The following is a 72,089-nucleotide window of genomic DNA, read 5'->3' on the forward strand; positions in this document are numbered from 1 at the left end:
GGAAATCTTTTTTTTTTACTTTGTTCTCATTAATTTGTCTCCCTTATGTCTCATCATCCCTTACAAGAATGCCTAAAATTAAGAGAAATGGCTATACAGTCTCCTTCAGATCAGACCTAGATTCAAACCCTAACTTTGAAAGTTGTTTGTTTCCGGGCAAATTGCTTAATTTCCCTGTGTTCCATGTTCTTCCTGTCTAAAGTAGGGACACCTGCTTCACACAGGATGAACACTACGATAATACATGCAAAACAAAGCAAGATGCTTGGCATTGTAAGGCTGAATAATAGTAATAGTAATAAAGTATTATTACTACTTCATTGTTTCTGTTTTCCCTTCAACGATACCCTTTAGCTTCCCTTCGGGCCTTTTCTCCCAGCCTGTCCCCTGAGGTCTCATCTCTAGGGACATTCCTCTCCTATGCTGAGTTATGCCTCTTATGATGTTAAGTGCATAGCTGGTCCCCATAGTTTATATTACATTTGTTTCTGATTCAAGCAAGGAATGTACTTCAATATGGCATCATTTAATACAAGCCTAACCTGCCCCCTACCTGGCAGAGATGATGGGAGCTTATTAAGATAATGTCTTCCTACTACTTACAGCCCCTTGAAAGACATTTACTAAATAAACAGTGGTATTCGATTTTTTGTGTTGTTTGTTTTAGCTCTTAATGCACGCTCTCTGAATTGTATTAATAGGTTCTCTGCAATGCTTCTCACAATATGGGCACTTGTTAAATGCTACTAAATGCAGAGTGGCAGTGCATGTTACTTATTTGTGCCTCTGCTTTGCTCTTGCTCTCCTCCTCTCCCTCTCTCCTTCTCTCTGCTAAACCTGGAAACCCCTCCTCCTTCTAGGTTCCTAGTCCACTGATTTTCAACCTTGGCTATATATCAGAATCACTAAGAATGCTTTTTAAGACTCTTGATAACCAGACATTACCCTAGACGACTTAAATAAAAATCTCTGGAATTGAGTTCCAGGCATCAGCGTTTTCTAATGTTTCCTAGCTGATTTCAGTGTTTAGCCAAAGGTCTTATATATCCAACCAGATCCCAATCAGATGACATATGTACAGAAAATTAACATTTAATGTCTTTTTTCTGCTCAGCTGTGAGTTCCTAAAGGGCCAGTATGATCTCTTATCTTTTTGCTCCCAGTCACTAACAGTCCCTGGCAAAGAGTGAATACTCAGTACATATTTCTTTTCTTGGCTGAAAGCATAGCCTTCCTAGCTCAAAGGATTTCCCCCATGCTCTGGTTTCTGTAACAGTGGACGTGAGTACCTCTTATTCATTCTAATTGTCTATCATTTTGGTTGTTCAGATTCTCTCAGGTAAAAACAAAACAAAACAAAACATTTTTTGTACTGTTTAGCAGGGAAAACACATCATTACCATGTGGTAAGGACTGCTGTCCTCTAGGAGTGTGCCAGGTACTGTGGCTGCAGTCCAGAGGAAGGCCCGGGAGGTCGGGATGTGGGTTAGAAAGAGTACCGGCCTTCCGATCACACAAACCCAGGGCCAGATCTCCACTGTATGCCTACGGGCACATTCTTTCACCTCTCCGAGCTCTAGTCTCCTCTTTGTGGAAGAAGGGAAATGATGCCTATTCCAGAGTTTAGGGTCACTAAAGGACATAATGTAGGAAAAGAGACACAGGAACCATCTTTGTCTGCTTGGGCTGCCATAACAAAATACCACAGACTGGGTGGCTTAAACAACAGATTTTTTCCTCACAGTTCTGGAAACTGGAAGTCCAGTAGCAAGCTGTCAACAAGGTTGCATTCTGGTGACCGCCCCTTTCCTGGCTTGCTGATGGCCGCCTTCTCACCGTGTCTCACATGGAGCTCTCCGGTGACTCTTGGAAGGCCACTAATTCTTCTTATGACCCCCTTTAATCTTTGTTATCTTCTTGTAGTTCCTGTAGCAGTCACACTGGGGGGCTAGGGCTCCAATATATGAATTTTTAGGGGTCACAGTTCAGGCCATGGCACTGACAGAGAGAGATACAAAGAATATTAGTATTACTGAACTCATATTCTTTGTATCTCTCTCTGTATCTCTCAAGTTCCCTTGAGAGAATTAGAAAAATATCAAGGGAGAGACATCACAACTAGATCTTGTGGGTTGAGTGGGGATGTCTTAGGCAAACAAAGGCATTTCAAGCAGAGCAAACAGCAATTCAAGTCTGTTAAAAGACATGGCATATTTGGGGATCAGTTCTCACTGATTTTTCTCACCACTTTTCACCAGAAATTGGAGTGGATAAGAGTAAGGTTCATGGTAGAAAATATAAGAGATGTGGTTTGGGGCGTATCATTCATAATAGTAAAGGCCACCAAGCTGAGGACTTAGGAATTTTTCATTGGCATAAAGGATTACTATGCCGGTAGCTTTTTTTTGTTTCCGGATACCTCTTTGTTTCCCATTGAGCTGGTTGGATTCTTGAGGACAAGGACCTTGCCAAATGTTTCCCTGTAATCCACCCCTGAGCCTAGGATAATTCCTTAAAAATGTAGCAGGAATGAATTGCTCCAAAACTTTGGCATATAAAAGCTATCACCTTTTTCGTTTGTTCAATTTGAAATAAAGCCACCCTGTGTCCTCTAGGTGGTATGAAAGCCAGCATTACTCTCTTGGGATTCCATCACCCCTATCTGTTCCCTGACTGCCCAAGAACCCTGGCTATTAAATGTGGCCAATAGAAGGTCTTCTCTCCCTAACAGGTAAGGGCCCCCTTGTCTGCCTGTTGAAGCAGGTTTTCCTGATTGCCTTGTGGGTGGTCTTCAGCATGGTTAACAGCTCTACTCCTCCTTTATCATATGTCCACACTGCTTCTCCATGCTCTAACAGTATCTCCCTGGCTCTTATGCTGTATTCACTGGATTGTCTTAATGCAAACTCCACTCCACTCTTCAAATGCCTATTCCACCCTGGATGCCTGAGTGGTAACCCTGGCTCCAGTTCTTACTTAGCCCTTCGTGCTCAGAATTATTACTTCCTAAAGCCATGGTCTCCACCTCTGGGTGCTACTCTACTACTGGCTTGGCTGTCTGTCTCTTTCGGCTCCACATTTCTCTCTCCCTCCCCTTGAGTCTTGAGATATTTTTGTGAATAATCTTCAAACCACAAAGATTTTATTTCTCCCCTTCCCTTGGGCAATATGGATTAATTGCCTTGACGGGCCTGACCTCTGAAACACAAATGCCTGTTTAAAATAAAAGGCTGATTATTATATAATGAACTATGTTCAGTTTACTAAATAGTTAACTTAAACATAAATATATGTATACATTTATGCTGAATAGATGTATAATTTATGCTAATGATAATTACAAATAATACAAAAGCATAATAACTGTATTCATTACCAGTGCTTCATTCTGCTTCTGCTTAAGAGCCATATACTGACAATTTGACAGGCCGCTGGTACTGTGGTGGGCACTGAGGACATAGAGATGGCTATGGTATCACCTTTGTCCTCAAAGAGATTATAGTGGGGGAGTAAAATGTATCAAATTAGCTAATGTATTATGAAAGCCCTCATTAAGAAATGATTAGGCTGGGGCACCTGGGTGGCTCAGTGGGTTAAGTGCCCAACGGTTGATCTCAGTTCCGGTCTTGATCTCAGGGTTCTGCATACAAGCCCCACGTCGGCCTACTTGAAAAAAAAAAAAAAAAGATTGGGCCGACACTGTTGTTTTATCGTGACTCTGAAGAGGTTCCTTGTTTACTGTGCTGTGCCTTGTATTCACTTGGTCCGTGTCTACATTGGCCTTCATTTCCTTAGTCACTTCCTTGTGAGGTATATTATTTAGGCTTGACTATGCTATGCTGCTGAAACTAAGTAACTCCCAAATCTCTGGATGGGAGATGGACATAGCAAAGGTTTGTTTTTCTTACAGTGACTAACCCTAATGTGATTAGGGAACATAGCTGCTCCATGTGGCCACTTAGGGATCCAGGCTCTCTGAGCATCTTACTTCCTATAGGGAGAGGGTGGTGCCACCATCGCAGCATGCATTGCAATGAAAAGGTGCAGCAGTTTTTAACTATTGCTACGCAGACATAACACACATCATTTTTGTCACAGGCCATTAGCCCAAAGTTGTAACAGGACCCCAAACCAACAACAAGAAAGGCTGGAAAATGTAGGGGAGCCTGTGGCTTATTAGATGATTGCTGCTGTTGCTGCCACCAGAGTAGTGATTTGAGAGCATGAGCTTTGAAGAATTTGAATCTTGACCCTGGTAGTTACTTTTGGAGTCCCCAAGGGGGAGGGCACATAAATAGCAACCCTCTTCTCTGCTGAGTTCTGAGCTTAAGTGTGTGTGTGTGTGTGTGTGTGTGTGTGTATGTGTGTGTGTGTGTGTGTATGTGAAATAGGTGATGGGATTAAGGAGTACACTTGTGATGAGCACTCAGTATTGTATGGAAGTATTGAATCACTATATTGTACACCTGAAACTAATATTATACTACATGCTAACTATAATTGAAATAAAAACTAAAAAAAGGAATATATATAGAGGCCAAAATATCATCCATATTAATGGTCAAAGACAGGTTGTAGGATGTGGCTTTATTCTATTCAAGCAGACCCCCTGGTGGAATCCCAGAATTAGGCTGACCTGTGGACCAGGTATGGCATGGTGGAACAGTAGAGAACTCATGTCTTCTGCAAGACAGACGACTCCTAAAAGAGGAGGAAGAAAGTGGGGATGAGCAGAGCATGACTAGTTACACTTCAACTACTTACCTATTAGGTAGGATATCTCACCTCTCTGGGAATAGATTAAGTAAAGAAGCTAGAAGAAACACTAGTGAAGCTCCCAAAGAAAACTCAAAGTAAGGGAAAAGAGTTTTGTTTTGTTTTGTTTTGTTTTGTTTTGTTTTGTTTTTTATAACTCTTACTAGTTGTGACATTTGAGTCAGTCCCCCAGCCTCTCTGGTCACCAATTTGCTCATCTATAAAATGCTGATGATAGTATCTCACAATATCTCTTCTTGGGTCTTTTACAACTGCTAGAAATTAGGAGATGTGCTAGACTGGTAATGGGGAAGAGTTCTTCAAATGTCTTCTACAAAATGCTCATAAATACTTGAGATAGAATTACTTACAAGTTTATAGAAACCAGATGGTTTTAAACACATCCCCCACCCCCAAAACACACATAATTTAAAAAATCTTCTTGGCTGTTTCTTTCCAAACACTTGCCCACTCAACAAGCATTTCCTCAACAATCCTGTAGGGTTGTTCTTGTTCCTAACAGTAAATGTCTGAAGCCACCCTTTTCTAGCAAAAGCAAAAGCTACCCAGTTAATGTCTCTCTCTGAAGGTTTCTCTTTTAACTCTTTCGTGACTATTGCCATAGAGGGTTTGAGTGGCTTTGTAGAATGGAAAATACCCAAATCAAAATAGTCATTTTCAGAAAAGTGAGCCTTCCATTTTCCTAGTGAAATACTAATTACTCTATGACCCAGAGAGTCCAAGGTTGAGCCTTCTTAGATAAGAAATTACTTTTTTCACATCTAAAAGTTATTTAAAAGTAGAAACGTTTTAAATGAAAGTATTAAATTATACAATTACATGTGTAGACTGTGCCATTGAGGGAGTTATTTTCATGGTGTAGGCTGAATCCAGCATAAAAATATTTACTGCTCTGAAATGTCAATATAAAATAATCAGAATCTAAAATTAAATATTTACTGTATAATCAGCCTGCATTCATCCATCTACAATGTTCCATGAAAAACACTGATTACACTGAATTTGACCACCTGGATTTTCCTAATATTTTCAGGCTTAAGAAAAAAACTGCCAAAGTCTCACTCACAGGCATTTTCTAACAACTTTTCAAGGGAAATCTTTTGGAACAGGGAATTATGCAATGATGACTTAAGGAAGTTCCAGATAACACACACACACACACACACACACACACACACACACACCCCAGAAGATTAACCTCTCTGCTGATCTTCCTTCATCACATATCTTAGGTTCAGTTGCAATTCAGCAAGTCAATAAATCTTCACAGATATTCACCAATTCTGTGATAAAACTGTGCCAGGCAGTAGGGATAAAAATGTGGTCCGGAGCACCTGGGTGGCTCAGTTGGTTGAGCTTCCGACTTTGGCTCAGGTCATGATCTCACACTCCATGAGTTCAAGCCCCACATCGGGCTCTGTGCTGACAGCTCAGAGCCTGGAGCCTGCTTTGGATTGTGTCTCCCTCTGTCTCTGCCCTTCCCCTACTCATGCTCTGTCTCTCTGTTTCTCAAAAATAAATAAACGTTTAGGGGCGCCTGGGTGGCGCAGTCGGTTAAGCATCCGACTTCAGCCAGGTCACGATCTCACGGTCTGTGAGTTTGAGCCCCGCGTGGGGCTCTGGGCTGATGGCTCAGAGCCTGGAGCCTGTTTCTGATTCTGTGTCTCCCTCTCTCTCTGCCCCTCCCCCGTTCATGCTCTGTCTCTCTCTGTCCCAAAAATAAATAAATGTTGAAAAAAAAATTTTTTTAATAAATAAACGTTTAAAAATTTTTTTTTAAATGTGGTCTGTGTTCTTGGGGCACTCAGCATCAAATGTGAGAGACAGATTACTAAATAGCCAGTTATAATGCACTGTGATAAATCCTACATTAAGCATAAGCCCAGTGGCATCAGGTAAGAAGGGTCCTGAAGAGAATCATCAAACCTACTCTATTATTTCAGAATGAAGCCAAAGGCAATATTATTTACTTTATGAATGTCCATGCAATTGGAAGAACCAAACTCAATTTTAACTCATTGTAAAGACCACATTTTCAACATTCATTCTGAAGATTAACATGGAATCTGCCAATTTAGTGATGTGGATTGAAATAGACTCTAGGGGAAAATCTTCTGAAAGTGCCAGAAAGGTCAAAACATGACCCAAAAAGTCCTAGACTAGGCAAGAAGTAGGGGTTTAATTTGTTTGATCTTAGGTTAAAGATAAGTGCTTTCTGGAGCACCTGGGGTGGCTCAGTTGAATGTCTGACTCTTGATTTTGGCTCAGGTCATGATCTCATGGTTTATGAGTTGAGCCCCACATTGGGCTCTGAATTGACACTGTGGAGCCTGCTTGGGATTCTGTCTCTCCTTCTCTCTCTGCCCCTCCCCCACTCACTTTCTCTTTCTCTCTCTTTCTCTCTCCCTCCCTCCCTCTCTCAAAATAAATATATATTTTTAACTAAGCATTTTGTCCTAGCTACTGTTTTACTATCTGAAAATAAGCTGGACCTGTTGATCTCTTAGGTTCTTTCTACCTCTGAATACATAAGATAACTACAAATCATTCCTGTTAAAAAAAAAAAATTAAAACATCCTAGAGATGCTTCATCAGGGAATGACATTAGCCTAATTCAAGTTACAAATTTCCTTTGCTTATTCAATAGTTGATGAGACTACATAACACTTGGGTGTCCATCAGAACTGGGTTTGAGTCCAAGCTTTGTCACTTTCCTGGTTATGAAGCCATGAGCAGTTTATTTAATTTTTCTGGGCCTTTTATATGTAAAATGAGGAAGTTATAGCTTATCTGAGATGGGACTTATGGGATTAAATAAGATAATGAATGCAAGAGCTTAACTAGTGCCTCACACAAAAAGGCTCTCAATTAACATAATCATTTTTAATTTTTTTAATGTTTATTTTATTTCTGAGGGGGAGAGAGAGAGCATGAGCAGGGGAGGGGCAAAGAGAGAGGGGGACACAGAATTGGAAGAAGGCTTCAGGCTCTGAGCAGTCAGCACAGAGCCTGACGCAGGGCTCAAACTCACAAACTATGGGATAACAGCTGAGCCAAAGTCAGACACTTAACCGACTGAGCCACCTAAGGACCCCAACAGTCTTATTTTTAATGAGTTTAGCTGTGGAGTTCACGCTGTCCACAGTGCTGAAGAAAAACCTTGTCCCTGCTTATACTCTGGAAAGAAAGATGTGTGAAATCATCATGCCTAGTACAGAAGAAAAATATATAAGAGAGGCATGAACAAAGTATATCACAGAACATGAAGAGTGATATTGACTTAGAGCGTGAGAGAGGGGTAGAATCTAGAAAAGGCTGCACAGAAGAAGTAATATGTCAACTGGATCTATACATGAGATCAGCAAGGCAGCCTGGGGTCATTTTGTGAAAAGTCACATGAAGGAATTTGAACTTCCAATAAATGAGAACTCATCAAAAGTTGATTTACCGCCTATTCATTTTTAACTGTTTTGACTTCAGATTTCTTTACTCAGTGTGAATCCATAGTATTCTGTTGCTCCTTTCGTCTAAATCAGGAGTGGACAAACAGCTTGAAGACCAAATCTGGTATGTGGCTCAAGCTTAGAGTGCTTTTAATGTTTTTTAAATTAAGGTTTTTTTTTTAATTTTAACTCTAATATAGTTAACATACAGTGTTATATTAGGTTCAGGTGGATAATATAGTGATTCAACAATTCTGTACTCAGTGCTCATCATGCTAAATGTGCTCTTTAATCCCTAACACTGATTTCACCCATCCCCCACACACCTCCCCTCTGGAAATCATCAGTTTGTTCTCTAAGGTTAACAGTCTTTTTCTTGGTTTGCCTCTCTCTCCTTTTCCTTTGTATGTTAGCTTTGTTTCTTAAATTCCACATATGCATGAAATCATGTGGGATTTGTCTTTCTCTGACTGACTTATTTCACTTAGCATTATGGTAGTAGTAGTTCCATCCATGTCATTGCAAATGGCAAGATTGCATCCTTTTTATAGTTGAATAATATTCCATTGTGTGTGTATGTGTGTGTGTACATACATACCACATCCATCTCTCTCTATATATATATACATAGGTGTATATTCATTCATCTATCTATGGACACTTGGTCTGCTTCCATAATTTGGCTATTGTAAATAAAACTGCCATAAACAGGGGTGCATATATTTTTTTGAGTCAGTGTTTCTGTATTCTTTGGGTAAATACCCAGTAGTGTGATTATTAGCTTGTAGGATAGTTCTATTTTTAACTTTTTGAAGAAACTCCGTACTGTTTTCTACAGTGGCTGTACCAGTTTGCATTCCCACCAACAGTGCACAAGGGTTCCTTTTTGTCTACAACCTCTCTAACACCTGTTATTTCTTGTGTTTATTTTAGCCATGCTGACAGCTATAAGGTGGCGTTGCATTATAGTTTTGATTTGCATTTTCCTGATGATGAGTGATGTTGAGCATTTTTTCATCTTTTGGTCATCTGTATGTCTTCTTTGGAGGAATATCTGTTCATGTCTTCTGCCCATTTTTAATTGGATTATTTCTTTTTTGGGTATTGAGTTGTATCAGTTCTTTCTATATTTTTGGGTACTCACCTTTTATCAGATATGTCATTTTCAAATATCCTCCTTCATTCAGTAGGTTGCTTTTTAGTTTTGTTGATTGTTTCCTTCACTGTGCAGAAGCATTTTATTATGATGTAGTCCCAGTAGTTTATTTTTGCTTTTATTTCCCTTGCCTTAGGAAGCATATCTAGAAAACTGTTGCTACAGTCAAAGTCAGAGAAATTCCTGCCTGTGTTCTTTTCTAGGATTTAATGGTTTCAGGTCTCACATTTAAGTCTTTAATCCATTTTGAGTTTATTTTTGTGTATGGTGTAAGAATGGTCCAGTTTCATTCTTTTGCATACAGCTGTCCAGTTTTCCCAGAACCATTTGTTGAAGAGACTGCCTTTTTCCCATTGCATATTCTTGCCTCTTTTGTCAAAAATTAATTGATTATAGGGGTGCCTGAGTGGATCAGTCACTTGGGCGTCTGACTTCGACTCAGGTCATGGTCTCACGGTTTGGGAGCTCGAGCCCCACGTTGGGCTCTGTGTTGGCAGCTCAGAGCCTGGAGCCTGCTTCGGATTCTGTGTGTCCCTGCTCACACTCTGTCTCTGTCTCTATCAAAAATAAATAAACATGAAAAGATTTTTTTTTCATTACTTGACTATATAATTGTGGGGTTTGTTTTCTGGACTTTCTATCCTGCTCCGTTGATCTACATGTCTATTTTTCTGCCAGGACCATCCTGTTTTGATTCCTACAGGTTTGTAGTGTAAGTTGAAATTTAAAATTGTGATACCTTTAGTTTTGTTTTTCTTTTTCAAGATTATTTTGGCTATTCAGGGTCCTTTGTGGTCCTGTACAAATTTTAGTATTTTTGGTCTAGTTCTATGAAAAATGCTTGGCATTTGGGTAGGAATCGCATTAAATGTGTAGATCGCTTTTGGTAGTATGGTCATTTTAATAATATTTGTTCTTCCAATCCATAAGCTTGGAATATCTTTCTATTTGTTTGTGTTGTGGTTTTAACACTTTTAAATGGTTAATCTGAGTAACTACATAATATACTTGATTTTGCCCCTTGGCCAAAAAGCATAAAATATTATCTGACCCTTTAATAAAATTTTTGCTGACCACTGGCCTAAATGACTAATATTTTTTTTTAATTTTTTTTTAACGTTTATTTATTTTTGAGACAGAGAGAGACAGAGCATGAACGGGGGAGGGGCAGAGAGAGAGGGAGACACAGAATTGGAAACAGGCTCCAGGCTCTGAGCAGTCAGCACAGAGCCTGACGCGGGGCTCGAACTCACGGACCGCGAGATTGTGACCCGGGCCGAAGTCGGACGCTTAACCGACTGAGCCACCCAGGCGCCCCCTAAATGACTAATATTAAACACATAATGGGGTTTTTTTTTGTCAAAAGGCCACAATGTCTATAAATTTTATAAATATTTTCTTTGTGCCTCACATGTGTCTGGAATTATCTTTCTTCCTGAAAACATTCTTTCATACCCAGCCTATCTTTTGCATTGTACAACAGGTTCAGGATTCAGTGATGAGCTTTGCTTTCCTGTATCCTTTGCCTTCTTAGCTATACTTTATATTTTCTCTTGGATCTTATGATGATTAAACAATAGGAGTTTTATGCCGTTCTACCTCTTCTTAATCTTCCCAGAAGATACCCAATAGTTCTACTGGTACTGGTACTTCTGTTTTCTTGGCCTGAAAATAAGAATTTCGCTCTTTTCTAAGTGACCTATGTTGCAATTTTGTGTGGGATCCACATTAGTTGGACTATAGGTGATTGACCCATACATATGCAAAAGAGACATCAAACAATGGTGACTTAAAGTAGAGTGTATTTCTCTATCCCATATAATAGTCCTGGAGTAGTTAGTTGGCTACAGCTGGGATGGGGGCTCTGCTCCATAAGGGTTTGCAGGGATCTGGGCCCTTTCTGTATTGTTTCCCATTGTTAAACAGGTTCCCCTTTTATGAGTGGTGTGAGATGACTCACTACCATATTATATTCCAAACACTTGAATCAAAGATGATGAGAACATATTACCTCCCTTGCAATATTGTTGTAAAATGATAGATATGTAATGCACCTGAGCAAATGCTACAGCTACCTGTGATTACTAATAAATAGGTAATTGCAAAGATTCTGATGAAATGCCAGTTATTTAAACCTGTGCTGAAGAAAAATAATTTCAGTGGAGTTGAATAGTGAATTAGATTTAAAGTTGCATTTTTGATCTTCTCCTTTGTTCTGGGAATATGATGGCTATTATAATGAGTGTACTAGTACTGGTTACATTTGAGAGGAATTTTATTGTTTTTTGTTATGAGCCAAAGATTGTCTAAAGGACTTCAATTCTAGTAAATTCTGAATTCATGCATAACTCAGCAGCAAATTCTTCGAATCCCTGTACCTTTTTTCAGACTTTTTGCCTGTAGCCAAATCCTATTAAATGTATTTCCATGTCATGTTGTGCTTAAATAATGTGGCAGGACAGAGCCTTGACTTAGAAAATGACACCCTTCCTCCAAGGAGGCTTCTATCACAATCATCTCATACAGAAATCATATCTTGTATTCTGCCTCTGTGGAAATGGGCGATGTTGTTAAAAATTTATTTTTGCTGCAAGAAAATCTGATTCTTGGTTTATTGTGTCAAACAGCTGCTAGTATATAGTCTGGGCAGCTGTCCAGCTGTGAGGTTCACATAAATTAATTTAACCCTTGGGTATATTGTGAGGCCAATTAGAATAGTGCCCCCCCACCAGGTGCAGCAGGGAATTAAGAACACTTTTCATCAGGGAGATCCAGATGATTTGATGATGCCCAAAGTTCTATATGGAGTATTTTCCAAATATCAAGGCAAATAATCATGTAAGATATGTTTATGACAGCTTGAATCCATATTCATATGTAAATACACACACATGCATATATATATATATACACATATATATATACATATATATATATACACAAATAGTGTGAAGGAAAATCATAATACTTAGGCACATATCACTTTACAGAATGTAATGTGTATTTTCAGGAATAATCCAAGGTATTTGAATAAAATTGCATTGGTTTCTGCCAATCAAAAATACTCCCTTTTCTTTCTTCTCATCTCCTTTCTTAGAACTAATTCTACTGAGACAGTGTTGGATTGGCTAAGTGTTATGCTTTTACTCCTTTAAAAGCAAAAATATAAAATAAAATTATGTGGACCTTTAATGTGCCTCCTGTGGTCCTTGGTCCCTGGCTTGAGAAACATTGAATTAAAGGTTCAGCACTGTCATCCCTATAGGTAATTACTAGAATAGTCACAAAAGCTGGCTTAGAAATCTCATAGCTTTGCCCATTTGCAAAGTATTCAACCATATGATTTATAATATGCATATGTCAATGTTTAGAATTATAATAGTATAAAGGGAAAATTGTAAATTATCATATAGAGTTCTCAAATACCAAATAATAGGGCCATAACACTCTCCAGGGATCTTCACACATGGAGTTTTGAGAAGCACTGAATCAAATCCAATTTTGAAACTGCTTATTTTAAGGTTAAATGGACCCTTTCTAGGATCTACAGATTCTCCTCTTAAGTCTTACATGCCATTTCACTTGATACAGGTTTATTAAGAGGCAATATCATATGATGGTTCAGAGCCTGGGCTTTGGGGTCATTTTGAAAGGCTCAAGTCCGAGTGTGGCCCTGTCCTTTGCTTTGGGAATGTTTGGCCACCGTGTCTCCTGTCGACTTTCCCTCTCAGTATTTATTTAATCTATTTATAATTCTCTTTTAGAACCTATCTCAACACACATGTCAAAATGAAACCTTTCCTCAATGCACAGATAAGAACTGGTCCCTGTTTTATATACTGGTACTCTCTGTTTAATAATAGCAACAGAAACAGGTGTTCCTGGATGACTCAGTCGGTTAAGCTTCTGACTTTCGATTTAGGTTCAGGTCATGGCCTCACAGTTCATGGGATCGAGTCCTATATCATCGGGCTGCACACTGACAATGTGGGCCTGCTTGGGATCTCTCTCTCTCTCTCTCTCTCTCTCTCTCTCTCTCTCTCTCTCTCTCCTCACCTCACTCTGGCCCTCCCCTGCTCGCATGTGTAGCACTCTCTCTTTCTCAAAGTAAATTAATAAAACTTTAGAAAAATAATAATAACAGCAACAAGAATACAATAATGGCAAGCAATACTGAGCAGCTATAATGTACCAGGCACTATATACGAGGTGCTTTACCTGCGTTGCCTCATTTAAACCTCACAACACCTCTGGGAGGTAGGTGTATCATTATTGTCCTCTTACAGATGAAGAAACTAGATAAAATAAAAAGTATACTAAAAATATAATGCAAACCACATGTAATTTTGAATTGTCTAGTACCCACATTCAAAGAATATAAAGAAGATTGCCTGGGTGGCTCAGTCAGTTGACTGTCCAACTCTTGATTTCAGCTCAGGTCATGATCCCAGGGTTATGAGATTGAGCCCCAGGTTAGGATTCTCTCTCTCTCTACTTCTGCCCCTCTCTTCTGCTTACACACACACTCTCTCTAAAAAAAAGTTTTAAAATTTTAAAACAATAAAAATAAAATAAAACAAAAATATTTTAAGAAGTAAAAATAGTTTAAGCAATATCTTATGCAGTGCAGTGGTTAAAGTGAAATGCCCTATGGACGTGGTAAAGTTGAGTTTAGTGGAAAATTATTTTACACTGCTTCCATTTTAAAATTTTAATCAAAGTGAAAATTTCAACATTCAGTTCCTGAGTCACACTAGCCATATTGCAAGTGCTCAATAATCTCACTTTGCTAGTGGCTACCATGTTGATAGTGTAAGCCTAGGTTCTGAGTAACTTGCCATAGGTCTTTTACTCAGTAAAAGACTCACTCAGTAAATATTTACCAAGTGCCTATTACACGACAGGTGCTGTTCTAATCTCTAGAGACATAGTAGTAAAAAAAATAGACAAAGTCACTGCTCCCATGAAGCTATCATTATAGTGGGATGAGAGAGACAATAAACAAATAATTAACTAAAAAATGCTTTCAGGTCGTATTAAGTAGTATGAAGGAGAATAAGGAGAAATGGCAGTAGACAGAGCTGTTGTGTATAGCTTGTTGGGCTCTACACCGCCCAACTCCAAGGGACACCATTCACATTGTTTGTGATGTGAATGCCACTCCGTGGACTAGTGCAGAACAGTAGCCCTGGGACTTTGGGCTGAAATCTTATGTATATTAATCAGGAAAGGCGCTCCAATAATGGAAGGTCGTTTTAGCAAAGATAGGAAGGCAATGAGGGAACAAGCCATCTAGAAGTACTTTTCAGAGAGAATAGCCAGTGCAAAAGCCCCACAGCAGGAAGAATGCCAAGCATGTTGGAAGGAAGCAGTGTAGAATGTATTAAACAGGGGGACACATAGTAGGAGATGCAGTCACAGCAGTAGCCAGAAGCTGGATCACTATAGGAGTTTGGCGTCCATGATTAGTCCTTTGACTTTTATACTGAGTAAGATGGGAAACAATGACTCGATCTCCATCTCTCTTGCTTTCAATCAATCAAATCAAATCAATCAATCAAATTTTTCTTTTTCTTTCTTCTCTTTTCTTTTCTTTTTATTTTCTTTTTGAAGAATTGGCCTGGCTACTTCTTTGCGGACAGACTGAAGGGGGAGGTTAAGTTTCCGGAAGCCAGTAACCACACTATTGTAGTAATCCGGGTGAAAGATGATGATGGTTCAGATTAGAGTTACAGCAGGGGACATGGTGAAAGCTGGATTCAGAGTGACCAAGCAGGGAGAGTATTTGAAGTGGGAGCTTGAAGGGTAGAACTGGGATCATAACCTAGGGAGCCTTATTCCAGAACCCACACTTTGCACTTTTGTGTAGTGGGCTTTCCCCCACTAGAACCTCAGACAGAAAAGAGGTCATGGTTTGTCCTGTTCACAGTTCTGCCCTGCTGTCCTGCTGGTGTTGAGCCTTCAGTATGCATTTAATGAACAAATGAGCGCTTAATGTATAAATCAGGAAACTGAGTCCCAAGGAGATTGGCAATGAATTAGTGATAAGTGGGATTGGAATTCATATGTACTGGTTGCACAAATATTTGCTAAGTCTTACAGACCAGCCTGCATATCCCTCCCAGTTTCTGTTGTCCAGTAAATACCATCGAAGCCAAGGCCCATTTCTTGTGAAACCCAGTGACCAGGTCCAACTTTGTTGTTCCTTTACACATGGCACCAATCTGTTCCACAAGTTAGTTGAAGGAGAACGACAATGAGCCACATTATGCCTGCCTGCTTTGACATTCTATTCTAATGCCTTTCTGTTCATTATGGTCACCCTCCTCCTTTTTTTCCCTAAGCTCGCATTTAAAAGATAAAGAAATATAATTTATCTTCCTATTTCCTTGCATGGTTTTCTGCAGCTGAACATGCTCCCCATAAAATTGATTTAAGATTCCTACCAGACTTTAAATTGATTGCAAACTGCCTTTAACTTCTATTGCTTTGTTTTTCCTCCAGCAACTTTCTTAACTTAGTTACATGGGCAGATACTCCTCTAGCCACTGCTGCTTCGAAGGCTAGCTCCTCTAGACTTTCCTAAGGGCACAAGAAGATCAAAAACTTTTCTATTTTTATTTCATAGAGAGGGTTTTCCACATTATAAAACTAACCCATACTCATTAAAGGAAGTTTGAAACATACACACATATACACACCCACACAAAAGAAAAAAAAGGAAGGAAATATCCAACTGTGTAACCCCAAGGTAGTACCTTTAAAACTTTATGGTGGGGGCGCCTGGGTGGCTTGGTCGGTTAAGCGTCCGACTTCGGCTCGGGTCATGATCTCACGGTCCGTGAGTTCGAGCCTCGCGTCGGGCTCTGTGCTGACAGCTCAGAGCCTGGAGCCTGTTTCAGATTCTGTGTCTCCCTCTCTCTCTGCCCCTCCCCTGTTCATGTTCTGTCTCTCTCTGTCTCAAAAATAAATAAACGTTAAAAAAAATGACTTTTTGGTGTATTTTCTTGCCATCTATTTGCATATGTGAATGAATGAGTGAGTGTGTGTGTGTGTGTGTGTGTGTGTATGTGCACACACACTACATACTTGTTGTGAATCATGCTTTTTCGCTTAACAAGCCATACACATTTTACTGTCTAGCATCTTACATACTGTTTTAATAGCCATACATTATTTAGTAATGAAAATGTTGCTGTATCCCACTGATAGGCATCTTTCCACTTATCCTTTCACAAATAATGCCACACTGAACATTTTTGTTTATAATATAGATTCTGTATTTAGAGTGATTTCTAAATCATCCCCCAAGGCAAAATCACTTCTTAATTCCCAAAAGTAAGATCATTTAGTCAAATATAGCATTAAATTATACCATTTTAAACATCTACCTAAACTGTATGCTAATATCTACCTCTCTACTAACACTAATTATTAAATAGTTGTCTTTTGGTCTCTTTTTATTTCAACTGTGCTCATTTAATAGGTTTAAAAGCCACCAAATTTTATTTATTTGCATGTGTTTGATTCTAAACTTGAATATTTCCACATACCTGCCTATTCATTGTATTAATTATTTTCTTCATGCCTTTTTTATTTATTAGAATATCAAAATATTCTTCTTATCAATTTGCTTAACTTTTTAAAAATTTTTTAATGTTTATTTATATTTTAGAGACAGAGAGAGCACAAGCAGGGGAGGGGGAGAGAGAGAGGGAGACACAGAATCTGAAGCAGGTCCCAAGTTCTGAGGTGTCAGGACAGAGCCTGATGTGGGGCTCGAACCCACGAACTGTGAGATCATGACGTGAGCCAAAATCGGATGCTTAATTGACTGAGCCACCCAGGCACCCCTGCTTAACTTTTTTTTTAAAATTTTTTTTTTTTCAACGTTTATTTATTTTTGGGACAGAGAGAGACAGAGCATGAACGGGGGAGGGGCAGAGAGAGAGGGAGACACAGAATCTGAAACAGGCTCCAGGCTCTGAGCCATCAGCCCAGAGCCTGACGCGGGGCTCGAACTCACGGACCGCGAGATCGTGACCTGGCTGAAGTCGGACGCTTAACCGACTGCGCCACCCAGGCGCCCCCCTGCTTAACTTTTATAGAATAAACATATTGCATTTGTCAAAATTTCTATTCAAATTGGTTTACCAGAATGCTGTTTGTGTGTCCATGTTTTTTATGGCATGATTTTAATATACATTTGGGAGGATCAGTACTTTCTAAATTAAAAATAATTATGGGAGTAATTTTAGGAAATACAAATAAACACGAAGAAGAAAAAAATTCCCCCACATGTTTATGATAACCACTCGTAATATTTGGGGCATTTTCTTTCATCTTTTTGTTGCACACTTAAGTACTTTCTACAAAAGTGGTCTCATCTTCTACATTCTGCTGCCTTTTTTTTTCCACTTAAAATGTTAGGAATTTATTTTAATGGCATAAATATTCTTCTTCATTATCATTTTAATGGCTTCATAATATGCATAGATCAAAATTTATTTATTCAGACCACTGTTGTCAAACCTCTTTATTTCTAATATTTCACTGTTATAAAGATGGGTGGACATCTTTATGGCCAAATCTTTGGACATATCCATAATTATTTATTTAGGATGAATTTCTAAAAGTGGGTCATAGGTTTAACCAAATTTTAAGGCTTTGTTATATATTGCTAAATTGCTCTTCAAACTTGTGTCTTAAGTTTATGGTGTAGGATTTATTTTGCCTTATAGTTGTAAATGTTTGCATAGTACTTGAAATAATTTAAAAGGAGCAATTTACCTAGCTCTGCATATATTGGGAAGGAAAGACAAATATATCTACAATATGCCAGGAGCCCAAATTTCCAGAGTCTATAGTTCACAATTTATAAATCTTAGAGTTAGTTGAATACATTACGTATGGCTTCTTTCTTATATATACTAGCGAAAAATTGGTTTTAAAAACTCAACATTTTACTTTGTCTACATCAACTTGTCTTTGTTCTCACAAAGCCATATTTTCTAGACCAACTAAAGATGTGGAGGCAGTGACTCAGGGGCCTAATAATAGATCTACCAAATGCTTGCATTTGGTACAAATGCTTACAAATGCTACATGTACGAAGCCCTGGCTGACATTCATTCTTTCATTTGATCTCAGAATAGCTTCATTTTGGGGAAAGAGATACTGAGCTTCAGAATGGTTGAGGGGCTTCTAATTCACACAGAAGTTGCAGAACGGTATCTATTTCACTCCAGAGGAGTATAGTTTTCACTAGTCTGTGTTGCCTCTTCTTGGACTCTAAGACTTCATGGATTTTACTTTCAACCCACCCCCATCCTATCAACTTACACTTGCATTTACATTTATATTAAAAATTGACCTTTGAGAATTGCACACAAGTTCTGGTTTCAGCCTTTGCTCTCTCTCAGTTCTTGTTTATTTTAATTAGCCATTTAAACTTGTACATAGCACCCCAACAAAGGAGACTTTCATATTAATGAGGATTAATCACATGCATACTATAAAATAATATAAATTAACCCCAGCAATGGTTACTTATATATTCTGAGATGTGTCTTAATATGCCTTTTATTCAACATTGAATAATGGGTTGTGGTTTTTTTGTTTTTGTTTTTTTTAATTTTCTTTTTTTCAATGTTTATTTATTTTTGGGACAGAGAGAGACAGAGCATGAATGGGGGAGGGGCAGAGAGAGAGGGAGACACAGAATCGGAAACAGGCTCCAGGCTCTGAGCCATCAGCCCAGAGCCCGACGCGGGGCTCGAACTCACGGACCGCGAGATCGTGACCTGGCTGAAGTCGGACGCTTAACCGACTGCGCCACCCAGGCGCCCCAATGGGTTGTGGTTTTTAAAAAACATACGGTAGAAAATTTCGGGAGGGAAAGATATTCAACACTCATTACCATATATAATTTAAAATGTATAATCAACAAAGTAGGGTATCATACAGTGTAGTGAGATCAGAAAAAAATGAGTCATAAATGTTCAAGTTACTGACGTTTAGTAGAAAAGTTGATCTGAGGTCATACATCCTTTGGATTCCATCTTGGCCTCTTACTAATGTGGGACTTTGGACAACCCCTTTCTTATCTCTGAGAGTTTATTTATATACATTTAAGATCTAATGATATTTTCTTCAAATACTTAAGAGGGTCGAATTCAATATCCAACAGGTACTCTAAACTGCAAAGTGATGTTACAGTATTAGCAGAGGGAGGGCAGAATTTGGAATGTCACTATAATGGTCAAGAATGAGCACAGACCCACCACCCATGGTGTCTCTCAAGAGTCCTGTGACCTGCCAGGCAATGAACAAACTGGCCTGGGGTCCCAATAAGAGACAAGGGAGTCGAACACAGTTTGGCAGAAAAGTTTTCATCTAGGGAGTAGGAAACCTCATTTTGATGTTTTCTGTGTGGATTTGGCCACATTTTATTCTCTGAGCTTATGTTTCTTGGGGTTGGTGTGTGACTATCCTAAGCATAGTTTTGTTTTGTTTTGTTTTGTTTTTTGGTATATAATAGGCCCTCAGTGAATGCAAAGTCTGTCCCCAGCTCTCTTTATTTATAAGGTAAATGTTGGGTTAAATGTTATCTAAGTTCCTTCCAATTCCACATTTTAATGGATTCTTAGATTTCATTTCACTTTCAGTATGCATTGTTGATTTACTAAATTCATAATATTCCTGGTCTGGTTTCATTTGGTTCCCATAATCTTAAAATGTCATAGCTGGAAGAAACCTCAGAAACCACCCAATCTGCTTATTTTACTGACGAGTAATCGAGCTCATTAGTAGGAGCAGAGGGGAAATTGACTTGATCAAGGTCACCCTGTAGGTAGTGACAGGGTAGAGAACACCATCCATGTTTTCTGACCCATCCCAAGACTCACCACCCACCCCTTCCCCAACCTCCAGCTGCCGCTGATACGTTCCAGCCCGCAAAGCAGCACGATTTGCTTCTCTTGTGTTAACATTATTCTAGCATGTAATGTCTGTGTTTAAGGCAATGACCTGAGAAATACTTTTATTTCCAGTGATGCACTTATTTTGCAGGGTTTATTAATTTTATTTATGTATTTGATCTCTCCAATGAAATAATAAACTAATTAGTGGGACAATTTACTAGTGTGCTCCTCCAAGGATGTTTTACAGCCTCAATGCAAGCTTGTCTAACTGTGGGATCAGCAGATCCACTTTTGCCCTGCTGCCCTTAATTTTAGCCATCAACACACATGGCAGTCAGCTCCGTGCTGGGTACTTGTGCCTCCAGGGGCATCTGGAGATATCAGGTCCTAGGGCAAAGGAACTTTTGCTTGGGAGCCTCCCCAGAACTTATTCAAGAGACAGGCTGCTTCATCAGGCTGAAAGGGGTGGGAGTTGGCCTCCCAGAGAATTGAGCCAGTGTATTACCTGAACTGCCCAGAATGTGAAGGTCAGAGAATGAGGAAAAGCAATGTATACAGAAGTGTTGAAAGTCACAGATGAAAAAGCCCATAGTCCATTAAGACCAAGAGCAAAGCAAGGAGCGTGATGAGAAGATTGATATGGACAGTAGCCGCAGGAACATTGCAAGATGCAGGAGCAAGGGTGAGAGATGCCAGACGACCCCGAGTCATTGGAACAAATAGGACAGTAGTACTGAAGTTTTCATTTGGTTTGATTTGGTTTGGTTTGTTTTTTTTTAACTGGCTTTAATGTGAACTACATGGACTTCCTTCTCAGACAGCCCCCATCTGTGCTCTCTTAACAGCCAATACTTTCTCATCTGAGAATTATTCATAGTCTCATGTCATTATTTGCTTGCCTGTCCCCATTTAACTGTGAGCACCATTATATCACCAGGGCCTAGAACCATGCCTAGAATATAATATAGCTCAATAAGCATTTGTTGAATGAAAGAAGGAAAGGGTGGATGGATGGGTAGATGGATAGATGGATAAATGAAGAAGTGAATCAGTCTGTCAAAGCTACTGGAGGGTCAAAGACTTGTGACCTATATGATATTCATGTGCTGTCTTTGATGTACCAAGCAGAACCCAATGAGAGATATTTTTGCCAATTATTTCTATTTATTATAGAATTACTCACCCATAGCAAAGAAGTATCCAATGTAAAAGTATTTAATCTATCTTGACTAAACCTTCCTTCTTATTAATGTTTAATTACACCACACACAGAAACATAGTCATTTGGAGTAGAGGTCAAAGGTCACAGTACCCTAAACCTTTAGGGGGTAACTCTGCCGGCCCACTAGTTGCCCTGGGGGTATGGATGCTGCCACTGTCGTGGCTGCCACTAAACTGTCACTGTGGGTTGCATCTTGCATGAGGGTTCTTGTCCAAACAACTTCCAGACCTCTAGCCAGAGACTGGCTGGAACATTAGGAGGAGGAAGGTGGGGTGGGGGGTCCTGCAGTGGGAGCTATGCAAGCTCAGGATCCTCTCACTCCGTAGTAGGAACCCCTTTACTGAGATTGGCTCCCTTAGGGATGTTACCTTTGTTATGATTGGCTGCATGCAAATTAGGAAACCCCGCTGTGTTCATCGCAGATATAGTGTATTCCCATCTAGGCCACCCCTATCCAACTGGCTGTAGAGTTTTGGGAGGCTGTGCAAATGAAGTAGCCCTAACTTGATGCTGTTTACACGTGGCAGGACATAAGCAGTCCTCATGTGTTGGCGATGATAAAGTGCTAGGGCCAGATCTGGGACTTGTGGTCCTAATTTATGTATTTACCTTCTGTATGCTCAGAGCGCCTGGGATTCTAGATAGGGATTCTAGATTCCAGGCAGATACCAGGAATTGGGCATGTCTTAGAGATCTTTGGTAAATACATAGAATTATTTGTAAAACAATTTAATTATAAGGCCTGCCATTTGTTCCGTGACTACCACATAGCAGACACAATACCAAGGTCTTTCAATATAGTACTTAATGATCACAATTCCGCAATTAGGTATTCTTATCCCATTTTAAAGTGAGGAGACTGAGATTCAGAAGGGTGAAATAACTTGTCCAGTTTCACACAGGGCCCATTGTGTTGATAAGAAAACATACTAAGTTTCATACGGAGTAGCAATGATAACTGCCAAAGATGGAAAAACTGGCAAAAGAAAAAAAAATCCTTGAAAAAGCAACTCTCCATTGGCTCTTTTACTCCAAGAACTAAGGAAGGTAGCAATGATGGTGCATATTATATTTTAGCTGTAATATACCTACAGACAACTTGCAAAGCACTGGTGTTTTTCTGGAAGCTGTGTTTGGGGGCTCTGGGCTTATTCCCACATCTCCAAAAGCAGAGTCTGTCCCAGGCTTCCATACTGTCCAGCTGACAAGTAATAGTCTCATTTTGATTCTGTGTCATTCGTCAAGGACCAGACAGAATGCATGTGTGCCCACATCTCTCCTTCTAGATGACTAAAATAGACTCTCCTATGTAGTCACGACCTGGCAAGGAAAGGCTGCAATTTTATACGCCGTCCCTCATGGGTAGAGGTTCTTCACCAAAAGTTGTAAACTCTCAATAGATTCCAAGCATGAGCATTGTTTATTTTTTCTGCAAACTCTAGGTCTGGTGTATATTGAAAAGGAGTGTTTTTTTCATTGTTGTTGTCCCATTAGATTTTTCAGTTTATTGTATCAGGCGTTGTTAACACACCTGGATGATAATCTGCTGAATGATCTTCCCCTATGTCACGTTTCTTCATGGCACTTATCATCTGGCATACTTTGTATTTATTGCTTTGTTTAATTTGGTGTCTGTCTCCATCCCCTGGAATGTAAGCTCATGAGGGCAGAAATATTCATTTAGTGTGTTCTTGAATCTCCAGTGATCAAAGCAGTATTTGGCACAACTATGGTCTCAGCAAATATTTATGAATAATAATAATGGATGGGTAGATGTAGGTATATATGGATAGATGGAGAGATGGATAGGCCCTGTCAACTGTGAAAATTTAGGGTGAAATTATAGTAATCAAGGTAAAACAGGTTTGCACAGGACTATGAAACTAGACCAACAGAATAAAATCTAGAGCCCCAAATAGACTTTACTGACTGAAAACTTTGTACATGATAAATATATCACTATAAATCAATGCAGAAATCATAGACTAAGATATAAATGGTACAAGGAGGATGCATAAATATACAGAAAATGTACTGAATCCTAACCTGACACCATGTAAAGAATATCAATTCCAAGTAAATTAAATGCAAGAGGCATAGCTTTAAAAACTTTGGAACGAATTATAGGACAATGTCTTTATGACACAGGGGTAGGAAAGGATGTAATGAATAAAATAAAATAAAATAAAAAAGCACCTACCTTAAAAGAAGTACTAAGAGATTGCCTTACATTAACATTTTAAACATTGTATATTTTTTTTTTAAACAAAAAGACACGCTTTGGTCCAGGAGAAATGGTTGGAACATACGTAACCGCAAGAGGGTTGAATCCCCAGCATGCAAATTAGTATAGAACGTAATTATAACATATCCAGAGGTACCACTACATATTTTGATTAAATATTATCATTTTACCGTTTTGCTGTTTCTTTCCATGGCTTATGCCCACACCAAATTTAGGACTTTGCTAAATGTCACTTCCCAGGTAAGGTCTTCCCTAACTACCTTTTTTGAACTTGAGGTCTCACCTTAGCGCCTTCATTCCCCCCTCTGCTTCTGCTTTCGTCATGACACCTATGATCATATGACACACTAGACATTCTGCTTTCCTATATGTTTAGTGTATGTTGTTTCCTCCCTGGAACAACTCAATAGAAAAAAAAAAATGGGCATATGTTAAAGTAGCCAAAAAACCATTACAAAAATATAAAATAAAAATAACAAGAGAATGTTCAATGTCACCAGTAATCAGAGAAGTGCATGCTAAAAATAGAAGATATTTTATATCCATCTTTTTGGAAAACTTTTAAAGTCTGGCAATACCAAATGTTGGCAGTGCTATGAACTCAGGTAGATTCGTATGAATTACTACTACCACACTGGAGAGCCATGTGTTACATCTAATAACTTTGAAGATGCATACACCATAGAGAAATCTCATACACGTGTGTCCAAGGAGTTTAACTGCAGCATTACTCCTGTTAGCTCAGTTTGGAAACAGCCCAAATGTTCACCAATATGAATGATTAAATCAATCTAAATACCTAATAAAATATCACCTAAATCTTAAAATGAATGAATGTAAGCCAATTCTATCAAAGTGGCAAAATCTTTAAAACATATTTAAGAAAATAAGCTTCAGATGGATGCCTACTGAGGGATATCATTTAAATGAAATTTTAAAACATGCAAAACACTGCTATATGTTTTTTATGGAGGCAAAGCATGTATTAGAAGCAAAAAAGCATGCATGGAAATTTAGGAGTATAGTTACTTTTGTGGAAATGGGAAGGAATTCATGGGATAATTTCTTTATATTTATAATGTTTATTTTTAAAAGAAAATGTTTAAAGCGAATATGACAGGGTGGTAATATCTGACCAGGCTGGGTGGCAGTACATAAGTTTTGGTTATAATTATGTCTGTGCTCAACTTCATGCTTGAAATATTTAATAAGAAAAGAAATAGGAGGGTACTTAAGTGTGACTGACAAGGAATAAAGTTTAAGCCATAGCATATCAAATAATATGGTGTGACATGGCAAAATTGTAAGCTGAATTTTGTTATTAGACAAAGACTATATACAAACCCAGATTCAATGCCTTCTTTTCATAGCAGTTCATGAGATTAGGCTTTGGAACCTGACATTCTAGGTTCAAGTCTTGACTCATACTTAATAACTGTTTAAAATTAGGCATCAGTTTTCTCACCTATAAAGTGGAAAAATGAGATAAAATAGAAATTATTTTAAAAAGAGAGAAACTCAACAAAGCCAAGAGTTGATTCTTCAAAAGGATCAATAAAACTTACAAACTTTTAGCTAGAATGATTAAGAAAAAAAGAGAAGACACAAATAACTAAAATGAGAAGCGAAAGAAGGGACATTACTACCAACATTACAGAAATAAAAAGGATTATAAAGTGGAAAAATAGTGCCTCCTCATAACAAATATTCTGAGGATGAAATGAAATCCTATTTGTGCAGTGTTCAACACATGTCATGGCACATAATGAAACCGAAGATCAGTATTGATGTAAACAGGCATAAGCTTGAAGTCAATTTTAAATGCCATGCTTTCTCTCATTTTATTTGTTTTCTCCATTAACCCTACCAAGTTGGTGTTATTATTATCCCATTTTATATGTAAGAAAACTGAGCCTGAGAAAGGTCAAATAACTTGCCCAAGATTTTCCATCTCTTAAAAAGAGAGATGATATTCAAGTCAGATCTATCTCCAGAAAAACATAACTGTAACTTAATGTCCTGGCTATATTTCACTAGTTTTATGAGTAAACTAAATTGAATTCATTTACAATAAAACATTATAATAATCTATCCCTTAGCTTTATATTTTTCTTTGAGTAGGAAGTCAACCAGCCATTGCTGATTAAAACTAATAACAAGTGTCTACTTAGTGTATGTGTATATAAGTTCACACATGTAAAATAACTGAGTTGCCATAATGGGCTGTTGTTACTAGATAAATATTCCTGCCTTAAGCAGATTCTTGGGCTTGGAATATACTGGAAGATCAGTAGGCTGTGGTATTCTATTATGTTGAGTTTTTCTCTCTTTTTTTTAACCATGGGCTCTTCTTTTATTTTATTTATTTATTTATTTATTTATTTATTTATTTATTTATTTATGTTTCACTGTCTTACCAGAAAAATTGTTATCTCTCTGCGTTCCATCTTCTTCCGTCCTTTGTGAATCCAAATGGAACTTAACTTGTATTGTCACTGATTATTTTGAATGAACATGTTTCTTAATGTAATTTTTGTCAGGTCAGTTCCATTTATTGTGTCTTTTATTCATTCATTGTGTCATACATACATTCATGCATGCATGCAGTGCATATTGAGTGATGACTATGAACTTGCTTCTGGATTAGGTTCCTGGGAAGTAAGGGTTCATAAGTCTGTAGAGAGAGGCAGAGGTGGAAATGGACAGTCCCCGGGCAGTTTTACCTGCTGGATGGAATTGGTACTACGGAGCATGGGGTCCCCCATTTTGATGGCGGCGGGGGGGGGGGGGGGGGGGGGGGGGAGGGGGGAGGGGGCGGGTGTGGAGAAGTGACACAGAAATGGTGATGTTGCCCCTGAAACTCCTATTTGTATGTTTATTTAACATCTAGAAAATAATGCACGATTATAGAAAACTTGGTAAGCATAAAGACAAGAGAAAAATAACCTATGATCGTGCTACAATGAGCCACTGTTAGCAGCTGATATATTTTTTAAGACCAACTTGTACATGGATGAGCTCAAATTTTTAAGTAATTTTATTATATTCTACATATTTTCTCATATCCTGAAATTTTTTTTAATTTTTTTTATATGTGCGTTAATATTCTTCTATGTACAAACACTAACACTCATTTTATCATTCCTGTAACAGTTGTCTCTTTCTTACAAATAACATTGTGATGATAATCTCTGTGCATATTGTTTCCTTGAGAAGGAATCCTGAAGGGGAATTATAGATTAAAGTGTATGATCACTTTTAAGACTTTTGACATTTTCTCCAGTGCCGTCTTCTTTACTGATCTCAAGGCAAGAGCTCATGCCTTTAAGAGAGTCAGATGAATTAGAAGTTGGAGAAATTCTTTAAGAATTCCTACACATGTGTAGATATGCACTTGAATGTGTACACACACATTTTAGACACATACACATGTATCCTGACTCCCTCCTACCTGGGGGGCATTGTGTAACACCTCTTGCCTAGTACTTAAAATGGGCTGATTTGTTGATTTTGTTGGTGGTGGTGGTGGTGGTGTTTTTGTTTTAGCCACCTCTGTATTTCCAGTGCCTGGTATATGGTAGGAATTTAGGAAATGTTTCTTGAATGAAAGAGAGGAAAGAAAAATAAGGCCATTAAATAATTATTTACTTTCTTAAACATCTTATTTTATTTGTTTTCAGCCTTCGGCAAGACATGGTGGTGAACCCTGGCTCTAAATCTTCATGATTGAGGGATTCTTTGACACAACACAAAGGTAAATATTTGAGGCTGGTTGACTTGCGGGTATGAGGAAAATCTTCCTCTCTGGGAAAATGGCTCATAAGTGTCTCTGAATCCTCTTCAAGTGTGGCTTTGTGCTTTGTGTTCCTCCTTAAAACATCCTGGAGGGTTCATGGAGCCTTTGGGAATTGGAGCTTAGGGTCACTTTTCTCTGGTCTATTTTGTGTTTGTGCTTAGAGAAAGGGAATAGTGATTCCCTTTCTTCTCTTCTTTAACTATCTAGGAAGTGTCATTAGGAGTTTTAAGTTTTCCTGCCTGGGTTTTAGCCTCTCCTAGTAGGTGGTCTCAAAATGGTTTGCTTTTATTTTTATTTTTTTTTCAGTATATGAAGTTTTTTGTCAAATTCGTTTCCATACAACACCCAGTGCTCATCCCAATACCCATCAAATGGTTTGCTTTTAAACACAACTATGTTAGCTCTCCTCAAATGCCCTCTGTTTCAATATATTTACCAACAGAAGGAACCATTTTCAATTGTTGAAACTAAAGTCAAACCATATGTAAGATAAATGTTTCTACATTGAAAACAGACTCGGAGATTTACGAGCTTAAGGAGCAAATACTATTATTTTGAGGTCCTAAACTTTTAAATGATGGCAACACTGAAATCTGTACTTCATACGGGGAGCCAAGAAGACATAATTGAAAATGCCTATTCTTTTGACAAATTAGAAGCATTCAATGCAGTATCTATTTCTTGTTTACCAGGGATAATGCTGAATGAATCACAGACTGGTAGATGGATGTCCCTTCTGAACACTTTTAATTAGCACTGCCTATTAGGATGAACAGAGTGTTGCTTTCCTGCCATAGATTACCCCCAACCCCCCTTAAATGAAATAGAAATCTTATTCTCCACAAGGTAATATTCATCTCTTCCCCAACCAGACAGGCATAGAAAATTAAACAATGGTCCGTTAAAAAGCCCAGATAATGTATTTATCATTTCCAGTTTATGTGAGTTTGCAAGGCAAATAGGAGTAGGAGCTATTCGTTATGGGACCTTGGGGAACAACAGCGGGACTGGGGAGGGAGCTGAGAGGCTGGAGGATCTGAGACTTGTAAAAATTCATTAAAAATATGAGGTACTATTGGAGATAGAGGAAATTAATTACTCTCAGGGACTCAAATGTCACTCCTCATTTAAGTGACCTGGCAAGGAGGCTGAGAAACTTGTTCTGTGAGGGTTTCTGTAGTGGAGAAGGCTGGGAGCTGGGATTCCTCAGCTGTCAATTTTTGCATTTCCTTGGTGACTTATTGACATGTTAACCTGGCTTGTGCCCTAGCCTCCTCTAATGAGTAGAGTTAAATGAGAAATGGGGGTTTGGAGGTGGGGGAAGCACTCTCCCCTGTAGCTGGCCAGGTTATTCAGACCAGCTCCCCAAGCATGTAAGCAGCTTCAGACCTGGGGGAAGCCTGTGATTTACCACAATGGAGAGAAGAGACTGATCATTTGCAGCTGGACTGAGTTTGGTCTTTTATTATTGCTTTTCCATCCACAAAGCTATTCTCTGAGGGGGAGTGAATTTGGAAAGACAAATTAAGGTTTTCTACCTAAGGAGGACGGGGGGAGCAGTAGCTTCTGAAAACAGTCATCTTTTCTAGATTGCCTGTCCAATAAATCTTTCTAATGCATTCTGCCTATAGACAGAGGTTGAAAATATATAGATATGTGATGACTTAAAAGTTTAAAATCAGTAAACCCCCAGAATAATGGAGTAGAAGCTTTCTCAGATGTGTGCCTTACCTAGACTGGGAATGCAAGGTTTTATTCTTGAACTCTGCCATTAATCAACTGAGATGTTGCACAAGCCATCACAGTGCTCCAAGCCTCTGTTGTATTATTTATAAAATGGGAACAATAATATCTATCTTATGTGATTATTAAGGACAATGTGCCCAAAAGATCTTTGAATGGTAGAAATATACAGGTATGTATAACACCTATTGAATCATTTTGTCTTGAAAGTCTTGATTTTTAAAAATTAATGCTGCTCAGTGGTCTGTGTTCCTCTGTGGGTCAAAGTTAAAGGGCTCTGAAGTATTCTCTTGGCTTGTTCAATTAGGAAGGGTGAATCAACAAGCCAAAGAAGGAAGCACTGCTTTTGGGAGAAAGTATGCCCGGATGTTAAAAAAAAAAATGTGAAACATAGCTTTGGAGGAAGTTGGAGCCCTGGAGGTTCACCTCTGGGAGCAGTCCTAAGAGCTTGTCTTCAATTCAAGAAAGTCCTGTCCTTTTGAAGCAGAGACAAATCGTGCATTGAGGGTGGCAGAAGAGATATTTGAAGATTATTCACCTATTCCTAGAAAGAGATGATGATGAGATAAACTTGGGCAGGGTCAGTGGGGACAGAGGACAGAGAACTTTGAAAGGCCTTGGAAAGGAAGGAATTCTAGGCTTTCACATAGTCATGGTGGTGTGCACTTTGTGGAGGGTGCAGTGCAGTGACTAAGCCACAGAGCATCCCCAAGGTACTTGTAATGTTATTAATAGAAATGTGAGAAAATGCAGGATACAATCCTTCTGCTCAAGTTGCTCAGAGAAGTAAGCAATTATCATACAGACCAGACAGCAATAAGCCCAGAAGGGCAATGCTGGAGACAGCACTGAGAGGGAGGTGCCTCAAAAGATGAGCAACACTTTGCTGGGTGAGAAGGGGTTTGAGGCTGGGCATTGCACAAAACAGCTGCTCCCAGCCACACGGAACCATAGCTGCTCAGCCACATATTACAGATGCTGGTTTGAGAGCTGTGCACTTGACCTGTTACATTTCCTCAGCAACCAGGTTTTGTACGCCAGCTTGCACTCAGTGATTTTCCAAGGCTTCTGTGCTGTTGGTGTCTCCTGAAAGTAGACTTGAAGGACCGTCTGCCTGTTCTCATCAGCCAACCCTATAGTGACCCACCCTGAGCATGCAGAGAAGGCATCCCTGGGAACCCAATTCTGAATAGTTGCTAAAACCACTGTCCCCATTCCTTGGTGTTATTTTGGAGCTTTTGGCCACTTATCTTTAAAAATTGCCTGAAAGCCATCTGTTGACATAACTGAGCCGTTGGCTCTTTATTTCTTGCGTTAACTAGATGTGTCCATTTGAATTCATTTATAGCCATGGTGTCATCATGGTGAGATAGTAATAAGACAAGAAAAATTTTTCTCGCCAGTCTTCCTCCTCTTTTTCCTCCTTTTAGAATTCCTAGTGTCTCCTATTTGCCGACCTGTTGATTTTCTCAGGTCCTGTTTACACTTTTACTTTTCCTCTCCTGATAAAACCACACATTCTTCAACTTGGATAGAAGTAGGAGATTCTTGACACCAGGGGTTCAACTGTAAAAACCTTAAACGTGTTCTTAACCACATGGCAGTTCTCTTTATCTGGTATGTTTGATGTTTGTGGTGTTGCTTTCCAGAGCGGAATGTCTTAGGTTGCAATCCCTGCTCCAACATGTAACAGCTGTCTAACATTGAGCAAATCAATTTCTTTAGGCTTGAATTTTCGCATCAGTAAGCTTAAGGTAACAGCAATACTTTTCATATAGGATTGTTGTGAGAATTTAATGAGAGAGTCCATGCGAAAGAGTCTGGCCTGTTATCTATTGTCAATGAATGTTAGCCACTGTTGCTTATAATAATACATGCCATTATAAATTTTTGAGATGAAAAGGCAGATGTGTTGATCTTTGGCAACAAGGAAGAGGGAAGCTAGAAAGACACTCTCCCACTCTTTGGCTGGGCTTAGAAAAGGGAAGTCCCTAGTGATGAAGACATTGAAAGCAGCTAAGTCTGTGGGTGCACAGGGAGCCTTCCCTGTCCAGACAGTGGCCTGGCTGCTGAACAGTCAGAAGGTCTGCTGGGCTCCCTGAGCTGCTTCTGGGCATCTGAAGAGTATCTAAGTCAACCCTGCCCTATGTACAGTGTTCATTGCAGATAGTATGGTGGTTTTGTAATATGCCAATGTGGCAAATGGGATTACCTTGCTCAGAATTCAGTTTCCTATATGTTTCTAGTTAGGTGGGCCATGAGAGAGTTTCTTGGGAGATCGGAGGATGGAGGGAAGCAGCAGCCACTCTGCAGCTCACCTGTTGTTGGTGATCTGTTGACTCACCCTGTCGGCACAAAGCGGCGTCTGGGCCCACAACTGCTCTTCCTTTCCCCATATCCTCCTCCCGCTTCCCAAGGCCTCATCCAGATGTGTGTGTTTAGCCACTTAAGAAAAGGCCCCGGTTACAGCAGGCCATCCACATCGACAAGCTGGGAAGCAGTGAAAGCCAAGGTTCCAGTAAGTTTTCATGGAGTTTCAGTGCCTGCTTATAGATTCCAGGCTGCTCCTGATTCTCCCCATTTATAACCATCTTTCCCTCCTAACCGCCTGCCCAGTGGACTTCAAGCTCCATCATCAGACATAATTGAACAGACTTAAAACTGCTTAACCAGTTCCCACAATCGCTTGCCAAGTTCCTCTATTAAATAAATAATAAATATATATTTATTTTTCATATATATAGTACATATAGTGTGTGTGTGTGTGTGTGTGTGTGTGTGTGTGTGTGTGTGGATATATATGGCATTTATTACCAGAGGAACAGAACCAAGCACTAGGAAATTGTGTGTGTGTGTGTGTGTGTGTGTGTGTGTGTGTGTGTGTACATCTAACACTGCTTGTTTCTGTTTCCATGATTGATCCCCACCTGATACACCTGCTCATAGCTTTCTATAATGCAGAATTCTCCACTCACAAGGAAGCCCATTCCTGTTCTACCTCCCATCCACCATTCCTCTTTCTGTCTGTCATGTAACAAAAGAGAAATTAAACTCATAATCCAAAAATGTTGTTTTTCAGCCCAGGATATATCCCACTTTTTCCTCAGGACTTCTGCCCCTCCCAACCTGAAATAGTTGCATAAACTCACTGCTGTGACCTCATCCACGGAATTTTTTTCTCTCTCGCTTCTCATCTTTTGAAGCTTAAGAATCAGACTCTTCATGAAGTTAACCCAATAAATGTGACTATACTAGAGAGGTACTTCTAGTCGTTCAGTTTCCCCAGACCTGTCTCCTCTTCATCCTCCCCATGCCTTGTAAAGACAATACCTTGATTCTGAATGTTTACAAAGTATCGTGTGATACGGTGGGAGGGGACAGAAGCATGGAACTTAGAATATGAATACCTGTGCTTGTCTTTTGCCACCACAGAGGGCTGACTGCATCTGCTTGTTATGTAGTTTCTAATGGCCTCAGTTTCCTCAGATGTAAAATAGGTATACTAATAGCCGACCTGCTATTCTCAGGCCCTCTGTGAGTCCAGTGATCCCTGAGCAGCTCTGGATATGTGAAGCCCTCTGTTCTTGACATCTGTGTCCCAGTCTCAGATTAGCTCACACCTCGGTTAGGGAAATGCCAGTTATGATGAGATGTTAAACCTTAGAAATCACAAGAGAGTAGCAAATCAGGGCCCTCTTATTTTTTAATGAAAATAAACACCTTGACATGTTCGTAACCTGATTTCTTACACTGTTCAGGGTCTACCACAGTAACTTTTTGCCTAAGTTGTTTCTTGAAGATGCAGATTGAAGAAATTGAGTGAAGAGTGGTTTCTGTTAAGATGGGCATGTATTTCAAAATCACTTGTAAAAAATATTACAGAGCTGACCAAAAAGGGCAAGAGGCTTCCAATATGAAAGAATGACTAAAAATTCTCCTATGTTTGTTAAAACTAACAAAAATCAAATGCAAAAAATAGAACATGAAAGAACAGCCTATTACTGAGATGACTGCAAAAAAGAACTCAAAGTTATAATGGAGGGAGTTTTACAAAGTGACACAACCAAGTGATGAAATCAAGAATATACAAAGGAAACTGTTATGAATGGATAACGTAGATGTCCATTCAAAGAAAAGAGCCTCTCTGTCATCTCTGGCACAGGAGGGTCTCCATGTGAGTAGGACAGATGGCTCTGGGAACATCCTATTCTTAAGTGTGACATAGGCAACCAATTATGAGCTCACAAACCTGGTTAGAAAAATCTCAGTAATTGGCAGGTGTATGACTTCCAAATAAAGATGTGGAGGATGTGTTTGACAGCTGCAAGCCACATTTGTGGCCAAGCCTCACCCTGTTCCCCTGCATGCATTTATCATTGAACAACAGCCAAAGTTGAAAAACTAGCTGGCTTACCTTCCCTCTCACTGCATTTGCGTGCGTGTGTGTGTGTGCACACACACACACACGCACGCACACACACACACCCTGCCTTCTTACAAGGATCAAATGAGTACTATAGCACAATGGCATGTTGGTGGGTTCTCAAGAAGGTGTTTGTTGGATGGATGTGTGTATTAATGAATTGCCTAGGAACTCAAGGGGAAAGTCTAGAAATATCAGTAGACATTATGACAGCATCCTGGACAAAATGAAATGGGGAAAAAATGCCCAGGAGAATTACTTTACTGAAGATTTAACATGTTGATGTTCATAACACCTCACCTGCCAAAGGTATCCTATTCAAAATGAATGAAGCAACAGAACAGGATTAAATTGGCACAGCTGGAGGAGGTCTGCCTGCATGTGAGGAGCTGAATGTTATCTCCAGGCAACGGATGGAGTTGTAACATGAGGATTCTTATTTTTAGTGTTGGGGAGAAAATGAATTTGAGCCAGAAGACACCGAGGGTTGATAAGGGAAGAACGGGGCTTGAGGGAGGGAGTGGATGTATAATAAGCCCAGACCAAGAGGGCTAAGCAAAGAAGTGGAATCAAGAGAGGCCTGTGGAAGGGGATCTTTTATTTCAGAGTGGCACAATAAAGCATAATGAGGTCCGCTAGGGCATCTGGTCAACTCAGACCCCCCTGCTTAGGACAGGAGACACCTAAGGGTCAGAGAATCAGTTTCCTATGGGTGAGGAAGACCAGCATCAATCCTGTGTGAACATGTCTGTATCCTTTAGGGAGTGGTGAAATTCTTTATTAAATCAACTAGCATGGTTTATTGCATTCTTCTCTCACTCTTAATGTCCTATGGGACCAGGTCCACAGTTTTTTTGCATTTTTTTTTCTGAATCTATTTCTAACTCTAGGTATTAAAAAAAGAATCACTGAGAACCCCCATATGCTAATGATGATAAACCCCAACCCAGACATGTAAGGAAGCTATTGTTACCCCCATTTATAGGTAAATGTCAAGAGGATGGGAGAAGTGAAACAATTTATTCAAAGGCCTGCAGCTGGTAAATTGCTATGCTAAGACTTGAAACTAGACCTGTCTGACTGAAATCTGTGATCTGCCCACTATCCCCCCAAGCCTCAGATCCCACAATTGAGTAGATGTTCCCTAAAGATTTCTTAGAGAGAAGGAAGAGAAAGAGGGATGATAGATAATGATAAGGTAGAGGAGAACATTTGGGTACAAGCAGACTTTTGGAAGATCTGTTCTGAACAGATTGTAGACAAATGTGCCTGACACATGTATTATTCAGAGATCATCCAGAATGGACTGAACCTCACAGAGAGGAAACTGGGAGAGAGTTAAACCACTAAACTCTGGGATACACCCATGGAGAAGCTAGAACTTAGCCAAAATCAAGTGCGAGAATGTCAGAATGTTGGGAAAGGGAATGAGACCAAGTCTTGGATAAAGCAGAAAACTCCGCTGACTGGCTTTTCTGCTGTGAACTAACCCCACCCACCTACCCCACCTCTACCCTCCTGTCTCATTTTGCTAGTTTTGCTCCTGTAGCAGCCTTAAGAGGAAATTATTTTCATGTCTAGAAAATTTTCATGAGAAAATTAAGACTCAAATTAAGAGTTTTGTGGAACTCACTAATGCCAGAAGTAAGTTTGAATGCAAACCACCAGCATTAACCTACCTAGGCACCAAATATTGTGAGAGTGTCTCCATTTGCTGCACGATGATTCTTTCAAAGGAAATTTCTGTAGGAATTTTATTTGACAGGTAATTTTCTTGAGGCCAAGCATGTATCTTCCTGGGAGCATTACCAGGGGAAATAAAAAGACCATCTAGAGCTTGTGTGCCCCTAGATTTTTCACCTTTCTGTGTTTAACACGTGGATTTAATGTTACTGAAATGCTGGTGTCTTTATTTATCAGCGTCTCTTCACTAGGGACACGAGTTCTGGATGTCCCATTGAAGGTAATGCTTCCAGATGGCTTACAAATTAGGTTCAATAAAATGTAGTCATTCTTCCTTTTAGTGAGTTCTTGGTGCTGAACCTATTTGACTTACCTAATATCCTGTTTGAGTTGTTAAATCCTAAACATAGATTGATTAGAACAGGAGAATAAGCTGTCGGGTTAATGCGTTGAGCTTTTGAAGTGGATAAAAGAACCACTTTGGAACTAAAAGGCTGACTTAACGTTCACTTCGCCATTTGTCTGTGTGGACTCAGTGTCTTGTATCTCCTCCCTCTCTTGCTCATGTAGCTGCAAATCCCCTCGCCTATAAAAATGGGAGTCGGAGGTGACTGGGAAGAGAAAGTGGTACTGTGCATGTGAAAGTACTCGGTAAAGTACACATGGTTATAGAACTATAAGTTGGTGTAATAAATTTAAATACCAATTGTGAATAGGAGTGTATTATATCCCTGGAGATACACTCGTTCATTCAGAAACTTTAGGAAGCAAAAATGGGATCAGGACATTCTAGGAGTAGAAGGGATCGCAGAGATTATCTGCTTTAGTTTCCTTGCTGACAGACAAGGAACTAGAGTCTGCAAGCGAGGTAGTAACTTCTGCTCAATCCCATAACAAATGCTACGCAGAGCTGAGCCTGCAACTCATGTGATTTGCTTCTCCATTCTTGTCCTTCTGCCCATGAGCCTCTGCGCTGTTCCTTGTCATGCTTCTGTGGACTCTATCCACTGTGGCCCTTGATGGAACTATTCAAACCCCGAGCTTCAGACTTCACATGCCAGGAGAAAGCCCATATCCATAATGCCTGTCTTTTCCAGTGTATTTGTGGGAACTTTCTTTTAGCTGCAATTAAGAGAATGAATGTTGTAGGCTTTGGAATGATAGCCTATCTATTGTGACTTCTGCTGGACTTCGTCGAGTTTGTCCTTTAAGCACTGAAGAGTGTGTTAAAAGGACCTGTTGATTCTGCCTCTGAAATATACTGAAACATTTCCTTCTCTCTCCAGCGCATTATACTATAAGCTCCCTGAGGGCAGGGACCTTGTCTGTCTCCCCTTTTGCAGTATATCCCCAGTGCTTAGCAAAGCAGAATGTGTGGCTCATAGCAGATGCTCAAAAGGTATTCGTTCAATGAAAGAGTGAATTCCAGCTGCCATTACCTTTGTCCAAGGTCACATTGTCCTCTGAGCCTCGTAAGTGCTCAACCTTTAGTCTCGCTCCTTCCAAACACTGCTCTGTCCTTTATCCTGCTAATTACAGATATAAAAAGGCTACTCCTCTGCTGAAAATGTGTCAGTGGCTCCCCTTTGCCTAATGGAATTGGCAAAGTGTCTTAATGGAGACTTCAGAGGTCTTCATAATCCAGCCCTGTCCTAACTTCCCAAACTCATCTGTAGAATCTTCTCTGCCATTCCCACCTTTCAGTGTGTGTGTGCATGCACACACACACACACACACACACACACACACACACACTTATTTTCTTCTACCTGTAATACCCTATCCTGCCTTTACCTAATGTGGTGAATTCCTACCTATTCTTCTGGCCCCTCCCAGAGGCTCATTCCCTACCTTCTTTGGTGTCTTCCTCAGTTATTAGGCAGATCCTTCCAGAGCATGAGCTGTATCTTTAATCCCTATGGATTAGAAAATGGGAGATAATCCTGAACAGTTGCCCCCTCCCTCCAACATGGCAGATTACTGAGATCAGGTCAAAACTTAGCTGAGTTGTAATGAGAACAGTATTTGGGCCAGATCTAAAGTGAGAGCACCAAGAAAGGAATCGTTTGTGAGCCAGAATCTGGAGAAGAGTGGTGGCTGGCTCACTCTTTCAGAGAATCTGCCTTCTCAGTGGGCCCCAGTCTTGTGACCTGACACTCTTTACCCAGGACTGCTGAAAACCTGTACTTCATAAGAATAAAATAATATAAATACTGATTTTTATCTCCTCATGCAACTCTGATAAAGTTATCATATGTCATATATTGTTTTCATTAATTAAAAATAACAAAAATATGCTTTTGTAAGCAGCTTTTTGATTTTTTATCATTAATTTCAACTTTAAAACTAAACATATTACATGATGAGAAATTAGAGAAAAAACAAACAAAACCCATAATCCATTATTTGGGTGTGTTCCTTTGAGTCTTTACATAGACATATTTTATATATGTTATATGTTTATATATTTTTTATATATGTTATCAGATTATACATATAAATATAAAGCCTGGTTTATTTGTTTCACTCATATCATAAGCATTTTTTATGGTGCTAGATACTGTTCATATCAATCACTTTAAATGACTGAGTAATACTCCACTGAGTGAATGGACTGTTAGGTAGATCCACCATAATTCATTTGGTCATATCCATATTGCTAAAGGTTGGTTTCCTTGCAATATTGTGCTTTGTCAGTAATACATGAAGATTCCTTCATAGACAGTGATTTCCCCCTCTTTGGGGTTATTTCCTTAAAATGACTCTGACCCCAATTACTAATCTGCACACACTTCCTCTATTAAAGCCACTCAGTAACCAACCCCTCACACCCTTCCTCTCTGCGTGGTAGTTAACCCCTCATTCCACAAGAAGGAATTTGAAGGCCTAGGGATTTGAAGTCCCAGAGTCATAAGCTGATCACCCCTGCATCTCCTGGTAACCCCAACCCCCCGACTTGTCTACTGTCCTAACGCACACCAACCTGTCCTTTCCTCTCTGTGCTGTTGCTCAGGCTGGCCCTGTGACTTCAATCACCCCTGCACATATCCTGCATATACCAACCCTTTGCCTCAAACCCATACCTGATGGCACCTCCTTTGGGAAGCTTCTGCTTTTCCAGTGAGATGATTTAGGCCTCCCTCTCCAGGGATTCCAAGATTCCCTGTGCACCTCTCTGTCATCACCCTATCACACTGTGTTGAAAATGCATGCTGGGGGGCGCCTGGGTGGCGCAGTCGGTTGAGCGTCCAACTTCAGCCAGGTCACGATCTCGCGGTCCGTGAGTTCGAGCCCCGCGTCAGGCTCTGGGCTGATGGCTCGGAGCCTGGAGCCTGCTTCCGATTCTGTGTCTCCCTCTCTCTCTGCCCCTCCCCCGTTCATGCTCTGTCTCTCTCTGTCTCAAAAATAAATAAAACGTTAAAAAAAAAATTTTTTTTAAATAAAAAAAAAAGAAAATGCATGCTGGTGGATCTTTTTCATCGTTTCCCAGTTACCATCACAGTACTCGACACTTTGTTTCCCCAGTTACTAGCACAGTACTCAACACATAGTTCCTTTCTTTCCTACTCCACCTCCCATCCACAACCATGTTGTGCCGACTCAACCTCCGACCTACATTCAGAATTCAGCCCCCTCTCACCACTCTCTACGAGTACCACGCTGGTCTGAGCAGCTACCATCATTTTCCTGGATTAGTGTAATAATCTCCTACCTCATTTCTTAGCTTTCAGCCTTGCCCCCATATTTAACACACCAAAGCAAAAGTGTCCTTTTGAACATCCCACCCTTACCTAAAGCTTTCTAATGACTGCCCTTCTAAAAGTCTTTGCTGTTGTCTTTAGTGTCCTGGGGCTGCCATAGCAAAATAACAAAAGCCTGGGTGGCTTAAACAATAGCCATTATCTTCTGGCGGTTCTGGAGGTTAGAAGATCTGAGATCAAGCTGCCAGCTCATTTGGTTTCTGGTGAGACCTGTCTTCCTGGCTTGGAGATGGCTGCCTTCTCCCTAGTCCTCACAAGGCGCTCTGTCCCTGTACATGCAAAGATAGCTCTTCTTATACGGAGACCAGTCCTATTGGATTGGAGCCTGACCCTTCCGACTTTATTTAACCTTAATTACTTCCAGAAAGGCCCTATCTCCTAATATCATCACATTGGGTATTGGGGCTTTAACATAGAATTTGAGGGGATTCAATTGAGTCCCTAACACATGGCCTACAAATTCCCATGTGATCCACGGCGTACTCACCCCACCTCCCTTAGCTGCTCCAGCCAAACTGGGCTCCTTAACGGCATCTCGAACATACCCAACATGCTCCCATCTCAGGAATATTAGACTATCACCCCACATGGACTGTCCTCCAGACATCTGTCTGATTCACCCCTTGTGTCCTTCAGGTCTCTGTTCAAGTGCCCTCTACTGGCTATTTCTTCCTTGACCATCTTTTACAAAATTGCACAGCTGTTCTACCTCAGCCTCATCCTCTTAACCTCGCCTTACTTTTCCCGAATGATTTGCCTTACTCTCCCCTACTTTTCACTACCTGACTTTATATATTTGTGTGTGTATTCATCTCTCACTCCTCCACTCTAGTGGCAGAAACACAAGCTCCGTGAGGGCAGAAGTTTCATCCTCGCTTGTTTACAGGTGTATTGCTGGCACTTAGAATAGTCTGGGCACGCAAAAGATAACGCAACAAATACTTGTTGAATGAGAGCGTGAATGAATAGAAATTTCATTCATATCCATTATCTTATTTTGGCCTAAAACAAAACCTGGAAGAGGATGGGGTTGATGTGTGTTCTATTTTCACAGATGAGGAAAACTAATATTCATAAGAGTAAGATTTCATATATGTAGCGATAATTTCATTTGCCAAGTGTTTAATATTGCCAAGGGATATGCATACTATCATACTGGCTTTCATTTCATCCTTGGACTAATCCGGAAAGATTATATATTATTATCCCTATTTTAACACAATTACGCCTTAGAAAGTTTCAATAACTTGCCTAAGGGAATCACTACTAAGTGACAGCCAAGATATGAACCCTAATCTGACTTCAAAGAGCTTGTTTTTATCTATTATTATAGTTCATATCCTTTTAGCATAACACCATGTGCCAGATACTATGCGAACTCTTAAAATAACACTGTGATGTACGGACCACTATTATCTTCACTTTGCAGATGAGTTAACCAAAGCTCAGAGATGTTAACTTGTCCAAGGTCATACCCCCCTGACCTCAAAGTCTGACTGTCGGCTCTTAGCCACCTCCCTCAGAGAGCTGGTAGGAGGCCGGACACTCCTTACCTTCCCTTTCTCTGCCTTTGTACATGAACTGAACTGCCTGAATTAGCCCCCGGGTCCAGGATGTCCCAACTATGCACACCTTAAGTTTATATTTGCAATGCTGATCTCAGTGACCCTTATGAAACAGAACGCTTTGGCTGATAAAGCAAATTAATTTGCTGATTAAAAGTATTGACAAATGCTACATGGTGTAATCATTTTTAAAAGAAAGCATAGTCTCCATCAGCCTCTTCCAGATGAGGTCTGTGTTCTGTACCTATTCTCTTTCTTCTTAGATACCTGGAAAAATGTATGTGTGATTCACTCAACCTCTCTCGCTGCTTCTAATGGCACAGCGTAGGTCAATAGTGGAGAAGGATAATTGAATCTATTTTTCAGACTTTCATCGGTAGGCTCTATTCTGGGCACATATTATTAGAATTGTGAGAAACAGACATTTCTTTAAAGTGGAGTGTTGGGCTCCACTAGAAAGATTATTAAAAGACTTCACAATGCCAGCCTTAGAAATATATAGGGCACCTAGATTCCTCGCTCTGTCCCTCCCCTCACAGCACAAAGCCTATTCAAATGCCTTTCCAGGATCAGCCTTCCTCCCTCCGCCCGTCCTGTGGAGCCTGCCCTTGCTGCACACTTGCTCATTGGTATTGGGCCAGTGGTTCTCCAAGCGTGGTCCCAGGACCAGCGGCATCGGCATCACCCGTGACGTCGTTAGAAATGCAAATTCTCAGGCTCTGCCACAGACCCACAAAGTCAGAAACTCTGACGTTGGCGCCCAGCACCCCACCTGTTTTCACAGGCCCTCCAGGTGATTTCGATGCAGGCTCAAATTTGACAGCCCGTGTATTAGGAAAGTGTCACTTCCCCCCACCCCACGCCCCCCGGCTGGCCCGCTCCTCACAAGGACACAGCTGCTCTAGATCCTGCTCCTTGGTTGCAGCTGCAACAGAGGTGACAAAGAGCTCGGTTAGGGAACTCCATTCCTGGCATACATGGTACAGTTTTACGCATGGTTTTGGCAACAGTATTTTTAATTGTAAAACATACGGACCTGGCACCTTTACTGAGTAATTGTTGTCTGCTTTAGGGAAAGGTTATGACTAACCTTTTCTATTTTGGTCATATCTTTAGTCTTATCTAACAGACCATAATGATAACTACTGTTTACTCATAAATATTCTATTTGTTTTAATTTTTTAAAAATTATTCATATAATACATTTAAAACAAATAGTACTACAACCCCTATTGAAAAATAGCAATCCTCTATGTTTCATAGACCCAGCACTGCGAAACTCATCATTTTTCCTGCCGCTTCTGCTATTTAACTCCATGTTTCTAAAGAGCACACGTCTGTTGCTGTCAATTTCAGACATTGCTTCCTGGCTTCACTTATCGTAATTAGGAATTAATTTTCCTGGGGCGCCTGGGTGATTCAGTCGGTTGAGCGTCCAACTTCGCTGAGGTCATGATCTCCCGGTTCCTGAGTTCGAGTCCCGCATTAGGCTGGATGCTGTCAGTGCAGAGCAGAACCTGCCTTGGATCCTCTGCCTTCCCCCTGCTCTCTCTCGCTTGCTCTCTCTCTCTCCCTCTCTCTCTCTCTCTCAAAAAGAAATAAGCATTACCAAAAAAAAAAAAAAAAGAAAAGAATTAATTTTCCTTTCTGTTACCCCCTCACAGTTTTTCTCTCCACTGTTTCGGCTCCTCCCCCACCTTACTCTGTCTCTCCCTTCTGGGTGGGACTCCCCTCTAGGTGAACGGGTGTGCACACTATTGGCATTCAAGCCCCCTACCCATCCCACCCTAGACACTCTGCTAAGTCCTACCCCTCCTGCTTTTGCTTCCAGGCTCCTAGAGTACACTGAAATCTCCCCTCTGTGGTGATCATGCTAAACTCACACCAAGTTATGCACAAATACCATTAAGAGAAGATTTACTTTGTTTTTTAATAAATGTTTATTTTTCATAACTTATCTGCTAATAATTTATACTAGAGGAGTGTTACATTTTATATAAATTAGTATTTTCAAGTGATGTTTTGGGTTATGGTTATAAACTTCTGTTTTCAAAATGCAAGTTAAATGTTATCATTTTTAAAATTCTCTTTTTACCATTCTCTCATTTGGGATATGCTGAGTTCTTAGGTTTCCGATGACAATCCTAATAATCACTTGGCTTGAGAGGCATATAGCAACCTGAACTCTTACCATGGACTAGGGGTTATTCTAAACCCTTCACATATATTAATCACACCATTCTCTTTACCACTGTGTTAGTTACATGTGCATTGTTGTTAACACCATTGTACAGATGAGAAAATTGAGTCACGCGAGGTTAAACGATTTGCTCTGGGTTCCACAGCTATGCAGCACTACCCTGAACCACTTCTTGTAATAATTCCTAGTGTGTAATGTGGAGTCCTCAGAGATTACCAAATATATAATTCTTACAGCAGGTCTGCGATTTAGGTAGACTAGGTGCCTGGCCGCCTCCCTATTTCAATACACTTCCAGACCATAATCTCCCACTCCCTGCAGGTCATTTCCTCAGAAGTCCACAGTGGAATATTTGTTGTACCTGACATCACACTATCCCACTTCCCTGATTAATAAATCTGCCAGATCTCCTGATACTAATAGCGGCTTATGGTCTACCAGAAGGCCCTCTATCCTGCTAACATCAAGCAGGGAAAGTACCAATCTCAAGTGAGAGAAAACTCAGACCCCTTTGCTTCTGCTCATTTGGGCTACTGACCCCTCCTTTGAGTCCTGGTACATTTCCCTGCCCAATAGCATGTTAATTTCAGTATGGCTAACTCCATTTTAGTGATTACAATGCTGCAGCGAGATAATAATTCTGTTACTTCAGTATTTATTTTACATACTATCAATATTTTATTTTCAAAGTGCACAGAATTTATAAAATAAAAAGCTCAAGGAAACGAAATTATTTAATGTACTTTAAATAAAAAAACATATAAATATGTTACAAACAATGGGGAAAATGTAAATTTACAAAAGATAAACATTCTAACCATAATATAAATTATTGGCGAATAAAAATTCATTAAGATAAATAGTCACAATATAAACTAAAAAGCATATAACTCAGGAAAACCTAATCAGTTATGGAAGTTGAAAACAAAAATATTGTTTGCTCTTTTTAAAAATGTGGTAGTTAAATAATAAAGTGGGTCAATGACATCATTGGGTTGCAAATGTATTTTTGTGCAAGCTTTTCTTGCTGCTAAAAAAGCTCTTTCTGGTGATTTTCTGACCACTCAGAAGAATGGTGAGGAAATACTTAGGGACTAACCCTAAATATTTTAATCCAGATTTCATCTTCAAATAATTTTATTGCTTGTTATTTACAAGGAGTTCATTTTTTTTTTTTTTATTTGAAAGAGAGAGAGAGAGCACAGCAGTGGAGAGGGACAGAGAGAGAGAGAAAGAGAGGGAGAGAATCTTAAGCAGGCTTTATGCTGAGCATTGAGCCCGCCTCAGGATTGCATCCTATGAACCATGAGATCATGACTTGACCTGAAATCAAGAGGATGTTCAACTGACTGAGCCACCCAGGCACCCCTGATACTCAGGAGGAGTTCTTGTTTGAATAACTGATTCTCCCACGCCCACCCCAACAAAGACTAGGTTTCACATTGATAAGGAGCTACGAGTCCCACCCCAGACCCGCCCCTGCCAAAGAAAACATTTGATTTGCCTTTGTCTTCTGCATTTTCATCATAGATATTTGCTACATCTGATGCACGAGTACCTGGACTCATTTCCGTGCTAGCACATTCATATTCTACTTCTCAGAAATTCTTTTCTTTGAAGTGCAATCATAATTATTCCTTCAATAGGAGCTTTGCAAGACCACAATGTAGTTGCTTATTGCTATTCACACAGGCCTGGAGCTGTCTAGACTTGTCTTTTCACATCATTTGAATAATTGAACCATTGATCTTGCTCTCCAGATATTAATAACTCAAATTTCAGATGTTTTAAAAATTAAAATAGCGCACCAACACATATGTGGATATTTCAGACTTAAAAATAGTACAGGGTACTACTGTAATACCACAATTGGGTATTCACGACTTTCTCCTTACATGGAGTTCCCAGCATGCTTCAGGGCCAAGGCTCCATTTTATAAATGGGGAAAATGGTGCTCAAATAAGTGAAGTAATGAAGCTCAGGTCGCACAGCTAGCAAGTGTCAACGCTGACATTTGAACCCAGTTCTTTGGACTCTAAAGCCACAGTAGCCTATACTGTCTCTTATTCAAAAAGTTACCCAGTCACTGTTATATAAATAGACTCCACATTATCTGCCCTTTGGGTGAAACAAATGACCCGCATTTTTTCCCAGCCCAAACACTTCGCTCTAAGAGGCATCTTCCTGAGGTGAACATTGTCGAACACCAGAATGGGCTCTTGTGGCAGGTTATACAATTTCCTCTTCCATCATTCTAAAAAATAACCGAGATGAGGAGTTGTGACATTTACACAAGTTCCAGATGACTCTCTTGAGGTCTCCCCACTCTATGAATTCAGCAGGACTATGAAAATTAAGAGACAATTGAAATCTGAAGTCAGTTCTGATACCTGATCCTTTAGCTGTTTGTTACCATACAAATGAAACATCTGGATGACAGAACCGAGTGACTTTCTCCCTCTTGTTTTTGAGCCTCATGTAGCCACAGACTTTGCTGTCTGTTGTGCCATTATCAAAGCATCCAGGTGGAAGGGATATCTCGAGAAATTGGAAATAATCTTGGTTGTCTTTCTTCTATTTGCTCCTTTCATCTTTTTTCTGTTTAATAAGCACAAAGTAAACACAGAACTGATTTTTTTATTCTGAAATGTTATGAGCATTAAGCTCTGAGTATTATCATGGGAATGAATTTCATTTGAACTCCAAGGAGGCTTAATGTAAATTTTTAAAGGAAAACCTCAACATTAGTAATGCTATGACGATTTCTCTGTGCCACGGTGGATCTAGAAGGCCTCCCTCTGGCAGGTCAAATGTTTCCAAATCAGTTCAGGTTTTTTCAGGTCTTTGAGGTACCTGTAGAGCTCCGTCCTGACTCCATAGGCAGCATTTCAAAGGTTTGAGACTGTTTAGTTGTGGAAATTTCTATCACTTGTCAGTCACCCACTGTATACCAGATCCTATAGTGAGCTCTCTACGCGGGCTTCTTTATTTAACTCAGACACTTCTACCAATTAGTTCATATTATCCCATTTTACTATGAAGCTAGCTATAAATTAAAGCAATTGAATGCTTTGCCCATAAGTGACAGAACTGGAATTTGAATCTAGGCTGTCTGGTTCCTGCACTCAGACTCTTCCTGCCATAGCACGTGGTCTTAGTGCTTCTATTCCTGGCCAGTTCCCCTAAGTCCTGCTTCTCATGTCTGTATGCCTAGGTTCTGGATCTGAGCTCAGAGTTGGTCAAATTTTGCCTTTACCTTGAAAGCCTTCCAGCATTCTGGTCAATTGGTTTGAAGATACTCGGCTGGTTTCTTTTGAGAAACCTAACACATTCCATCTTGATTTCACTGGTGAGTTACCTTAAAATCCTGCTGGGCTCGCTGCACCTACCCACTGCTGGGTGACGGGAATATAGAGAAGAGAGTCTCCCGGCTGGGAAGTTCCCAGCCTAAGGGTCAGGGGAGGGGATGGGCACAGCTTGGAGAAAAGATAATTACAACACAGTGCAGCACATGTCGTAAAGAGGAATAAACTGTGTGATATGAGAATGCCTTCAATTAACCTTACCTGGGAAAACCTAGGAAGGCTTTCCAGAGGGAGTGATACCGGAGTCAAGTTTTAAAGATGTTTGTGATGGGCTGAATTTTGTTCCCCCCAAATTCATAATGTTGAAGCCTGACTCCCAGTGAGACTACATTTAGAGATAGGACTTTCAGAGCTATAAAACTGAAGTTAAATGAGGTGCCATGGGTGGACCCTAACCCATTCTTACTGGTTCCTTTTAAGAAGGAACACACAGAGAAAGCATCATGTAAGGACCCAGCAAGAGGAAAGCCATGGCCAAGCAGGGGAAAGAGGCCCCAGGAAAAACCAAACTTGTAGACACCCCAACCTCGGACTCCCAGCCTCCAGAGGCACAAGAAATAAATTTCTGTTGTTTAAACCACTCCGTCTGTGATATTTTGTTATGGCAGCCCTGGGACACTAATATAATGTTCCAAAACTCTTCCTCCTTTTCCTTCTTGAGTTGTGTTCCTTCCTACAGTTTTCCACAAATACCCGTCATACCTCCTGCCTCTGTTGTGCTCCGGAGGACCTAGGCATGTTTCTCTAACTACTGATAGGTGGGTGGGTTTTTCATGTGAATGCTCCAGCCAGTGGTCATGTGAAATCCACAACGCTTTGTAAATATCGATACTGGCAGGGCACAAATAGCTCCTGGCCATTTGTAAGAAATGTATGTGTTTCTGGTGTATTTTATGTAATCTTTTCCAAAATAAGCTCAGAATTTCTACAACATGTAACAGTACATGTGTCACTTTTGTGTCGGGCAATATGGAGCAGAGAATTCTTCATAAGAATTATATGTATTTCTGAAGATTTAATCACTTACATAAGTTGTGCGTTTTTATACATTTATGTTTTTATTTAAAGGTTTATAATTTGCAAGAAGTATAAGAACTCTGTGCAGCTAGGAACACGCTTTGGAGACATGCAAGGAGAGCTCAAATAGACTGCTGATCCTGTCGGTGTACATTCAGTTTCAGAATAGCACTGGGCACAAAATATGCACGATATCCATGTAAGATGAAATTACTGCTTTGAGACAAAGTTGAAACTCGTCAAACACAAAGACCCTCCAAAAATATTTTAAAAAATAAGAATAAAAGGAAATGGAAAGAGTAAAACTTTGTAAAATTAATATGATAAAAGTACCAGGTAAAATAATCAGTAAGCAGTAACATACAGAAGCAAAGTAGGCACGGTAGGTTGCAGATGTGAATGCTCTAGTCTAAAATAGTCGATAATGAGTAAAACACATTTTGAGGGGTAACCAGGACAGAGATCCTATGTGTTCAAATAAGACAGGTGTTTGATAATAATTTTCAATGACCTATCTCCCCAGGAGGCAATGAGCTTCCTAGGGGAAAAGATGGGATCATATCCTTATTCATTTGAATATTTTCAGGGTCCAGTACCTGATACAGAGTGGCCACTTAGTATGTGAGTGAAGGACTGGCTATAATTCACAAGCTGGACAGGAAAGGGGTGGGGAGGTGCTCACTACGACGGCCATGGTAGCTGCCACATGTCTGTCCCTATTTGAACTGCCCATTTCCTTGTGTTTTCCCACTGTAACTTTATAACCTGGCTTCTTAAAGTAATAGCTAACCCTTTTGCGGCAGGTTATACAACGTGTAAATGCTTCTTACACGTCAACTCATTGACTTGGATCTTAAAACACGGCTGGAGTGTTAGACAAAGCCAGAGTTGTTCTCCTCTGGTACAAATGAGGAACCTGACATCCCGGGCTTGCTTAAGGTCACAGAGCTGATATCAGGCAGCCTCAGGACTCAGTTCCAAACCATCCCAATCCAAAGCAGGTGCTCTTTTCACTTCACCATCAGCTGTGGGACACAGAGGAGGCCACAGCTGTGAGAGCAAGTACAGAGCCTTCCCAGGGAGGTAACAACTGGCCCTTGAAGCAGAAGCATTTTGCATTGTCTTCTACCAGGGTAGCCAGCCCCCAGCACAAGGCGTGATAAGTTCAAGGATGTACTAGGAGAGGAAGAACTAGCCACAGGTACAAAAAGGTTACAAGCATGGGCTGTGCAGTCAGACTTGGGCTAGAATCTTACTCATGTCCCTTACTTGTTATGGGATCTTCCAAAAATCCTTTTGATTAAAACTATTTAATGAACACTTACTGTGCACTATTCAATGACTAGGTTTTGGGTGTATAGTGGTAAAAAGAAAAAAAAAAAGAAAAAAGCATTGCTTTTCCTATTACTAGTTGTCTAATAACACTAAACAAGTGCATAAGTTTATGTATAATTATCACACAAAGTGGTTGCAAGGAATTAAGTAGATAATAAAGCAGTGTGCCTAGAGAGCACTTGGGTGGCTCAGTCAGGTGATCGTCCGACTTCGGCTCAGGTCATGATCTCATGGTTGGTGAGTTCGAGCCCCACGTCAGGCTCTGTGCTGAGAGTGCAGAGCCTGCTTCAGATTCTCTTTCTCCATCTCTATCTGCCCCTCCCCTGCTCTCTCACTCTCTCAAAAATAAATCAGCATTTAAAAAAATAAAAATAAAAGCACTTAACAGATACCTGGCATGTAATAGTGCCTCTGGCAATGGTAGCTGAATACAGGTGCTTAAGAAGTTAGGGGCGCCTGGGTGGCTCAGTTGGTTAAGCATCCAACTTCGGCTCAGGTCATGATCTTGTGATCCGTGGGTTCGAGCCCCGCATTGGGCTCTGTGCTGACAGCTCAGAGCCTGGAGCCTGTTTCCGATTCTGTGTCTCCCTCTCTCTGACCCTCCCTCGTTCATGCTCTGTCTCTCTCTGTCTCAAAAATAAATAAATGTTAAAAAAAAATTTTTTTTAAAGAAGTCATAGGAAGGTTCCACCTGTCCACTCACCCCTACATGGCTCTGGTGTGGTCCTATCACTGCCTGTCTACACTTGACATCAAATCTTGATTAGACCACCCTCTAATATTAATGATTCCTACAGTTAGGTCTCCATTAACCTCCAAGTGCCTTCATATCTATTAGTGATTTTAATTACTACCACCATCCACTGTGGTGAGTGTGGTTCTTCCCTAGTAATAAATAAGGGAAATGTAGGCCCATAGTTCATGACCCCCAAAACACAGCAGGCTAGCCAGGAATGGCCTCCGTGCTCCGTGTGTTCCTGCAGTCCCTGCACAGGGCCCTCACCTTCTCAGAAACCTTTGCTAGCTCCTCCCTGCTTCCCAGCGACAAATACAACATCTCTGACACTATGTGCAGTCCTGCTTCCCACACACAGATCCACAGAAGAGTAGGGATCCTGGTGGACAATAAACTCTTCCCTTGAGAAAAGGGCCCTATAGTGAGCTTTACCAAAATCTAAGTGATCCTTTTAAACTAATATCCTTTATTCTGATTATTTCTCTTACTAGTTCTGGTGCTAAATGTCATGTATTTCATAAAGTTATGATGCTTATAGTTGATTTTTTAAAAAACGATTTCTATTTAGTAAATAAAGAGCTTGGGGCACCTGGGTGGCTCAGTTGGTTAAGCGTCCAACTCTTTTTTTTTTTTTTTTTGCTTTTTTAAAAAATCTTTATTTATTTATTTGTTTATTTATTTTTATTAACTTGTTTTATTTTTTATTTTTTTTTAATTTACATCCAAATTAGTTAGCATATAGTGCAACAATGATTTCAGGAGTAGATTCCTTAGTGCCCCTTACTGATTTAGCCCATCCCCACTCCCACAACCCCTCCAGTAACCCTCAGTTTGTTCTTCATATTTAAGAGTCTCTTCTGTTTTGTCTCCCTCCCTGTTTTTATATTATTTTCGTTTCCCTTCCCTTATGTTCATCTGTTTTGTCTCTTAAAGTCCTCACATGAGTGAAGTCGTATGATTTTTGTCTTTCTCTGACTAATTTCACTTAGCATAATATCCTCCAGTTCCATCCACGTAGTTGCAAATGGCAAGATTTCATTCTTTTTGATTCCCGAGTAATACTCCATTGTGTATATATATATATATATATATATATATATATATATATACCACATCTTCTTTATCCATTCATCCATCGACGGACATTTGGCTCTTTCCATACTTTGGCTATTATTGATAGTGCTGCTATAAACATGGGGGTGCATGTGTCCCTTCAAAACAGCACACCTGTATCCCTTGGATAAATGCCTAGCAGTGCAATTGCTGGGTCGTAGGGTAGTTCTATTTTTAGTTTTTTGAGGAACCTCCATACTGTTTTCCAGAGTGGCTGCACTAGCTTGTATTCCCACCAACAATGCAAAAGAGATCCTCTTTCTCCACATCCTTGCCAACATTTGTTATTGCCTGAGTTGTTAATGTTAGCCATTCTAACAGGTGTAAGGTGGTATCTCATTATGGTTTTGATTTGTATTTCCCTGATAATGAGTGATGTTGAGCATTTTTTCATGTGTCCGTTGGCCATCTGGATGTCTTCTTTGGAGAAGTGTCTATTCATGTCTTTTGCCCATTTCTTTACTGGATTATTTGTTTTTTGGGTGTTGAGTTTGAGAAGTTCTTTATAGACTTTGGATACTAACCCTTTATCTGATATGTCATTTGCAAATATCTTCTCCCATTCTGTCGGTTGTCTTTTAGTTTTTCTGATTATTTCCTTCGCTGTGCAGAAGCTTTTTATTTTGTTGAGGTCCCAGTAGTTCATTTTTGCTTTTGTTTCCCTTGCTTCTGGAGACATGTTGAGTAAGAAGTTGCTGCGGCTGAGATCAAAGAGGTTTTTGCCTGCTTTCTCCTCGAGGATTTTGATGGCTTCCTGTCTTACATTGAGGTCTTTCATCCATTTTGATTTATTTTTGTGTATATTTCTTATGGTGTAAGAAAGTGGTCCAGGTTCATTATTCTGCATGTCGCTGTCCAGTTTTCCCAGCACCACTTGCTGAAGAGACGGTCTTTATTCTATTGGATATTCTTTCCTGCTTTGTCAAAGATTAGTTGGCCATACGATTGTGGGTCCATTTCTGGGTTCTCTATTCTGTTTCATTGATCTGAGTGTCTGTTCTTGTGCCAGTACCATACTGTCTTGATGATTATAGCTTTGTAGTATAGCTTGAAGTGTCTGGGATTGTGATACCTACTGCTTTGGTTTTCTTTTTCAAGATTGCTTTGGCTATTCTGGATCTTTTCTGGTTCCATACAAATTTTAGGACTGTTTGTTCTAGCTCTGTGAAGAATGCTGGTGTTATTTTGATAGGGATTGCATTGACTATGTAGATTGCTTTGGGTAGTATCAACATTTTAACAATATTTTTCTTCCTATCCAGGAGCATGGAATCTTTTTCCATTTTTTTGTGTCTTCTTCAATTTCTTTCATAAGCTTTCTATAGTTTTTAGCATATAGATTTTTCACCTCTTTGGTTAGATTTATTCCTAGGTATTTTATGGTGTTTTTTTTTTTTGTGCAACTGTAAATGGGATCGATTCCTTGATTTCTCTTTCTGTTGCTTCATTGTTGGTGTATAGGAATGCAACGGATTTCTGTGTGTTGATTTTATATCCTGCAACATTGCTGAATTCATGAATCAATTCTAGCAGTTTTTTGGTGGAATCTTTAGGGTTTTCCATATAGAGTATCATGTCATCTGCAAAGAGTGAAAGTTTGATCTCCTCCTGGCTGATTTGAATGCCTTTTATTTCTTTGTGTTGTCTGATTGCAGAAGCTAAGACTTCCAATACTATGTTGAATAACAGTGGCGAGAGTGGACATCCCTGTCTTGTTCCTGACCTTAGGGGGAAGCTCTCAGTTTTTCCCCATTGAGGATGATATTAGCATTGGGTCATTCATATATGGCTTTTATGATCTCAAGGTATTCTCCTTCTATCCCTACTTTCTTGAGGGTTTTTATCAAGAAAGGATGCTGTATTCTGTCAAATGCTTTCTCTGCATTTGTTGAGAGGATCATATGGTTCTTGTCCAACACTTGATTTCAGTTCAGGTCATGATCTCACAGTTTGTGGGATCAAGCCCCACATCAGGCTCTATGTTGACAGTGCAAAGCCTTTTTGGGATTCTCTCTCTCCCTCTCTCTCTGCCCCCTCTCCCAGTCATGTGCACTCGCTCTCTCTCTCTCTCTCTCTCTCTCTCTCAAAATAAATAAATAAATAAATAAACTTAAAATAATTTTTTAAATAAATAAAGAGCTTGATGTAGTTTTTTAAACTGGTCTGGGGCGCCTGGGTGGCGCAGTCGGTTAAGCGTCCGACTTCAGCCAGGTCACCATCTCGCGGTCCGTGAGTTCGAGCCCCGCATCGGGCTCTGGGCTGATGGCTCGGAGCCTGGAGCCTGTTTCTGATTCTGTGTCTCCCTCTCTCTCTGCCCCTCCCCCGTTCATGCTCTGTCTCTCTCTGTCCCAAAAATAAATTAAAAACGTTGAAAAAAAATTAAAAAATAAATAAATAAACTGGTCTGCGAGATCCAAAAGCTAGGACTTTATAGTCAGTTCTGGTGTACACTTCCAAGGCCTTCTCAGATATCCACTCCCCCTCCATTCTGTGCCTATATTCCCTCCCCTCCTCACCCTACTCTATCTTCCCTCCCCTCTCTCTTCTAATCAAGTAGTGCCTGGGCTAATATGCTCACAATTCCTTAAACCGTATGATTGCCATGTCTTCAGGTGAGTCCCTGCTGATTGCCCTCCTTGGTCACTTCTTTCCATTCCATGAGGTATACCTTAAGGCTTCACTTCTCTTTAGTTTCCCTCGACTCTCCAGACAGTGCTAAGCACTGTTCTCCCAAGGTGTTTGCTAATTCCAGTGTGGTGGGTCCCCTTTCCTAGCAGGGTGCTGGTTTCTCCACATGCCTCTCCCATGAGACCTTGAGCCCCATTAAGAGTGGAGCTGGAGCCACAGCTTTCCTCTTGTCCACTCCTTGTGCCTAGCCCGGCAGCTGGCCTGTCACTGGACCATGTGGATGAGGTCGAGGGGCGGAGATGGCAGGAGGGAGAGGAGGAATGAGGAAAACAGACAAAGAGGAAATACAGAGAGAGGCACAGAATGGAGAGACAGGGATACACACAGAGACAAGAGACAGAGCCAGGGAGGAAAGACAAGGATAGAGCAAAGAAACTAAGAAGGAGAAATAGAGAAAGAGGAGAGGAGGGGGAGGGAGGAAGAAGGGAAGAAAAGAGCTGTGTTGTGAAAGAGAGGCATCAAGGAAAGGGCAAAAGAAGGAAGGAAGGAAGGAAGGAAGGAAGGAAGGAAGGAAGGAAGGGAGGGAGGAAGGAAGGAAGAAGAAAGAGATGGTAGGAGGAATTTGGCTGCTCACGAGTGAACAATTTGTCTGTACCTGGCAATCTCCAACCTCCATTGTTGCTGACTCAGCAAACCTACCTTCTCAGGGTGCAAATACCTGCCTTCCCATCATTCATCTTCAACACATGCAGGGGGCTTTGATTTGCAGTCCATCTTTCATCCTCTAATTGTTTGGATACATTTGCATTAAATTATATTTAGATTTTCATCATCTCCTTAATTTTCCAAGATAAATATAAAACTCTTCTTAAAAAGTGAAAATGCTATAGACCATGTATTTGGCCTTAGAAAACCGTCAATACAGTAAAGAAAGAAAGCATTTCTGCTTTGGCAAATATATTTTATTCCAGAGAATAAATTTTAGAATGATGGGTCTTTTTTTCTTTCTAAGAAAGGTGGCTGGGGGGGGAGGGGGGGCAGAGAAAGGGCAAGCATGAGTGGGGGAGGGGCAGAGGGAGAGGAAGAGAGAATCTTAAGCAGGCTCTATGCTCAGTGCAGAGCCTGATGCAGGGCTCCATCCCACGATGCTTAACTGACTGAGCCATCCAGGCACCCCTTGAATAATGAATCTTGACCAACTTAGCACTAATTTGTAGGTTTTTGTTGTTGGAAATGTATATGCTCTTGTCAACGTGGCTCTCTAGAAAGTACCTCAATTTCATAAAATTACAACTTTTTAAGTGCAGAGCGTCAGTTTTTTCAAAGTTTTGGTTTAAAAAAGTAAGTAAAAATGAACATTTCAAACTCCAGTTACCGAAGAGATGCCACGGCAAGTAAACAATGAAGGATACCCTACAATGAAAAGGTGAGGTCTCGGGGCACCTGAGTGGCTCAGTCAGTTAGGCATCTGACTCTTGATATCAGCTCAGGTCATGATCTTAGAGTCATGAGTTCAAACCCTGTGTCAGGCTCTGTGCCAGGCAGGGAGCCTGGTATGAATGAATGAATGAATGAATGAGCTTTCATTTCAAGTTGGGTGTAACCATGTTAACACCTGCTCTGTAAGGAGCGCTTCTAAAGAGTTTTGCACACCCTGTTTCTTTGCATGCATACCACATTCGTTCCCTTCATCATTCCCATTTCACCTGTGTGGTATCTGGGCTCCCAGATTTAGGTCACTAGAAAAGTCAAAGAGCTGGTAAGTGGCCAAGCTGAGTTTTATCCCAATAACCTCTAACACCAAAAGCTTGTGAACAAAAGGCTCCTCCTGGTGTGAGGAAGACGTAATCTGTAGGACTGTTAACCTAGGTCGATTGACACTGATTGATAAATCCCCTGACTTTTAGCCTTAAACCCTGAGAAGAGAAAGATGCTCCCTGCAATTTATTAAATGCATCCTTTCATTTAACTCTGACAACAAGCCTGTGCAGTAGGAGTATTTGGATATTCATCTCCTTAGACCGCTGAGGAAATCGAGCTCCTGAGAAGCTAAGTAGCATGTCTAGTTCTCCAAATTGCCTCTCCAGGCATTTAGACTCCAGAAGAAGGTATGAACGCCCAAAGTCTTCATAACCTGCCTCATTGGAGATGAGGAACCGTTATTTCTTTGTATTTGTTTAAAAGCTGAACTTTCGGCGAGTGCTTGCTGCATGCCAGACAACGTTTCTTAAGCGCATTGCAGGAATTCTCATTCATTCCTCACAGTGTGAAGGAAGCTCACTCTCAGCCCTCTGCTGGACTCTTTATTCACCCTAGAGCAGAGATCAGTTTGACTTCAGGGCACAAGCAAGTATAGTAAGACAATGGTCTCAGGAATGTGCTAGAATGGGAGAGTGCAAGTCCAGCCTAAGGGCATTCAAATAATGACTATTTAAGAACACCTCCCAGGACAAATCAGCCTGTCTACCAGCCTTTTTTATTCCCTGGCTGGTTCTTAACCCCAGCCTAGCGGGACACTGGGGGACCCTGCCTGTAGCCTTCATTGCTACTCAGTTTAGAGAGTCTGGCACCACGTTTCATACTCTTATTTTAAGATAATGCCATTGATTCTTCCAACTGGGGTCATCGAGAACCATCCATTCCACTTTCCTGCAGTTTCTAAAGTAGCTACACACAGTGCTCATGTTATTACAAGACCCTTAATTGTTATTAATTGCCATTGGAGGTGACGATAATTAACGCACCGTAATGAAGTGCAAGCCCGCCATCCTGTTGCGTGTGTATTTAACCTGTGCTTGTCTAAGGAGATCAACAAATTCGATAGAGACCTTCATGCCTCAGTGCTGAAGAAGAGAAAGGGGTGTAAGAGTTAATCCAGAGACCCGAAAACCTTGGGCCGCGTCTTCCATGGGAAGATCACACTGCCTGTGGCCTGTGCCTTCCTACTGCCCATCAGCTCCTGTGGCTCCCCGCTGCCAAGCCAGCTTCACTTGATCAGAACTGCAGGCTCCTTTGATGACACACCAGCACAGGCTTCAAACACCAATCACCACACTGCCGGTGACAAATAAGAAAGGAAAAAAAAAAAAAAAGCAACAATGATTGTTTAATAAATTTATTATGAAGACAAATGGCCCTTGCATAAATCACCCTGCCTTATCATTGAAAAACCTCGCTCATTCAGACACAGAGACGAAAAGGGTTAATTTCAAAACTGTGGTCGCGCAACCCCCGCGTGCCTTAGGAAGGCTGAGTGATTGATCCCCATGGCCTGAAGCCACTGGGTCCCACGGTGAGGTTCCCCAGAATGACGGCAGCCATTACCTCAGCCCCCGTGTGCGGCTTTTTGGGACCACAAGATAAGAAAGAAAGTGAGGGTCATTCTACATTTCCACAGCACGTGGAGATGTGGAATAAACAGCCCAAAGTGGGGTTGCTGAGAAGCACCCTGGCGACCACTGTCTGTGTGCTTGTAGGCATTCTGTTGGACGTTCCGCAGAGATAATTTCATCTTGTTCTTAGAAAATGACACAGGGGCAGCAACAGAGCAGCGAATGCTTAAGAACATTGGCTTTGGAATTAGGTAGCCCTTGTTCAAGTCCACAGCCTGACAGACTTTCACTCTGTGACCTTGGCCAAGTTACTTAACATAAGTCTTATTCCCTAGGCCATCCAACAGAGAAGTAGCTACCACACAGATTTGTTGTTGTAATGGTTAAATTAAATGATATGTGATGAATACTTAGCATAGAAAGGACTCCACAAGTTATCACAAACGTAATTATTATTTCTCGACTTGACACATGAGAAAACACAAGCTCCTCGAAGTTGAGCATCTTATCCACAGAACACAGCTAATAGTGTAGCCTGGATTCGAACCCGTATCTGTGTCCAGCTCCCCTGCCCTTTGCCTAGAGCCTAAGGTTTTCAGTGTGGGTGGTTAGCCCCAAAGTCTGTAGTTTACTGAGGAAATTCACTGGGGAAACTATGCCTTGAATGATTACTTTCATTTCCTTCCAGACCACAGGTAAGGAGTCTCCCCCATTTGGATGCCAGCTGCCTTCTCAAATTAGTAGAAAAATTTAACAACCTCAAGATGTATAACTTACAATTTTTTTTTAATGTTTATTTATTTTTGAGACAGAGGGAGACACAGCGCGTGTGGGGGAGGGGCAGAGAGAGAGGGAGACACAGAACCTGAAACAGGCTCCAGGCTCTGAGCTGTCGGCACAGAGCAGGATGTGAGGCTCCAACCCACGAACCATGAGATCATGACCTGAGCCGAAGTCAGACGCTTAACTGACTGAGCCACCCAGGCGCCCCAAGGTGTATAATTAAAGATATAGGAGAATTGTTTCTGTTATGAAATTGATTAGAACCATGCGGTCATCTTTTGGTTGTTATGTGTTTTTTCTAAATACTTGAGTACTAATGCCTAGCCTCCTCCTCTCTATTGCTTATCACATGTTGTTGACTCACACATGGGTTACTTGAAGGACTGCCAGGGGCGTCTGAGTTGAGACCCCCACTGCCTAGACCCACTGGGGGACTTGAGCTGAAGTTGTATTCCATGTTTGGTCCCTACTTACAGTTAGCTCAAAGAGAGTATGAAGAAGATCAAATCTGGCCAAGCAATGGTTAATCCAACAGTGTCTCAGTAAAGAAATGTTTGAGGAGGCATCTGGGTGGCTCAGTCAGTTAAGCATCCAACTCTTGGTTTCGGCACAGGTCGTGATCTCACGGTTTGTGAGTTAGAACCCCGGGTCGGGCCTGCTTGGGATTCTCTCTCTCTCTCCCTCTCTGTACCCGTCCCCTGCTCACACACACACTCTCTCTCTCAAAATAAATAAATAAACTTTAAAAAAAGAGAAATGTTGGAGGGCCTGTTATGTGTCAGACCACGGACTCAGACTTGGTAACAACACCATACAAATAGGAAGTGCTGCTACTTTGGAAATGGTTTGTGATTTCCTTCCGAGGCAAGTCTGTCACTGTCAGCAGTGAGACTCTCACTTAATACCCAAGAGCTGCAACAGTTCTCTGTTTAATAAGCACTTACTGAGTGGGGAGCCTAGGTGGCTCAGTCGGTTGCGTGTCCGACTTCAGCTCAGGTGACGATCTCACGGTCTGCGAGTTCAAGCCCTGCGTCGGGCTCTGTGCTGACAGCCCAGAGCCTGGAGCCTCCTTCGGATTCTGTGTCTCCCTCTCTCTCTGCCCCTAACCCACTCGCATTCTGCCTCTGTCTCTCTCAAAAATAAATAAACACTTAAAAAATTTTTTAAAAAATAAGCACTTACTGAGTATCACAGAGGAACAGGCGATGATGGGTCCCATATGAACCTTCCATCCCCTAGTCTCTCTCCATGTAGGAGTTCCTCAACCAAAACCCTCTCAGAGAGAAAGCTCCATGCCTCTCCCCCGCCAACTAACTTTCAGCAGAAATGGGAACTCCTGAATAAACCCCATCTGTTTTTTTAAAGAAATTTTACAAGTAACGGAGGAAGTAGGGAACTCTCTTCAATGTAGAGACTATCAACTTGTCATTCCCTCAGAAGACAAATACAATTGTGGAGTCAAAGAATAGAACTTTTATCCTTTTCAGGCCAAATCTCTTCCTCTCGTGACGCACACACACCACCACCACCACCACCACCACCACCACCACCACCAATCCTTTGAACCCAGGACAGCAGGTGGGTATGAGAAACTAGGACAGTCTACAAATTGGCTTGTCAGCGAGGAGGCAACAATGCAGAGCGGAAGGTGAGGTCAACAAAAGCTCTGCCTTCTGTTGTTGCTAGTGATTGAGAGCCATGGGTGTGTCAGCTGAGCTGCCCCCCTGTTTCTAGACCTAGAGCGTGTGGCGTTGCAGCCCTTCCTTCCTCCTCCCCTCTCCCTTCCTTTCTGGCTCTCTCCCCTCTGCGTCTGTATCCCTGGATCCTGCTTCTCCTGCTGCTGGAACGCACGAGAACCAGAGAGCACACGTGTCGGCTGTCATTGTGCCTTGCACTGTGCCAGGTGCCGAGCGGGAGGTTCAGCATTTCATTCCCATAACACGCCTATGAAGATATTCTTTTAATTTAAAAGCCCCTTCACTTATTTCCCCCATCCCTCCATTCCCCTCCTCTGCAACCACCAGTTTGTTCTCTGTATTTATAGCTGTTTCTGTTTTGTTTTGTTTTTTAGATTCCACGTGTAAGTGAAATCATATGGTATTTGTCTTTCTCTGTCTGACTTACTTGATTCAACATAATACCCTCTAGGTCTGTCTGATTTATATCACTCAGTGTAACCCCCTCTAGGTCCATCCATGTTGTCACAAATAACAAGATCTCATTATTTTTTATGGCTGAGTAAAATTTTGCTGTATATATATATACCACTTCTTTCTCCATTCATCTGTTGATGGACACTTGGGCTGCTTCCGTATCTTGGCTGTTGCAAATTATGCTAAATAAACATAAGAGTGCATACATCTTTTCAAATTAGTGTGTTCGTATTCTTTGAGTAAATTTTCAGCAATAGAATTACTGGATCATATGGTATTTCTATTATAAATGTTTTTGAGGAACCTCCATACTGTTTTCCATGGCGGCTGTACCAGTTTGCATTCCCACCAACGGTGCAGGAGGATTCCCTTTTCTCCCCATCCTCATCACCACCTGTTGTTTCTTGTGTTGTTTAGTGCAGCCATTCTGATGGGGGTGAGGTGGTGTCTCATTGTGGTTCTGATTTGCATTTCCCTGATGATGAGTGATGTTGAGCATCTTTTCATGTGTCTGTTGGCCATCTCGAGCTCTTCTTCAAAAAGATGTCTGTTCATGTCTTCTGCCCATATTTTATCAGATTATTTGTTGTTGTTGTTGTTGTTTTGGTGTTGAGTTGTGTAAATTCTTTATAGATTTTGGATATTAACTCCTTATCAGGTATGTCCTTTGCAAATATCTCCTCCCAGTTATTGGGTTGCCTTTTCATTTTGTTGATGGTTTCCTTTGCTGTGCAAAATCCTTTTTATTTTTGTGTAGCTTCCGTAGTTCGTTTCTGTTTTTGTTTCTCTTTCCTGAGCCAACAGGTGCATAAATATGTTGCTAAGGCAAAGACTGTATTATTATCTCCATTTTACAAATGAGGAAACAAAGGCTCACAGTAAGGGACTTTCACAAGCCTACTCTGCTAAGACGCAGAGCTTGGATCTTGTTCCAGGCTTGACTGACCTCAAAGTCTCTTCTAGACTTCTCCATAAGAAATTCTGGGAGAAAAGAAGGGAGATGCCAAAACTTAAGATGAGGTAGCTTAGTGGGGATAGGAGTGAAGAGAAAGGGAGGAGCTTTAATAAACCTCACTCCCTCACAACTTGTTTCAAATCTCATCTTGGCTCAAGTTCTCTTTCATCCGTCCCCTTCCTCTTGCTCTCACTCCAAATGATAGTAACTGGGGCGTGAATTGAGGCCAGAGGACTGACCTTTTGTACGCTGGCTATCCGTCATTGGCTGTGGCCAGTGGGGGTGGTGATGGTGCACAGCCTCTAGCCAGGTGGTTCTCCTCAGGGGAAGGCTATTCCTGGGAGAGGGAGCAGCTGTGAGTCATTAGCAGCCAACACTCACAGCAGCTGGGAGGGGGTGCACTAGCCTAGTAAGGGGCGGGGGTCTGGGCAGAGCACCAAGAACGTCCACTACTGGCACAGAATGAGAGAATGATGACCCACTGGCTAATTGTCATCCTTAATATAGCACAGCCAGCTTATTTTACAGGTGAGGAATCCGATGCCCAGAGAGGAGAGCTGAAATCAGAATTCCCTTACATACCCTGAGAGTCTTCCTCGGTTTGACCCTATACTGACTTCTAGCTGTTTACTCCACTTGGAGCACACTGACATTCCAGCCCTGCCCATGCCCCGTTCCCCAAGCATCCAGGCCCTTCCTTTGCCACCATGCCTTTACTCATGCTTATTCTTTGGCAGTCCTTGAAATACTTTTCCTTTGTTCTCAAGTGATTATAAATACCCTGCAGACTCATTTCATCACATTTGGAAGGGTTGGTCCATCACAGATTGCCTATAGGGTTTTGTAGCTCCTTTACAAACAATGTAAAAGGATTTGTAGTCTTAGAGCAGCTGATCTGTAGGAGCCCATAGATTATCTGCATATGCCTGCACCGCTGTATGGCTTTCCCATAAGTACTTATAGAACATTATGGATTTCTTGTAGAATCCCACAGATTGCCTATGATAATTGTGCCGTGTTCAGTAGTCATTCATTGGACTATCTATTGAGTGCTTACTACATGCCAGCCTATGCTCTAGAGAAACCGGGTGAACAAAACTGACAAGGTCCCTACCCTTATTCTAAGCATAATAAAGACAGTCACTATGTGGGAAACTAATAAATAATTTCAGATGATGTTAGGTGCCACTGAGAGTGATAGGGGCAAGGACTCAAAACTCATAGGTCAAAGAAAGGCATTGGAGCTGAGATCTTAACTGTGAGAAAGAATCATCCAGATGAAAGTCTGAGAAAACAGACTTCCAAGTAGAAGAAACAACAGAGATAATGACCAGAGGCAGGAATGAGCTTGACATAAATGAGGCAAAATCAGTGTCAAGGTGTCCAGGAAATGGTTAGTAAACAAGCATGAGAGTGGTACGAGGTAAGCACACTGGGCAGGTATTAGTGATAAAGAGCCCATTTTATACATATATACATATATACACATATATACATATATATGTATATATGTGTATATATGTATATATGTATATATGTATATGTATATATGTATGTATGTATATATGTATATATGTTACTTGGCCATCAGAAAGAATGAAATCTTGCTATTTGCAACAACATGGAGTTGTTGAAATACATGGAACTAGAGTGTATTATCCTAAGTGAAATACATCACTCAGACAAATATATGATTTCACTCATATGTGGAATTTAAGAAACACAACAGATGAACATAGGGGAAGGGAAGGAAAAAATAATATAAAAACAGAGAGGGAGGCAAACCATAAAAGACTCTTAAATACAGAGAACAAACTTAGGGTTGCTTGGAGGGGTGTTGGTTGGGGGATGGGCTAAATGCGTGATGGGCATTAAGGAGGGCACTTTTTGGGGTGAGCCCTGCGTGTTATATGTAAGTGATGAATCACTAAATTCTACTCCTGAAACCATTATTACACTATATGTTAACTAACTTGGACTTAAGTTTAAAAAAAGAAAGACAGAAAAGCCTTCTCTCAAGAAACTCACACTCTATTTCCATAGTCACTTTTGGTTTGTAATAGTGAGTACCATCACAGATCACCTATAGGTATTTATGATACCTTTTCAGTGCTTAGGGGAGCCCTCACAGATAGTCTGTGATGATAGTATTTCACTGAATTGCCTGCAGGAACATGGTATGTCATCTCAAATCATGTGAGTATTAGAAATGAGCTGCAGGTTCTCACAATCCCAGTATAGATCCACTGGTGTGTAGTTTAGGCAAACCCTTAATGATGCCTCTGTAAGCTGGTAGTCACATTGGAGATGACCTGACACTTGATATCACTGGGATTCCACAGTAGACCCCTTAGATGCTTTCCAATTCCTAAAACTTGTAAAGTATGTTTGCTATATCACTAAGGATTGCTTGGGGATTATTTTCAAACCTGAAACTGTCCCAAAGAACAATTTCTCTTTGACTCAGTTTTACTCTCTGTTATTGATTAACATGAGAAATTAATCCTGTACAAGTATTTGGAACAAATGATAACACGCAATTAAAAACACTTCCCCAGTGTGTAAGGATTAGTTACAGCTGCAAGTGACAGAGATGCACAGTAATAGGAAGTTTAAATAAGATGGAAAATAGAAGGCTATTTCTCTCACAAGAAAGTCTGAAGTCCACAGTCCACAGGACAATCTGAAAGTTCCACTGTGCAAAATCCTCAGGGCTCCAGGCTCCTTCTGGCTTCCTGCTCTGTCATCCAAGATGGCTCCTCAGCCACCACATCCATGTTCCAAGCAGTCTGATGGGCAAAGAAAAGGCAAAGGGTACATGCTAGTTATTTTCTGGGGAAAGCTTCACTAAATGGTCTCAACACACTTCTGCTTGCCATTGACCAGAACTTAACCGTTTGGCCACATTGCTGCAAGGGGACTGAAAAATGCAGTCTTTATGCTTGGTAGTCATGTTCCCAGTGGAATATTCTCTTCCTTAGGTAGAAGAGGAAATGGATAATGAGGAGAAATCAGCCTTTACTATAGCCAGTATGGATACAACTCCTGTAACAAAATTCACATTAGTAGGAATGCCCCCAACCAGGGGTTGCTAGCCCTAGGATCTTAAAATAACAACAACAACAACAACAACAACAACAACAACCTCAAAACAAACAAACAAGCAAAAAAATGGGAAAACTAAATTTTAAAAAGGAGGGAGGAGTCCAATTTAGTGTTGCCAACTTCTAATTCTTCCTACTAAGGATGTGAAAAACAATTTAAATGTATTACCCACCATAATAATCATCTCCTAAAAAAAACTTTATCACACACACAAAAATAGAAAGAACCTTAAAAATGTTTTAAATGGAGTAAATTTAGCTTTGGTGAGGAGGCGGGATAGTTGCTGGGGTTTTTTTGTTGTTTTTTTTTTTGCATTTCACTTCCAAGCAGTGAACACTTCATCGTAGACCAGTATTTTTAAATGATGCTTCTACCTAAAAGCATTTACGACAGCATGACATTTTCTGTTTCTAAAAGCTTCCCCCCAAGTTGCAATTTACTTAGGGCACAAACCATTAACCGGTGGACTTGGAACCAGATTCTATGCCTAGATGTTGTGCTGGACCCAGTCAGGAATTTCTAAAAAAATATGTTGTCAACCTCCAAAGCTTAAGAGATTTTGCATTTAAAAAATGTTTAATTCTTGCTTCTCTTGAAGTGTCACGTCCTGGCACGTCAAGCCCTCATTTCCACATGATCACCCCCAGCTGGAGGAAGCCAGCAGCAGCTACCCCCTCCTATGGGGCATGTGTTTGCCAATTCATTACAGTCCCACCTGGCTGGGGCCTCTCCTCTGTGCTACCTGCCAGGCCCCTGTGGAAGTCGGACTTCATGACTCCACATTAGAGCCACTAATGTGCAGGTATGCGTATATGTATTTCTAAATTTCACATCAACCCACAGGTTAAACATTATATCGCCATTTTTGAAGATCAAAGAACGGAGAGGTGGGTTGACTTGCCCAAGTACCAAAGAGCTTATGACTGCCCATCTGGAATTTGGACTCAGACCCCTCTGTTTCCAAGGCCCGCATGTGTTCTGCTGTGCCTCCCTGCCTTCCGGTGGGCCTGGGACCCACGTCACCGTCAGCCCTCACCTAAGTAGAATTATTCGTGTCATCACGGTTATGAGACTTCATTAGAGTTAGATGAGAAAAATTTGACTTTCCTGTTTCCTGTGTAGTATTATTTTAGATTCCCTTTTTATATTTATTTTTGATGGGGAAAAAAATCCTGGGGAAGGAATGATGGATCAGAGGAGGCCATAGCCATCTATCATGCAGACACAGCATGCATTTAAACAGCTCTGAGAACATAAATTGGTTACTTAATCGGCCCTAGCTAATCCACGGAGTGGAGAAGCCAAGCTGCATTATGGGAAACAGCTTCTGCACGTGGGGTGGGCACCTCTAACAGAGCCCCAGGGCTCTTGAGGCAGCTGCTGACAGAGGCTCAAGGCCTTCCCAGACCTCCCACCCTCATTAGGCTTTCTGTGCCTCCCGGGTAGGGGTTTTCAGAGCATGAGGGGGTGTTGGATCTTTCGGTAAAGACGTAGTTTTGAAATGGAATAAGGATTTAAAGTGTACATGTCTTTGGGGTGCCTGGGTGGCTCAGTTGGTTGAGCGCCAGACTTCAACTCAGGTCATGATCTCTCGGATCATGGGTTCGAGCCCCGCATCAGGCTCTGTGCTGTCAGCCTGCTATGAGTTCTGTGTCTCCTTCTCTCTCTGCCCCTCCCCACTTGTTCTCTGTCTGTCTCTCTCTCTCTCTCTCTCTCTCTCTGTCAAAAATAAACATTAATTTTTTTTTTTTTAATGTGCATGTCTTTGAGCTTCATTTCATTCACACCCGGACTTCTTGACTCATAGCTGAATGCTGAGAGCTTCCAGTCAGATATGGAAAGACAAAAAATTTCACTACCTGCTATATTCAGACTACATACACATAGTCTGGTTTTCACCTAGAAGACTGCGTACATGTGACACCTCTTCAGGCATGACTTTTCCAACTATTTCCAGTTCATTCACTGGACAGTTCATTTGACAAATGCAGTGCTACTTGCTTCAATTCAAGCAGTGTTGACTGCTATGTTACAAAAAGGATTAGTAGTAAGTGTGTGGATGGCTGTAAGGTATGACCCCTGCCCTCAAGCCACTCTAAGTCCAGCATGGACGGTACATATGGACAGATTGTTCACCCATTCACTGGCTGATTCAACAACCTGTTTGTGAAGGCCTCCCAGGATCCAAGAACCATGCTAAGTACTAACCCCTGCCTTCATTACGTTTATACTCCAGCGGAGGGTGGGAGGGGGTTGTATTCATTTCCTACGGCTGGTGTGAGAAGTACCACAGACCATGACTGAAAACAACATGAATTGAACAGGAGTGTCTTTCCAGCCTACTCTATGCTCCAAATGAAAAGGTACCTATCAAGTGCCTAGCTTCAGAGTGGCGGGTCCTGGACGCAGATAGGTCAACAGCAACAGAGCGCTAATGAGCAAATAAAGAATTCTGAGAATCCAGGGCTCAGGACACCCAGGGAGCCTCTTCGAAGTGAGCATATCAGAGGATTTCTGCCCAGCACTTAGCGGGTGCCCAGTAAATACTCATTCCTGCAGCCATTTGCAAATAATACCAACTTTGCACCTGTCCAGAAGAATTGCTTGTCCAGTTTATGTAATTTTTTAAATACAACAGGACTTCTGTTTCCAACAAAATGATCATAAGTTTGAGGTGGATGCTGAAGTGACTAAACAAGATGTTTTAACATCTGGAGTGTAAAAAATTGCGGGACCTGTGTTTCCAAGGTTTTTTTTTGCTTTTTTTTTTTTTTTTTTTGACATAATGCTTGAACTTTTACAAAATGTGTTGTTTGTTAAAGCAATATTTTATATTTTTTCTGCCTTTTAGAACTTGCAAGGTGCTTTCACGTTACTGTATTTATTTAAACTTTACAAAGAACCCAGTGACTATCCTGAATTTCCAGAGGAGGAAACGAGGATCCATTTCCTTAGGCCAATGGCAAGAAAAGAGAAATGGGTGAAGAAACACTTTCTAACGAACTGTTACCTTTTTTCTTTAAAATGTATTTCTTGTTTGGTAAGGTTTCAACCTCTAGACCAAGGATTTCACATACAAATGCCTACAGGCTCAAAACTGAGAAGGAGAGGTATAAATAGGCTTGGTGTAAGGTCACAGGGAGTTGGATTCTGCTGAACAGTATACCCTAAGGCATTCAAATTGCAGTTTATATTTGCAACATGCAGTTCTATGACACATACAATTTTATCAAGGCAGAATTAAGCTAAATATCTTAAATCTTCACAACAAATTAAGGGCAGTGGGAGTCAGGAACTTCCTCCATTTGACAGATTAGGAAACTGAGACAGGGAAATTGAAGTCAATAGTAGAGCTTAACCGCTAGGCAGTAGAATATAATTAAAAGCACATAGTTTAGAGGCTGGTGGATTTAGGAAATTGCCTTTGCAACTTGCTTAGCTCTGTGATGTCATGAAGCTGCTTACCTTTGCTGAGTCATAGTGGCCTCTTCTATGTAAAGGGAATGATAATGTTCATTTTGACAAGTTGTTCGAATATCAAGTGTGATCATATGTGCAAATATTTACCCAAACATCTGACATATCATGAGCATTTGATAAATAATAGCTAAATGCTATTATTAATAGAAAGGAAAATAACTCAACGCTATTTTCAGGGCATGTTTTCTCCTATGGCTTACCAAGCCCTTAGATTTGAAGGTTCAAATGCTTTATCAGAAATTCCTTCAGGATTCTGCCAGTTATGAAGCCCAAGCCCAAGGGGGCAATGCAGTCCTTTTCCTCTTTTTTTTTTTTTTTAATACCTATTCAGCAGGTTGGTTTAATGATCAGAGGACAGATATAAATTTGCACTGGGAGAGAAAACCAGTGATTGTGAGAGCCAGAGGTGACCTTACTTTTCAGATGAAGAAACAACCAGAATTAAACTATATATATATATATATATATATATATATATATATATATATATGTATATATATATATGTATATATATATAACACAAATATAATTACATATAAATTTTATATATCCAATTTTCATATTTTATAGATGTTATCTTCTATATGTCATATATTCTTTTTATATTATATATCTATAACATGTATATACACATATTTTTTGTTGTTGCCCCTCTCCCCTGGAGAGAGTCTAGAGCATAGAGACTTTTTTCTGGAAATGGATGTGCCTGGGTATTAGGGTATTATATGCTGCATATGGGAGGAGAAGAGGAAAAAAGGGTATCAGCTGTCTGGAAGTTCCTTTTTTTGCCCTCATGTCCGTGCTCTCTGTTCTACCCAACAAATCTGAATCCTGAACCCTCTAGGGGTCTGCCCAGTGACGAGCATCCTTGTCAGCTAAATCTATTCCCCTCAGTCATAACTGGACGGTTTGATGGGGACCTGTCGTCCAGCTGCCTTCAGACTGTCTTCCACACATCTCACGTGCTGGTGGTCCCTCCCTAATTTATTGCTTATCAAGCCCCATTTTGTTATTCTTAACGAGAATAAGAATCTTAACGAGATTGCTAAAGGAAGAGAAAATAGATGTGTGTGGTCCAACTGAATTCTTTACATAGATAAGCTTCATGCAACTAGTTAAATGAAGTTCGAACTGGGCAAGACTGAGCTCAAACCAGGAAGGCCTAATACACGGAGAATGTGATAGTCAGTCAAGAGATGACGAGGGTCTGAGCTAAGGGTTGGGCTTTTGGAAAGGATACATGGAGAGGGATACGTTTTGGTTATGTTTTTCAAGGGTGAAGTAAAAAGATTTTATGACATCCAGTTTTCACAACTGGATAGAGGATAACTCTTAAAAATAGGGAAGGCAAAGGGAAGAATAGATTCAAAGAGAAGATAATGAGTTCCGTTTGGCCATGTTAAGTCACATTGGGCATTATAGAAAATTAATGTTTGCACATGAAAACTGAAGATGTCATAAAGAAAAGAAGTACGGCAAGTAGGGAGTGTAATTGGACGAATGTTCACAATAGTAACTTTTAACCCTTTGGACTGTGACTCAGTATGAATGTATGGAGATATATAAACACACACAACCGAACAGAAGACTCAAAAAAAGCATACCTTTACATTTGATATACTATGATATTTTCTGTTACTCGATTTAAATATAATTCTGGTCATAGCCCACTAAATTGATTTAATGACTTACCAGTATATCATGAAAAATATTGGCCCACAAGGTATGGCTGACTGAAGATCTTTGGAGACAAGAATGCAAATCATGAATACGGTACCCCTAGCCATCAATCAAGATTTTGCTTTAGGGATTAAACTGTAAGTGTTTAGAAGAACACATCAGCATTCAGGGATACTAATTGAAGAAAGAAGCTATCTAAAAAGGGGCTGAGATTTAACTCTACAAATAAGGAAAAAAGAATTGCAGGTGGGACAAGGAAATGAATGAACAGCCAAATTCTTGTGTTTTTAAGGATCCTAGGGAACCTATTGGATTTGGGCAACACTGAAATGAATCCTCATGCAAACACAGGCTATGGCAAGAAGTGGAACTTGCACTTGGAGTCAAGGAGGCCTCTCTGCTTGAAATAGGGCTACAAATGGGGCACCTGGGTGGCTTGGTCATTTGAGCCTCTGACTTTGGCTCAGGTCATGATCTCATGGTTTGTGAGTTTGAGCCCCGCATCAGACTCTATGCTGACAGCTCAGAGCCTGGAGCCTGCTTCGGATTCTGTGTCTCCCTCCCTCTCTATCTGCACCTCCCCGACTTGTGCTCTCTTTCTCTCAAAGATAAATAAACATTAAAAAAACAATAACAAAGAAATAGGGCTACAGTTCAACATCTTCTCGCTAAAGCCAACCATTGAAACACTGCTATAAAGTATGGATTGTATATTTAGTCCCTTCCCGTGTCATTACTGTATGTCCACCAAGGGCCTTAACACAGTTCTGGGTAAATACATGAAACAACATCTCTGTTCCACTCTCCACTTTATCTGCATTTCATTTGCCACGCATATACTGAACACCTGCTACGTGCAAGACCATGAAAGAATATGGACATAAATAGGGTAACTCCTGCCCTCAGTCTTGCCAGAAAGACAGAAACAACTCTGGGAGCAGGCTGACTGTGATAGGTATTCTACCAGGCATGTGAAGGACAGTAGGAGGTCAGAGGAAAGAAAATTATTTCAGCTCAGGGGGCATTGCTTCCTTTCTTCCTTCAGTTCTTTGTGCAAACTCACTCCCTCTGAGAAGCATCCCCTGACAGCTCTAGCTTTAAAGCATCATGAACGATCTGCCCAGTAATTTTGTCCCATTAGCCTGTTTTATGTTCTTCATGGCAATTCACGTTATTAACAATTATCTTTCGTATTTATTTTTGTAGTCATACATTTAGAAAGATTTGTCCAAGATGCCAGGAGACAACAGATAAAATATCCCAAGAGGTTCCAGATCTAAGTGAAAAATAGCAAAGGAAATAAAAACAGGTACATCGCTCTCATGTCTCTCCCTGGCACTGAGGATGTGAAATTGTCAGGCCATCACAAGGTGGGAACCGGATTTGTGCAGAGGGATTTTCTTAGCTGAGACGTGAGTCCCACTCCCTCCGTGGGTGGGTTCCAGTGAGCGCTGCTTCAAGTGAACTCCCCGGGCAAGTTGAATGTGTTGCTGTTATCTGCCAAGGCATCACAAGCCACCCCGAAACTTAGTGGCTAAAAATAAGCTCTTGCCGTAGTTTATGACTCTCTGGACCAGAAATTTAGACTGGGTGTTTTGGGGAAGGCTCCTCTCTGCTAGGCAATGATGTCTGAGGTCTTAACTGGGATAACCTGAATGGGTGGGGACTAGCTAGGAAACAGCGTCTGTCTGTCTGCCTGCCTCTTTCTTTCTCTCCCTCTCCCCACCTCCCACCCCCACCCTGGAATGGACTAGCATGCGCTTTCTCTCCTTATTTTCTTTTACAAGAGAACAAGAAATCAATACAAAAGCTTGTTACTTTTCTGTATAGCTTCATACTTGACAAACTGCCTTCTCCTACATAGTCTCGTGCAGCCAGCACACCAGCGAGGGGGAATTTATCTCATTCACAAATGAGGATGTTGATGCTCAGTGGATGGAAGAAACTAGCAGATTTCTTCAAGGCAGGTACAAGAGCCTCGATCCGCACCAGCTCTTTGGTGTCCACTTCCCGGGTTTACCCCAGGCCTGCTCACCCTACATGCCTGCAGTCTGTGCACACCCCTCTGGTCACACCTGCTGAAGTCACACAGAGTCACATCCAGTGAGTGTGCACACAGCAGCAGCACGTGGCTTCTTCAGGACAGTGGAGCTCCCCATTCCCAGGGGAGATGCCAGCATGTGCTGACCTTGAGGAAATTATGGCTCCAGCCAGAGGAAGAGGTATCAGCATTCAGAGGGAGTCAGGAATGCGGGAGTGCAGTAACCATCAGGTTTAATACTGTGCATGCACTTCTGATGAATATGCAAATGTGACTGGTACCAGAAGAAGGAGGCGAATAACATTTACTAAACAGCAGTGTTAAACCACTTTGAAAGGGGTGTGTCAGGAGCATGGTAATGAAATTAATCCTTTTCACCTGTGAATTATCTATCAGGGGCTTTGGGTTTCATCCAAAAATGCCTGACTTGAGTTTGCTCAGCTGAGAGCCTCTTGTGTAAACTTGATCTTAATGGAGAATGAAGATTCAGAAACCAACACAAGATAGGAAGTGGCAAAAGACCCTGTAAACTGTAAATCTGCACTCTTAAAGGGTAAGGGCACTTCAGTTGTGCCTGCCCATTCAGGATGACTGCTCTGAGACTTCTTAACGGCTGATGTGGACCCCTCGACAGGTTTATCAAACACGAAGACCGATCATTTTGGAGACGGTCGGAGTGATTAGATTAGAGCTCACACTGTCTGGAAGGAAGTTCTATACAGAAGGGACTGAGTTTAAGTGTTCGAGGGAGAGTTCAGTCTCTCCAGTGGCAGATGAGAAATGAAGCCTAAATTCTCTGGAAAGAATTCCAGACCAGATCACTAAGCATGAATAAAAGAAGATCACTTATAGGCACTGTGCCAAGTACTGGGACCCAGAAACAAAAGTCACAAAGCTCAAGGCACTCATCTATTTACTTAGTATGCCATGGACGCTTGTTATTTGGGACCACCCAGAATTCATAATCCTTTCTTTTGGAAGTAGCATCCCAAATTGCTTTTAGGGGTCAACGTTTTTCCCCTCAGGAGTAGTCAGAAGGACTGACAATCAAGATGTTCTTTCCTCTCTAGCCAGCCAGACTGTCACAGCATTCATATCTAGAATGCTATACAATGGGTCTCTCCATCTGCCCTAGTTTCCATCCACCCAGGAGGCTGGTTCTCCATTTTAATTACCTGGGATCCTCTCAGTAAATTTATGTTTCCATTTAGCTAAAATCTATTTCTGTTGCTTGCAACCAAGCAATCCTAACAAACACAGCCTCATTCATTACTTAGCAGTCCTTCAATACCTTGTCACAGATATCAAGTGAAGGGATAACTAGGGCTTTGTCCTCAGAGAGCTTACCATTGGGGTGGGGGAGGTAGGGGTGCGACGGGTCAGTGACTCATTATCTACTCCAGGAACTGGGCTGAAATCAGGACACGAACA

This window comes from Prionailurus viverrinus, chromosome C1 (assembly GCF_022837055.1).
Source record: "Prionailurus viverrinus isolate Anna chromosome C1, UM_Priviv_1.0, whole genome shotgun sequence".
Classification (NCBI taxonomy): Eukaryota; Metazoa; Chordata; class Mammalia; order Carnivora; family Felidae; genus Prionailurus; species Prionailurus viverrinus.